The following is a 72,089-nucleotide window of genomic DNA, read 5'->3' on the forward strand; positions in this document are numbered from 1 at the left end:
AACCATTCTTTGGTAGAACGACTTGTGTGCTTAAGGTCATTGTCTTGCTGCATGACCCACCTTCTCTTGAGATTCAGTTCATGGACAGATGTCCTGACATTTTCCTTTAGAATTTGCTGGTATAATTCAGAATTCATTGTTACATCAATGATGGCAAGCCATCCTGGCCCAGATGCAGCAAAACAGGCCCAAACCATGATACTACCACCACCATGTTTCACAGATGGGATAAGGTTCTTATGCTGGAATGCAATGTTTTCCTTTATCCAAACATAACACTTCTCATTTAAACCCAAAAGTTCTATTTTGGTCTCATCCGTCCACAAAACATGTTTCCAATAGCCTTCTGGCTTCTCCACGTGATCTTTAGCAAACTGCAGATGAGCAGCAATGCCCTTTTTGGAGAGCAGTGGCTTTCTCCTTGCACCCCTACCATGCACACCATTGTTGTTCAGTGTTCTCCTGATGGTGGACTCATGAACATTAACATTAGCCAATGTTAGAGAGGCCTTCTGTTGCTTAGAAGTTACCCTGGGGTCCTTTGTGACCTCACCAACTATCACACGCATTGCTCTTGGAGTGATCTTTGCTGGGCGACCACTCCTGGGGAGGGTAACAATGGTCTTGAATTTCCTCCATTTGTACACAATCTGTCTGACTGTGGATTGGTGGAGTCCAAACTCTTTAGAGATGGTTTTGTAACCTTTTCCAGCCTGATGAGCATCAACAACTCTTTTTCTGAGGTCCTCAGAAATCTCCTTTGTTCGTGCCATGATACACTTCCACAAGCATGTGTTGTGAAGATCAGACTTTGATAGATCCCTGTTCTTTAAATAAAACAGGGTGCCCACTCACACCTGATTGTCATCCCATTGATTGAAAACACCTGACTCTAATTTCACCTTCAAATTAACTGCTAATCCTAGAGGTTCACATACTTTTGCCACTCACAGATATGTAATATTGGATCATTTTCCTCAATAAATAAATGACCAAGTATAATATTTTTTGTCTCATTTGTTTAACTGGGTTCTCTTTATCTACTTTTAGGACTTGTGTGAAAATCTGATGATGTTTTAGTTCATATTTATGCAGAAATATAGAAAATTCTAAAGGGTTCACAAACTTTCAAGCACCACTGTAGATGGCTACGTACTGCCTATTTCCAGGGTAGTAGCGCACCAGGCTTGGAAGAAGATAGAGGCTTCAAATCCCTCTTCTTACATAACCTCCACCTAAGCGTGCGGACTCAAGTCACACTGGCGTGTCGACAAGGTTTCTACTCGATGAAGGAAATTAGGCAACTAGCCCAAATGACCTGGAAGACCATTGTCAAAACCACAGACAGAAAAGATGTTGAACCCAGGGTCCTTAGTCTCCAGGGTGCAGACAGGCTCCCGCTAGCCTTAGAAGGAGGTGAAGCTCCAAAAGGTGGACCCACCTGGAGAAATCCCGGTCCGAACCGCCCCTTGCCAAGCCATCACCAGGGTGAGTGGAAGAATCATCAAGGTAAGGCCAGGAGAGACCAAGGGCAAGGCCACAGTGACCATGGCAACCGTTCATCCTATGAAAAGGGTCAAAAGGAACAAGGCAGTTGGCAGCAAGATCGTCATCCCCGCTCTGGCCAGAGATGGCAGGAGCGCTCTGACCGTAGCTCTACATGTAGGGGTAGAGGTGACCAACACAGTGACTCAGACCAACCTGGTAAGTTCTGCTCAGAGCTGGATTCTTTGAAAGCCCAGTTGGCTGAAGTTAAAGGACTGTTACAGAAGATGTCCGACCCGTCAACAGATAAAACAAAAGAGCCCAAGAAAGATGACAAAGGCCACCCGCAGGCATGACTAGTCCAGGAACCATGAGTATATCTCGTGAAATGGGGAGGAGATCCCTGTGAAATAGCAGGCAATGGTCAGGATGTAGGGCCCCCCTGGTGGTGAAGGCAAACACACAAAATGCACTGCTGATGCAGTTCTTAGGCGATCTAGTTAGAAGGGGCAATGCTAAGCGCATTTACACCCCCGTGGTGGTCGAGGGTACAATCACCCTCCAAGCCCTTCTAGATACTGGATCGGAGATCACACTCATGTGTGCTAAAGTCTTCACCACCATCTCTCAGACACGGCTCTCACAAGGTGACCCAATCCCAACCAAGCCCTGCAACATAAACTTGGTCAGCTTCACGCAAAACAAAGCCCCAGTAACACAAATGGCATGGTTGGAACTCACATTCCAAGGCATGTCAATCATACATCCCAATTACATCTGCTCTGTGGGTACAGAAAAACTACTGATTGGCCAAGACCTACTCGACAGGTTGGCGCCACTCATTGATTGTCGTCACAGTCAATTGTGGGCCCAAATCACGACCCCACAGCCGTTGGATCCCACAAAACATGCACAAGCCCGTTGCGATGAGATTAGTGCAGACACTGACCAACCAAGCGCCATGGAAGACCAAATCTCCGATGAACTTCAGTTCATGTCTTTGTACACCAAGTCTGGTGTCAAAACACCCGACATCGCGATTCCCCCTAGTGGCCACAATTCTTTGGAAAACCATGCCTCTTTCCTTTGTTCCTTGAGTAACTCAACCTCAGCTATGTACTGCCCTATCCTATCAGGTGAAGTGGAGTCAATGGGACCACGGTCCTCAATGCAGCTATGATGCTTTGGTCTGAGAAGTCAGCCATCAGCCAGACTTTGTTTGACACGCTGTGTCAAAGCCATTCCTGCCCCGTATTCATGCAGAAAAGCCTCCCTCTATCCATCGACTCAGACAAAAGCACCCATTTCACTGCTGGTGTAATGTCTGCGCTGTGGAACATGTTAGGCATTGAGGCGAAATTCCATATCGTGTACCACCCTCAATCCTCTGGTCAGGTTGAACGAGCCAATCAAACCATTGTGAGCATGCTGCGGAAGTATGTCACCCACCATGGTAAAGATTGGGATGTGAAACTTCCCTTGGTGCTAATGGCCATTAGGTCCACTCCTCATCGCACCACTGGAGTCACACCCTTTGAGATGATGACTGGGTGGGAGATGGTTCTCCCACTGCATCTCCTGTACAGACCAGAGGGCAGGAGCGTCGCAACTGCATACACCGCACATCAATATGTCGCCAACCTACAATGCCACCTACAGTCAACCTTTGCATGGGCCCAAAAGAATCTTGAAACAAGTGTAAAAGGACAAAAAGCCTACTACAACCGAAAAGCCTCCCATCACGAATATCAAATAGGCGACAAAGTCCTATATTTCAACTTTACCAAGCCGGTAGGAGTCTCAAAGAAGTTACTACCACACTGGTCGGGACCATTTGATAGTGGGAAAACTGTACCCCGTCGCGTATCGCATTAGGACATCCAGGCCTAATCAAACGCCCTCATATCGATGGGTCAATAGCAATCAAATCAAGCCTTTTGAACAGTCCTCACTCCAAAAAGGGGGTGGACGATAGTTAGGCCCATCCTGTCCACCTAGCTTGTACTCCTCACTTACCCATTAGTGTACACTAACATTCCCAGTCACATTTACCAACCCAATAAAGTAATAACCCTTCTGTATGTTCTGAACAGGAGGAGCTGCAGGGCTTAGGCAAAACCCTGCAGGGAACTATACTAACTGTTAACATCTAGTCAATAACACTGTGCATGCCGTAGACAAGTTGGCCAAAATAATAAAAAGTGAGATCAAATACATCCGGGTAGTAAGGGATTTGATGCAAGACCTGCTTAGGGAAATTGGCAGCTCAATCAGTACCCTAAGTAAGGGTTAAATCCCACCATATCTGATACCCCTTAGCATGGTAGATAAAATACTAAAATCCGCTACTACTACTAATGTGTATTCATCGCAAATACACCTGGCCTATAGTCTTGGCAGTGCTATCCCCATTTTTGTGAATCCACAAGACTTAGAGATAGGATTCATGCTGAACCTACCCATCATTGAGAAAATCAACATATATAGACTCAAGTCTATCCTCAACATGGGTTTCTGGAAAAACAAGGTCCGTATATGCATACAGACACCACCCATGGTAGCATTCCATGATGACAGCCCCTCTGTCTACTTTATTCCCAACCTAGTGATGTGTATCTCCACTAAAGACATCCACTGGGTCTGCCCAAGCAACCCATTCATTAGAGACACTACAGATCGCCTGTGTGGTTTGAGGGCAAAAGCGCCCAAACAAAAGTGTGTAGGTCAAATGTCCGCAAAAGATGAGGATATGGAAACTAGAGTAGACAGAGCTGGTAATCAGTGGGTTGTTAACACTCCAAAAACTGAAGTCTTGATGTCATACGATCAGCATGACACAGCCACCAGAATGAAAATCCCAAACCAAACGGTGTTCCTTAGTGTACCACAGGGAGCCACCATTCATGTAGGTGATATCACCCTACACCATCTTAGTACTGACAGGTATGATTCTGAGATTGAAAAGATAGACGCATTTCAAGGTTATGATCTTGAGATCAATGACACCCTCCAACAGCAACTACTGGTTGAAGGGACCAAAACGGTGAAATTTAGTTTAGGCCAGACTGGAATTTCGACTATGGTCTCCCGATACCAGGTCAGAGAGTCATCTTATCTAGGATCTAGTATAAGTCTGATTGCTTTGGGACTTCTCCTCAGTGGCTGGGTCTTAACTGCTGGCATCGCATTCATGCTACACAAATATATAAGAACACTACATGCCAAGCTGGATTAGATAGTCTGCATCCCTGACAGCTTTAGCCGCAGTAACGCATGCTTTCTGGCCAGACCACCCGCTGCTATTACCTTTCCAGAAGATTAGGTTTACTAACCCAAGCACTAATACTTCTTTTCTTTCCTTCATTCCTTCTCTTCTCTTGTTTTTTTGCATAGGAAATGAAGTGACTATGTAGTGTTTAATGTTTTTTTTTAGATGTGATTTTGACCTAGTTAGATAGAGAGTGAATATATGCCCAAATGCTTATAGCCTGATATTGGCCCAAATGCCTATGCCTCCAACTGTCTTACCAGGACTCATGAGTTTACACAGGTTTCACAGGACACTATGGACTGTACAGAGGATGCTACCTCAAGGACTATGGACATGTGGACTGTACTGTACTGTGTTCTCAGTGCTACGACTCCGTCATACCCCTGAGACCAAAAGAGGGAATGTAGGGACAGCCACAGTCCCCGTCTAGAACTACAAATCCCATCAACTAACTTCCGCGATGACCTACATCACGGCATCCATGATCACCTACATCACGTCATGTCACCGACTCTATAAGTAACCTGGTCATCCCCAACTCGTCCTCTCTTGCTCTGTGGATCTTCGTATCATACAGACATATAGAGATACCCACTTTCATCGGACCATCCAAAATCACAACATCTGCCTTGCAAGAAAGAAGACTCAATGCGCTTTCGTATATACCACTGGCCACGGTAAAGAGTACCGAAGTTGCATCGTCTCATTCAATTGAGTTACAACCGGTTTATTTGTTTATTATAAGTATCATTATGGCTGCAGCCAAAGCAGTTAATTAAAAGTCAGAAGCGACCGGATTCCTTCTGACTTAATCGCTGTGCACATTATCATCAGAGACTTTTCCTCACGAACGCAAAACTTTGGGACATCTCTGCATATCCTGCATAGAAGCAAGATACTGGAAGTAAGGCTGGCATTTGGGCAAACTAGTCTTAGGAATTAGCTTTATGGAGTAGTGTGAATTTAAACTCAGAAACGGTTTAATTGTGCATACTGTAGACACTTAGAGTGTCAAGTTGATCATTGTGTTCTACATTGTTCTCTCTCCATTGTTTTTAATAGATAGGTTGTTGCATGCTCTTCTCTATCTTCTCTAACATCCCTTAATTTCATTATTACACACATTTTTACCTCATCAAGATTTCAGTGGATTTGGTAATGTTATAAGGTAGTAGGATTAGCAACCACGACGAATTCCTTTGTCTCAAGAAAACCACGAGGTGATTTTCACTTCCCCCCAACACCTTAGATAACATTCCAATCTCTGATTTATTTACCGCGCACCTCCCTCACGCATATTCAAACTCTCTTTGTCTCCTCCTCTCTGCCTCGCACCCCTCCCTTCTTACACTGCGCAGCCGCGCAAGGGACATGCCCTAAGAGCTCAGTCGCTCGCTTGGCAGCAAGGAGAAAACATCCCTCTCTCTCTCTATGTCTCCCCTCGCTTCCCCCCCTCACACACACACACACACACACACATGCTCACACACACATACACACACACTCATAGAGTACTACCTCACTGTTTGTGTCTTGTTTATATATTGCTGCAGATCATATTGAATGTATTCTACTGCTATTACCCATTTAGTATCATTGTTATAATAAATTCAATTATTCTGCTAAACTGTGCTTGTCTGTTTTTTGCTGCTGTATTCTTGAAGTCACACAATCTCAAAGAACTCCAAATTGCCTTCACCCCAGTGTATATGAATGCTATTGGCTGTAGTGTCTATGTAATACGGTAAGTAATACATTATTGCTGCATCAGTAGTGATCATAATAATTTGGAATATACCATAATTTAGCTGTTTGGTAATTTATTATTAAACACCAAAATTAATGGTATTATTTATGAGACTGATTTAATGAGACTGATCACTTAAGACCAATTGCACCCACAACAATCATAATCAGTGGTGAAGAACACAAGATGATCTCACACACACACACACACACACACACACACACACACACACACACACACACACACACACGGTCCTCTAAACATTTAAACTCAAAGTGTATCTTGGCTCAGCTTAAAAGAGCTTAGTGTTAAAATACTTCCTAAGTATAACAATCATAAATTCATGCTAAATAATACAACTACTTCACCATGATCTCAAAAATAATTGTAGCCAGTAATTCAGTTGTGTGTGTCAGGCCCATACAGAGTAGTCTTTCTAAACTAGCTAACAATGGATCAAAGGGAAGATTCCACAGCCTGACCTAGCAAAAGCTATATCCCTTGTCATCAAGATAAGAAATAACTGTGGCTACAGAGACAGAAATCCTAACATTTTCTGAGGCTCCAGAGACAGGAAGCCTATGGGAATCCAAACACATTCTCATATCCCAGAGACATAAAATAATCTCACACCAGCTGGTCTTGTATGCTGGAGAGATTGGCATCTGGGTTGGCATGGATGATGCAGCCTGTCATCCATGGTTTTGGGGGGTCGATCCAGGGTACTTGACTTGGGAGCAGTGGGTCCCAGTCATCTTGTGGTGAGGGGCTGTGGGAGCTCCTTGGCTATCTCAAGGGTGGTCAAGGCACACTCCATGGCTTCCATGAGCTGGGCAGGGATCTGTGGGACCTTCATCCCCACCACCAGGCATTTGGCTGGGGCAGTGAGTGGAGGAACTGGTCTAAGGCAATGTTCCCCATGACTTGGCTAGCTGAGTGTTTTTCAGGTTGGAGCCAGCACTTGGTGAGATGGGGCAGGGGCATGATGTCTGGGAGGTAGGTCCAGCAGTGAAACTCTGCTGGTGTCTGACATGGGGAAAGACCACACCAGGCCAAGAATTCCTCCTTTATCTGGGGGTATTCTTCAGTGGATGCTGGGGGCAAAGCATAATAGGCATACTGGGCCTCTTTTTTCAGCAGAGGAGCTCAGCTCTGGCCCATTCCTTTTCAGGCCAGCCTTCCTGTAGTGCCATCTGCTCAAACATGTGGAGGTAGGATTCTATGTCATCAGAAGAGCTCACCTTGGGGCGTAGCCTCAGGGCCTCCTGCTGAGGCTTGGGGAGGTGAGGAGGGATGGGCCTGGTGATGGTTCTACACTCCATCAGTTTTTATTTGGTTGACTGTAGCCTTCATGCCAGCTCCTGATTTGCTGCTGGAGTTTAGCTTTGAGGATGTGCTACAGTAATGGTTCTGTGTGGAGGAAGGGATGGGGTGCTGTGTCTGAACCCACTTTCTTTACCTGTGTAATGGGATGCTAGGCACCAAACACAGACAGAGACCCAAGAGATGAGGTGCTAGGATAAGTGTTCTTTTATTTAGTGCACTATTCTGGGGAAAAAAAAAGTGGTACATGCAGAGCTGTGCAAGTTGTGGTTGGGGTCCTGGAGCTCATCAGTTGCAGGCTGGAGCAGTGAAAATGACCTTTGCCATCAGTGAGTTGACCTGTGTGGACAGGGGAGAGAGATAAAGAGAGACATCAGCAGTGTATCTGTGCCTAACCTGTGATGGTGGCAGTGCCTTCCTATACTTCCCTGAGCTCTCAAGGAGGGTGAAGAGGCACTGCTTAAACTGATCCAGCTGGGGTTGGTTGATTGGCTCCACCTCATGGCCATGTGCTGTTCTGCTGTTCAGAACATGGGTGCTGAACCAGAGCTATCTTTTCGGGACCTGTAATGTGGTGGTGTGAGGAGCAGTGTTCTGTGTGTGTGATGCATCAGCATACCACTGACATAATTCATTGATCAGATAACAAACTGATGTTACTGTTCCACATGCTGATCCAGATTCCATAATCTGATGCTTTTATGAATTATAAAGTTGAAATAAGACCATGGCCAAAATGCTGTAGCATGTTCTCCAAAAATATCCAGTAATCCCAATATTTATTGTCTCACAGAATTCTATGAGTTAGTGTCAGTAATGGCGCCACAAGTGCAGGTTCAGAGCAGCCTCCAAACATGGCTGCAATGGACTACAACATCCAAGCACCACAGCACCTATTGTAATGGGAAATTTTAAGTGTTTAAGAAGATTTTCAATGTCTAGTTTAAATATGTAATTTAAACCATCTAAGCAGAAATATTTTTGTCCTTGAGTGTGCGTGTCTGTGTGATAAGACTGGTTGTATTCATTCAGTATCTGTTAGATAATGTTTGCACACACCCAGCTTCAAGGTTTTCACATATTCAAGCTATAAATCAAGCACAAAAGGGATGAGATGTGCTCTTCACTGAAGAAACATTATCTATTTTCTAGTGAGAGCCCTATCTTGCAAGATTGAATAAAACATTTCTTCTGTTTGCGTCAGGTTCTGGGTTTCAATGTGTTTAATTCTTTTTTTCCACCACAATCCATGGCAGCAAGGATAGAACATCACGAGTAGCAGGGACTTTTCCAGATCCAAGTTGGGGAAATTATCACCCAGTAAGTCTGATGAGCTCTCCAGAGACAGACTGATTCTTCAGAGGATGGGGATCCCCTGCTGCAGCTAATATCCAATGGACAAGGTGTGGTGAGAAAGAATTGTATGCTTCATTGATATTTTGATGTGCTGTGAAGTAATACAGTGACTATTTGCTGGAAGAGAAGTTGTGGTTTTAAAGAGTTATTATCACAACAGCGATAACAGCAGTTAGAGTCCATGGTGAGAGTCTAGCAGCGGTTAGAGTCTGCAAGCATTTTTAAGGAAGGTTTTTGGTTCATTAGAGAAACCTACCTACTGTTGATGAAAGGTGAGTAATCAGTGTAGCTACACATGATGTCTGTGACACTGGGAAATGGAGATACTGAGCAGACTGCCCTTCTCTAATGCATAGAATTAATATTTTGTGAATAAGAAGTATGGGTCATAAAAACACTAAAGCTGCAGAAGAAAAGGGTTTGGTACCATTTCCAGCCTCTCCCAATGTTAAATATATGACACAAAATTATGGTCCGGACTCATGTAAACAATAAAGGTTTGGGGTTGAATGTTGTGGCTTTCCAGAGGCAGGAAGTTTGGAGTGTTCGACAAATTTCAGCATTAGAAGAGAGCCTTAAGCAAATTGAGGAAAAAATAAAGAGAAGAAGAAAATGCACAGAGTTAATGTGGATTGGGCTGCATTTAAAATGCAGGAAGCAGAGGCTGCAATATCAGAGATGCTGGTATGTGAACTTCGCCCTGACTGCAGATGAAAGCTAGCCATAATAGTGTTTTACAGACCGCCGGATTCTGATGCTGACTATCTAAAAGAATTTAAAAAGTCCTTGCACCTTGTTGCTCGGGCAAAGTTTGATCAGATCATCATTTGTGGAGATTTCAACCTTCCACTTATGGACTGGAACACTGGGACTACAACATCTAACGACTCCACCCATAATGTCTTCACCAAACTAGTACGTGACAACTTTTTATGGCAGTTGGTAGATTTCCCCACAAGAGATGATAACATGATGGATTTCATTCTTACAAACATCCCAGAGAAACTGCGCGACATACGTGGCTTTTCTGACATTCTAAAAACTGATCATAAATTGATCAGCTTTTATTTGGATTTTAACATCCCCAAGAAACCTGTGATCAATCGCTTCGTTTACAACTTCAAGCAAGCTGACTGGAAAGGACTCAATGATGAGCTCTCTGACATACCCTGGGATATGGCCTTTGTGGATGATGACGTAGATGCATCAATATCCAACTGGAGTGACCTCTTTCTGTCCGTTGTTGTTAAGCACATTCTAAGAACTCAAGTATGAAATCACGGGCACCCACGGCTGGACAAAGAACTGTTGGTACTGATTAGAAAGAAGAACATACAGAGACGAAGAGCACATAAAACTGGATGCCTTAAAGAATGGTCAAAGTTTAAAGAACTACGACACAAGACCAAACAACTGCTGGCTAAGAAAAAGAAAGATTGTGCTCATAAGCTTAGAGACTCTTTGTCCAAGAATCCTAAACGCTTCTGGTCTCTTGTCAAGGCTTCAATGATGCAGCGTCTTAGCCCCACCTTCCTTCGTGATGTTTTTTTCTTTTCTAACAAACAGTGCTGATAAAGCTAATCTGCTGAACTCATACTTCCACTCAGTATTTACCGTTGATGATTCAACACCTCCATGTGCTGCTTACCATCCTACAAATGCACCAGACTTATCTCACATCCAGCTCACCATTACTGATGTCATCAAAGTTCTAGAGTCGCTGAATCCAATAAAAGCATGTGGACCAGATAACATCCCTTGAATGCTCTTAAAGTGCACAGCTCAACCCATCGCCCCATCACTTTGTCAACTGTTCAACTTATCGTTGTCACTTGGGTCAGTTCCAGCAAGCTGGAAACGTGCTAACATAATGCCTGTCTTCAAAAGAGATGACCCTTCTCTGGCTGCAAACTACAGACCAATCTTGCTGCTGTGCCTTGTCTCAAAAGCACTAGAATGCTGCATCTTTGATCATTGTTACCAACACTTGTCCCCATTTCTGTACCATCTCCAACATGGACTCCTTAAAGGGAAGTCAACAGTAATGCAGCTACTCACAGTCTACCATGACATCGTGGAAAACTTAGCAAGTGGCAGAGAGGTTGACACAGTCCATCTTGATCTATCCAAGGCGTTTGACAAGGTATCGCATCTGTTACTTCTCAGCAAACTTCAGAGTTATGGAGTCTCAGGCTCACTACTGCAGTGGTTACAGAGTTATCTGTGTAACAGACAGCAGCGTGTTGTCTTAGATGGAACATTCTCTGACTGGTTACCTGTGACATCTGGTGTTCTACAAGGCTCCATACTTGGACCACTACTGTTCCTTGTCTACGCCAATGATATGCCAAACTATCTTCAAGGTGATTCTAAGCTTGCCCTTTTCGCCAATGATTCGAAGCTTTATCGAGTCATAGATTCAAGATCCTGTCAGCAATCTCTCCAAGACGACATCGATTGTGTTCACCACTGGAGTGTTGACTCCAAAATGACATTCAACATATCTAAATGTAAAGTCTTGCACATGTCAAAGAAATGATCTGAAGTCGACACCAACCATTACCATTTTGGTAACCAGGACCTCTAGCAAGCTAACCACATCAAAGATCTGGGAGTCACTGTTGCGAGTGATATGACATGGGGTAAACACATCGAAGACATGTGTGCCAAGGCCAATAAGACACTCGGCCTCATAAAAAGAATCTGTGGAAGAGACATCACTGACATAAGAACAAGGAAACTTCTATTTTGCTCGTTGGTGAGGCCCAAGCTAGAGTACGCCTCCTGTGTCTGGTCGCCATACACTGCAAAACATTGCAGGCTGATCGAGAATATACAACGTAGAGCTACCAAGTTCATCTTGAACTATCCTGAGGACAAGACATACAATGAGAGGCTCATCTACCTCAAATTGCAGCCACTGGAACACAGAAGAGAGATGACTGACCTGGTCATGCTGTACAAGATAAGGAATGGGTCTACAGAAACTGAACTTAAACAGTATCTTCTTCCAGTCACATCAATCTACAAGATGCGTAACTTTGACAAGAACGACCTCGTCCAACTTACAGCACGCCATAAGCAGACTTACTAGAGGGCTTCATATCTGCCAAGAACTATAGAACTATGGGACCCAGACTGGGAAGACAGTGCTAACACAGCATACCGAGACTTTATTACAGCTGTGCAAACCTGCCTGATTGAACAATTCCCAGTGCATATGCATGTCACACAAGTCAAGACCTGCAAACAGGAGGAGGATGAAATCGTTTTGCAATACTTGCAATGCCTCATGATTGTCCATGATACACATTCTGGCTTGGAAAGACTGCATGACATGGCTATCAATAGCCAGGTCATGCCCTATGAGGCTCATTTGAAGAATGCCCTCCTGAATGGCCTGAAGCCCAAGATTACAAGAATGGTCAAAGATGGGTGTGTTACACAGGAAGTCTGCAAGCTGTCTGAGCTCAAGAGCTCAAGAGACATGCAGAGAAGAGGCTGAACAAAAAGGCAGGGCACAATCAGAAGGCCAGAGACAACACCATGCACAAAGCCATGCTCACAATGGTACAAGTAGTGGGGGACGGATACAAAGCCAGGGGAGCAGGCTGAGGTTGAGGCCATGGATGAGGTCGAGGCCATGGAAATGAGAAAAGAGGCTGTTCTGAAAACACAGGCTGTTTTGTCTGTGGAGCACAAGATCATTGGACCCATGACTGCCCCAAAAAGGTGAAAAAATGGCAAGTCTAGGGCCAACCATAGAGGAGGCAGACTGAGAGCTAGCGCAACTCCCCTCAGATCTTGTTAATAACAAAGACATTGTATGCAATGAAGACTCTGCTTTGCTTTTGCATGCAGCTATAGGGACAGAGTCCACTATATAGGAACATACACTTGTGGCAGCGGGGGTGTGGCCTAGCTTCAGTTTGTGAATGGAGAGCAGAGTCAGGGAAGGTGAATGGCAAAGTCAATGCACCTGTTGTCAATTAATGTTGTGTGTGTGTTTATTACAGTGACCGAGGAGGATAGAAAAGGAGGGAGAGCAGAGAGAAGGGATCTCCCCAAACTGGAACACAACTCTGTTTGTGTGTGTGTGTGTGTGTGTGTGTGTGTGTGTGTGTGTGTGTGTCTAAACAGATATTAAAGCTGAAAAGTGAAAGTAAAATAAAAGTGTGTGTGAATGTCATCTCTCACCTGCCATGCTTCTGTACTCCACCCACATCAGGGACTTGTTACAGTGGTGCCGAAAGCTGGGAGTACAGAAGGGAACCACCCCATGGAGTCCTCCCCATTTAAGGACCTCATCCATGCCCTCGCTACTGCACAGCAGTACCAGCATCAAATGCTGATCACCCTCTGGAAGGAGCAAGGACAACGCTTTGAAGCCTTGATGCTGGCCCAGCAGGAAAATTGCCAGGCATTCCAGCATCTGCTTGCATCAGCGGGGGTCTCAACTGCCACCATGTCACTCTCATGAAGATGGGCCCACAAGACGATCCGGAAGCCTTTATCACTCTCTTTGAGCAAGCAGCCGAAGCAGGGGGGTGGCCACTCAAGCAGCGTATGGCGCACCTACTCCCACTCCTGACTGGTGAGGTGCAGCTTGCCGTGCAGCAACTCCCCACCGACAGCCGGCTTGTATACACCAACCTGAAGAGAGCCATACTGCAGTGTGTCAGCCACTACCCGGAACAACATCACCAGCGCTTCTGGACGCTGATGTTGGGGGAGGTCGGCCAGCCGTTAGCATTCGGCCAACAGCTCCGGGATGCCTGCCGGCAGTGGCTGAAGGTGGACGACCACGACGCTGATGGGATCATCGATCTGGTGACACTGGAACAGTTTATTGCTCGACTTCTGAAAGGAATGGCGGAGTGGGTCCAGTATCATCACCCAGCATCACTGGAGCAAGCCTTCGAGTTGGCAGAGGGCCATCTGGCAGTGGTTCCAAGGCAGGCAGATGGGTCACCTCTTCTCGTTTCTTCTCTCTCTCTCTTCCCCACTCCTCTTCCCTTCCCTGCCCCTTTCCCCCACCACAGAGGTGGGGGCCAGCTCCTCCTCAGCTGGCCCATTGCACCCATGGTGTCCTCCCATCTCCCTCTTCCATGTCTGTGTCTTCTCCCCCTCAGGTGAATGAAGCCCATAATGCTGGTGCAGAGGGAAAGCCTGGGCCAGTGTGCTGGTGCTATGGGGATCTGGGGCATCTCCAGAGTCAGTGCTCCATGATGGAAGTGGGAGCTGTGGCCCAGATCTGCGATGCGCCAGAAACTGCCCTTGATCAGGCCGGAGTGTATTGTATACTGGTAAGTGTCCAAGAGGATACGTATCTCACATTGGTGGATTCCAGCTGCAATCGGACCTCAATCCACCAAAGCCTGGTGCAAGGTGAGGCATTGGGGAGAGCACAAGCAATGAAGGTTTTGTGTGTGCATGGGGATGTTCACAATTATCCTCTAGTGTCTGTCAATATTCAATTCCAGGGACAAAGGCATAGAATAATGGTGGAGGTTAATCCACATCTCACCCACCTGCTGATTTTGGGGACTGATTGGCCAGAGTTTAGAAATTTAATGGAACACATAGTAGGGTGTTGGTTCTGCAATATGTCACGAGGGGATCCTGATGTGGCATTGACTGGAGAAGCTGTCACAGAGCCATCTATGTCAGCACCATGTCAAGGTGATGCAAAGAGTGAGAAGCAGCTCTCCCCTCCTCCCTCCCTCGGGCATTCACTCAAGGATTTCCCATTAGAGTAGTCATGAGATGAGACTCTGCTTCATGCATTTGACCAAGTGAGAGTAATCGATGGTCAAACTCTCCAGCCAAATGTGGCACCTTCCATCCCGTATTTCACAATTATTAAAGATAGGCTGGATCAAGTGATGCAGGACACTCAAACTGGTGAACAGATAACACAGTTGTTAATCCCTAAGAGCCGTAGGGAACTCGTGTTCCATGTGGCTCACTTTAATCCCATGGCCAGACACTTAGGACAGGATAAAACACTAGCCCGAATAATGGCCCAGTTCTATTGGCCAGGGATTTGCAGGGACGTTCATCAGTGGTGTGTGGTGTGCCGTGAATGCCAATTAGTAAATCCTGCAGCCACTCCAAAAGCACCTTTGCACCCATTCCCTCTAATCGAGACCCCCTTCAAGAGAATTGGTATGGATTGCGTTGGGCCATTCAATCAGTCAGCATGAGGATATCATTTTATTTTAGTCTTGGTGGACTATGCAATGCAATATCCAGAAGCAATGCTGCTCTGCAATATCTCATAACATGGAAGCACTCTTCCATGTTATCTCCCAGGTTGGGATTCCGAAAGAAATCCTGATGGACCAAGGCACTATGTTTATGTCATGCTCACTGCATGAACTGTATGAGTTATTGGGAATTACATCTATCTGCACCAGTGTCTATCACCCACAAATGGATGGTTTGGTGGAGAGGTTTAATGAAACAATTAAAAATTTAATTCAGAAATTTGTAAGTGAAGACATGTAATTCGGGTAAATGGCTCATCTCATCTCATCTCATTATCTCTAGCCGCTTTATCCTTCTACAGGGTTGCAGGCAAGCTGGAGCCTATCCCAGCTGACTACGGGCGAAAGGCGGGGTACACCCTGGACAAGTCACCAGGTCATCACAGGGCTGACACTTAGATAGACAACCATTCACGGTCAATTTAGAGTCACCAGTTAACCTAACCTGCATGTCTTTGGACTGTGGGGGAAACCGGAGCACCTGGAGGAAACCCACACAGACAGAGGGAGAACATGCAAACTCCACACAGAAAGGCCCTTGCCGGCCACGGGGCTCAAACCTGGACCTTCTTGTTGTGAGGCGACAGCGCTAACCACTACACCACCGTGCCGCCACAAAAATATTATTCTTGGTCATTTATTTATTCAGAAAAATGATCCAATATTACATATCTGTGAGTGGCAAAAGTATGTGAACCTTTGCTTTCAGTATCTGGTGTGACCCCCTTGTGTAGCAATAACTGCAACTAAATGTTTCCAGTAACTGTTGATCAGTCCTGCACACCAGCTTGGAGGAATTTAGCCCATTACTCCATACAGAACAGCTTCAACTCTGCGATGTTGGTGGGTTTCCTCACATGAACTGCTCACTTCAGGTCCTTCCACAACATTGCGATTGGATTAAGGTCAGAACCTTGACTTGGCCATTCCAAAACATTAACTTTATTCTTCTTTAACCATTCTTTGGTAGAACAACTTGTGTGGTCATTGTCTTGCTGCATGACCCACCTTCTCTTGAGATTCAGTTCATGGACAGATGTCCTGACATTTTCCTTTAGAATTCACTGGTATAATTCAGAATTCATTGTTCCATCAATGATGGCAAGCCATCCTGGCCCAGATGCAGCAAAACAGGCCCAAACCATGATACTACCACCACCATGTTTCACAGATGGGATAAGGTTCTTATGCTGGAATGCAGTGTTTTCCTTTCTCCAAATATAATGCTTCTCATTTCAACCAAAAAGTTCTATTTTGGTTTCATCCATCCACAAAACATTTTTTCAATAGCTTTCTGGCTTGTCCATGTGATCTTTAGAAGACTGCAGATGAGCAGCAATGTTCTTTTTGGAGAGCAGTGGCTTTCTCCTTGCAACCCTGGCATGCACACCATTGTTGCTCAGTGTTCTCCTGATGGTGGACTCATGAACATTAACATTAGCCAATGTGAGAGAGGCCTCTGGTTGCTTAGAAGTTACCCTGGGGTCCTTTGTGACCTCGCTGATTATTACACGCCTTGCTCTTAGAGTGATCTTTGTTGGCCAACCACTCCTGGGGAGGGTAACACTGGTCTTGAATTTCCTCCATTTGTACACAATCTGTCTGACTGTGGATTGATGGAGTCCAAACTCTTTAGAGATGGTTTTGTAACCTTTTCCAGCTTGATGAGCATCAACAATGCTTTTTCTGAGGTCCTCAGAAATCTCCTTTGTTCGTGCCATGATACACTTCCACAAACATGTGTTGTGAAGATCAGACTTTGATAGATCCCTGTTCTTTAAATAAAACAGGGTGCCCATTCACACCTGATTGTCATCCCATTGATTGAAAACACCTGACTCTAATTTCACCTTCAAATTAACTGCTAATCCTAGAGGTTCATATACTTTTGCCACTCACAGATATGTAATATTGGATCATTTTCCTCAATAAATAAATTACCAAGTATAATATTTTTGTCTCATTTGTTTAACTGGGTTCTCTTTATCTACTTTTAGGACTTGTGTGAAAATCTGATGATGTTTTAGTTCATATTTATGCAGAAATATAGAAAATTCTAAAGGGTTCACAAACTTTCAAGCACCACTGTATATGGGTGAAAGCCACATGGAATTTTAGACATGCTGCGGGAAAATTGGGGGAGGGACCTTCACCAAGTATTAACGAAATTCAATACATTCTCGATCTGCAATCAAAGCTCCACAACCTCACACATTTAACCCAGGAGAATTTGCAGCAGACACAAGAACATCAAGCCTGGCTGTATGACAGGGGCATGCACCTTAGAGAGTTCACTCCGGGAGACAAAGTCCTCATGTTATTGTCCAAGTCGAGCTCCAAATTAGTCACCAAGTGGCAAGGGCCCTTCAAGGTCACACAGCGAATCAGAGATGTCGACTATGAGGTGAGGTGAACGGATAGGGGCAGGGCCCTGCAAATATACCACCTCAACCTATTACAGTTTTTCTCAATTGGTTTGGCTCATTTCCTGAAACTGAGATGACATTCTCAAAATAACATGGACAAATCCCCAAACCCACTTGCAACTTCTCACAACAGATTGGCATTTCTCATTGCTTTCGTCAAATTGCAAATCCTTTGTACATGTCTCCGGTGTCTAGTGCATCCTTGCAAATGGTTATGTACAAGTGGCCCACAGTTAACACAATCATCCCACATTTAGCTCAACTTCCAAATGAATATATGTTCATAATCTATCCCAATTAGCTGCTTCTCAATGTTATGGTCGTTCCCTCCAAAACATGTCAGAACAATTTCATCGTATAAGCCATCATATGCAGAATAGTCTGCTCAATTGTCAAAATTAGTCAAGGACATAATACAATATAGTATATATATATATATTTTTGTCAGAAGAATTTGGAAGATTTTTGGAATAAATACATGGCAGTTAGGTGAATAAGTGACAGGTGAATTCAGGTTTAGACTAATGATGGAGGAGTTTCCCACATCACAGATGACCAATCCAACAGTTTGTGGAGTTACCTGGCAGGTGTTGTGTATGACTGTGCCTACGGCCATACATGTATATATAGAGCTTGGCCTGGTGCCAGTACTATTTGCAGAATGAATATGGAGGAACCTCAACAAGGTCAACTTCCAGCTGGAGGAAGGGGAAGAGGAAGAGATGGAGGAGGAAGGAGAGGAAGAGGAAGAGGGGTGCGTATGCGTGGTGGTGGAGTAGGGGGAAGAGGGCGAGGCGTGCGTAGGCATCACACTGTCCCCGATGAAATTAGAGCCACCATTATTGACCATGTTGTCAATCATGGTCTAACCATGGCAGAGGCAGGGCGCCGAGTGCAGCCTAACGTGCCACGCTCTACAGTCTCTTCCATCATTCAAACCTTTCGCAGGGAAAACAGGTATGCACCCAGGCAGTGATGGAATTACAATTTTTGCTTGGAAAGGTGTGTGTGTGTGTGTGTGTGTGTGTGTGTGTGTGCGTGCACGCCTGCACGTGTGTGCATGTGTGTAGGCCTATACTGCAAAATCGTATGATGCAGTGTTCATAGTACAGTAAATTGGACAAAATAAAGCAAATTACAGTTGCAGTTTAGAGTAGTTTTGCAGTGCAAATTGTCATGTTGTCCGTGTCTATCTGCAGAATTGGGCGACAGCCTCCTGTGGGCGGTAGAAGGAGATTGCTCACAGATCCCCAGGAACAAGCCATCTGCAACATGGTCATACAGAACAATGCCATTACACTCACACAGATCCGCAATGCAGTCCTTGAAGACCAAGCCATCTTCCACAATATCAACTCCATTAGTGTATCAACCATAGACCGGGTACTCAAGAGAAACCGTATGACAATGAAACAAATATACAGGGTACCATTTGACAGGAATACAGAGAGGGTAAAAGAACTGCGGTACCAGTATGTGCAGGTAAGTCAATTACTGTATTTGTTTTCCACCATTGTAACCTATACACTATGCAGAGGTTCAAAGTTTGGGGGGTTTTCCGTATCTTTACTGTACCTTTGGAATCCAGTATCTGACCACAGAATTTTGCCTAAGAACTGTAACAGAAAACTGTGATCAGTATTTCTCCATTTTGTGTCACATACCAGCTGGAGTATCTCTGCATAGGCCAGCATAGGTTTGGAACCGTTGCAGGTTATATTGACTTTGTGAAGAAGATATTACTGCTGTGTATGACCCATCTGCATGATTTGGTTTTACCTGTGTTTCTCTTTTGTAGAGAATAATGGCATTGGAGGGAATAGAAACACCTCATCTCCTGGTGTTTGTGGACGAGGCAGGTTTCAATCTGGCCAAGTGCCGCAGGCGCGGACGTAACATCATTGGCCAGCGGGCCACAGTAGACGTCCCGGGTCAAAGAGGAGGAAATATCACAATGTGTGCGGCCATTTCTGACAATGGTGTGGCCACACATATTGCAAGCCTAGGCCCATACAACACGCAGAGGCTCCTCCTCTACCTGGATCGTCTGTATGTGGATTTGGTCCCCGAGAATGAAAGGGGACTCGAAGCGCCCCACCTATCACAATTTGTCATTGTGTGGGACAATGTCAGCTTTCACCGTGGCCCACTCATCAGAGCGTGGTTCGACACCCATCCAAGGATGCGTAATGTTTTTTTACCACCATACTCGCCATTCCTCAATCCCATTGAAGAATTTTTTTCTGCTTGGAGGTGGAGGGTTTATGAACGCCACATTGGGGATCAGAGGTCTCTCCTCAATGCCATGGATGCTGCCTGCGATGACATCACAGGCGATCAGTGTCGGGGTTGGCTAAGACATTCACGCCGCTTCTTTCCACGCTGCATCGCAAGGGAGAACATCCGGTGCGATGTTGATGAAAATCTGTGGCCAAACAGAGAGCAGCGGATGGATGGCCTGGAGGATGAGGAAGGCTACCAGGAGAGGGTGGGGGAAGACAGCAACAGCGACTAATCCAAGTGTTAAACTTGTGGAACTTGCTTTTTTCAATTCCTTTTTTGGTTCATGTTTATATTTTGTGATATAGCCTATAGACGCATGACATCACATGCAGGAGGTAAATGCATATTTTCCTTTTACTGTATACCTATACTCTCTGTTCGTAATGCAGTAATGCATGCAATTTTGTTTGTGTGAAAATTGTGTGAATAAACAATTTCTTTGGTGAAATGAGTGCACTGTGTGTGGTGTCAAACTTTGGAGGCTGCTGTCACTGTAAAACCCTATTTCTCCAGTTTTATATATAATAGTATTCCTTTAGCTAGACCTCTGACAAACTGTCTAAGCATTTTGACTTGCAGTGCTTACACGATGCCAAAGGGACAATGCATTTTGGGGGTATTGACTATTTATTTGAGAAGGATATTTAGTTTTGACACATGGATAAACTGTTTTGGGAGAGATATGAGCATTTGCAGATGATCCATGTAATTGTGTTGAGCCATCCAGGTCATTTAGACAGAAGCACTTAATGAACAAAAATGAGGCCAAGCAATTGAGAAGGATCTATGCCATTTTTATGGTACTGACTATTTACATGGGAAAGGGATTTCCTTTTGAAGCGTGAATGAATGGTTTTGGGAGAGATATGACATTTTGCTGGTTATCTGAAGGGTTGTGCAGAGCTGTATCACTGTTTCGCAAAATGACCTTATAGTTATAGGAATGTCATCTCAGTTTCAAGAAATGAGCCAAACCAATTGAGAAAAACTGTAAAAAATTGGAACAAGGGGGTCCTTGTGGCGTTGAAGTCGGTAGTTCCAGACAAGGTGGAGCTGGGGCTGGAAGTAAAAACAACCAAAACCACAACCCAAACGGCTCCCTTGTGGAGACCACCTCTCACCGGACCAACTCACAGAGGTTGGCAAGTTGCAAGAGGAATTTTTCTGATGTGTTCTTGCCCCTTCCTGGCTGCACCCACCTCATAGAACACTACATTGAAATGCCCCTGGGGGTGGTGGTGCATAGCTGCCCTTACCGCTTACCCGAACACAAAAAAGGTGGTTTAGGATGAACTCAAGGCCATGCTCGACATGGGCATAATCGAGGAATCACACAGTGTCTGGAGCAGCCTGGTGGTCCTGGTACCCAAGACTGACTGGTCAGTCCAGTTCTGTGTAGAATATAGAAAAGTCAATGCGGTGTCTAAATTTGATGCATACCCAATGCATTGATGTGTTGCTTGGTCTGTTAGGTGCTGCTCACTTTTATTCATCACTGGATTTAATGAAGGGCTATTGGTAGATCCCCTTGACTCTTCTATACTGAGAGAAAGCAGCCTTTTCCACACCATTTGGATTACACCAGTTGGTCATGCTCCCTTTTGGGTTATTTGGGGCTCCCTCTATGTTCCAGTGGCTCATGGACAAGATCCTCCATCCACATGGCATCTATGTGGCAGCATACCTTGACGACATCATTGTGCACAGCAATGAAAAGTGTGTAATTAGGTGGGTGGAAGTATAGTATCTGGGTTTCCACTTGGGTCGTGGGTAGGTGCGTCCCAAAATCGACAAGATGGCAGCGATTGCAGCCTGCCTGAGGCTCAAGACCAAAAAGGGGGTGAGACAGTTCCTGGGGCTGGCTGGCTACTATCGTAGGTTCATATCTAATTATTCGGATGTCATCAGCCTACTGACTGATCGCACTAAAAAGGGAGCACCAGATCCAGTCCAGTGGACAGAGCAGTGGCAACAGGCTTTCACCAAGGTAAAAGCTGAACTATGTGGGGGCCATTTTGCATTTCCCCAACTTCTCTCTCCCCTTTATTTTGCAGACAAATGCATCAGACAGAGGGCCATTTTGTCCCAGAAGGTGGAGGGTGAGGAATGTCCCATGCTGTACATCAGCTGCAAGCTCTTGATGCATGAAAGTAAGTACAGCACCATAGAAAAGGAGTGCCTGGCCATCAAGTGGGCAGGCCTCACCCTCTGATACTACCTGCTGGGATACCCTTTCATCCTCTGTTTGGACCATGTGCCCCTCCAGTGGTTCCATCACATGAAAGATGCCAATGCACGGATCACCCATTGGTATCTCACCCTCCAGCCATTTAAATTTGAGGTGGTCCACAGGCCGGGGGTGCAGATAGTGGTGGCGGACTTCCTGTCCCTTTGGGGAGGGGGGACTCCTGCAGGCCGGATGGCTCCCCAGCCTGAGTTGGATGGTGAGGTTATGTGGCAGCAAGGGCATGGCCTAGCATCAGTTTGTGAATGGAGGGTGGGCCCAGTGAAGGTGAGTGGCAAAGTAAATGCACTTGTTGTCAATTAATATTGTGTGTGTTTGTTGCAGTGATGAAGATAAAAAAAGGAGGGAGAGAGCAGAGAGAAGGGATCTCCCCAGACCAGAACACAGCTGTGTGTGTGTGTGTGCACGTGTGCACGCATGCACATGTGTCTGTGTGTGGCTAAACAGACATTATAGCTGAAAGGCAAAAGTAAAATAAAAGTGTGTGTGTACATCATCTCTCACCTGCTGTGTTTCTGTACTCCACCCACATCATGGACTTATTGCAACACTCTTTATACAAATGAGGTGTGACAAAAAAAATCCTATGTTTACTCTAACTGTCTCTGGTAAATCTCTCAGCTTTCTAGTAGGCTCAGGAGCAGACACTCTGTAATTAAGGCTTCAGATTTTTCTATTCTGCCAAAGATCAGTAGATGGTTCCAGATAAATGTGGGCACTTCAGGACAACAGGTTTTGGAGAAATTCACTGTTCCCCTTCCATGCAGCCTAAGTGAGTCTGAAACTTTTAAATTCTTATTTTTGCTGCCACATTGCTGTCCAGTAAACCTGTTAGGTAGACACCTAATGCACAAAATTAAGTCTCATTAGCACCCCCCCCCAAGGGGATTGAAATGATAAGGACCTCAATGGAGGATAACCCTAGCTCGATTATGGTAAGGTTAAACCCTACGTTTCCTCTTTATGTGTATAAATGGAGACTAGCATCCTCAGATACCTTCTCTATGAACTGTAAACTGGTTAAAATGGCAAAAACACATACTAATCTCTACAACACAGAATATATGTTACCTGCTGAACTCCATTGCACAGTCCATGTGAGCCGTGATATGCCAGATGATAAGTTTGAGCAAGAATAGTTTAGAGAGGACAAGAAGTATGAGAAGATTATTCTTAGAAAGATGTTTTGGTCAGTGCACAGATGTGTGGTGTATGTTAGTCCTTCTCAGGAAGAGTCAGGACAGAGCCTTGGGTTTGACTCACATGCAGAACTGTGCGAGTTATTGGTGAAAGAAAAGGGGGAGTGCTGGAAAGATTTGGACCCATGGGTGTGTGCATGTGTGAATGAGTGTGACTGGTGCTATACTGAAGAGCTGATGGTATTGTACAGTAAAACATTAGATGCTTATCAGATGGACCTAAATTTCATTGTCCCTGCAGTGAGAGAAATTGTTTTAGCAGGAAAAGACATGGGGGGGATGGTCTGATTGGCAGTTTCCTAAAATGACCATTGATTCTCCATGTCTTGCAGAAGTGCCTAAACATCTCTGGGCAACAGGTAAACATGATGTAGGCCTCATAAAAGGCATAGAACCAGTGGTGATCATCCCAAACTCAGAGTTCAGGCCATGTCAAAGCCAATATCCACTAAAACCTGAGGCCATAGAGGGCATTAGGCCCGTGTTCAACTCCTTAAAAGCAGCAGGAGTTATTGCAGATTGTCCAGGCTCCCCTGTGCACACTCCTATCTTCCCTGTTAAGAAACACACTGAACCAGGCTAACCTACTGAATAGTGTTTCATGCAAGACTTACAGGCTGTCAATGCTGCTGTCCATGCTAGAGCCCCTAATGTCCCAAATCCACATCCTATCCTTTTACGGATACCATCTAATAGCACTCATTTTTCAGTTGTGGACTTGGCCAATACTTTCTTCAGCATCCTGGTGCACCCAGACAGCCAATATTGGCTTGCTTTTCAGTTTGAGGGCCACCCCTACACTTTTACTTGCCTGTGTCAAGGTTTTTATGAAGCACCCACTATTTATAATGAAGCCCTGAGGCAGAGCCTTAAGCCTCACTCACAACCCGCCGTAAGTGTTTTGGACACGCACATGTCGCAGGGTCTGGTAGCTTGCAGCTGTGCCACAGGGTCGCAGTGAACCCAGGGGAAAGACTGGGGGAAGAGTATGGGCAAAGTACTTGTCAAGTACAGGTTGCACACCTGACTTCCTTGAGGCGTGGGAAAAATTGCACCATTAGCCCGTGGAAAGCATATGTCTGATGCACTTGATCAGTGTGTGTTCAGTGAGTGTGGAGTATGTGAGACTTGCATTTTACCAGTTTCCTGCACTACGAGTTTGGGCTGCACTTGTGAAGCATGTGTGATGCATGTGATTAGCATGTTACAATAACTCATAACTTGCATGTGATGCAAGCCAGGAGTGGGTATAAAACCAGTGTGTCTGCAGCATTCTGCATCTGTCTTTCAGCTGAACAACATTGGAAATTTTGTGGGAAAATTTGAAAAATTTTCGGTTTAAAGTTTAGAAAATGGGACCCAAGAAGAAGCAAGCAAAAGTGAAGTAACCCAGCCTGAAACAGCAGAGGGGGAGGAGGAGAGAGAATTTGATGGTGATGGTAGCAGTACCAGCAAGCCCTGCACAGACAGGGAGAAGTATGCCTTCAAGCTGGCAGAAGGCACAGCATCCTGCCAGAGGTATTTTCACAGGTAAATACACATGCTTTAAACATTCATTTCAGCATCTATATGCTTATATAATTAATATTATATATGCTGATTTTCATGTATGTTTCAGCTAATGACGCCCAGAAGTGAGGACATTGCAATCCCATCATCACTGTCAGGCCATTGTGCCATGCTCAGTGATGAGGACAAGGACATCCCAACACCCCATCCCACCACTCAGCAGGAGTAGGAGCAGGACAGTAGCTTGGAGTCAAAGTGTGTTTCAGTGCCCAAACTGTTGAGCTATTTAGTTGGGATTTTTTTGCAGTGTAATAAAATGCGTTATTCCCTTATACTCATGTTTTATTATTTGATGTTTGCATGGTAAATTAAACATATACTCAAATAAAAACAGCAAATGAGGTGGTCTTCTTCCCTTCTAAAATGCTACATGCTACAAGATTGGTTCCTTGGTTCCTCCCTAATATATATATACCCAGAGTCTTGCCCCTCGTGCACTGCATGCAGGTTGCGTGTGCTGTGTGCACACCACACATAGAGGTAGAAAGTGAGATGTACTTCTGTCTTGCATGCCGCACAAACAGCAAATGTGGAATACTTGTATAGTATTTCTGAGGCATGTCACTCATACAATGAGTGTGCATCTGTGGCAGCAGGGGCATAGCCAAGCGTCGGTCTGTGACCAGAGGGCAGAGTCGGGGAAGGTAAGTGGCAGAATCACTGCACCTGAGGTTGATTAATGTGTTTCTGTGTCTTCCCCAGTGACTGCGCCCTATTTAAGGAAGAGAGCAAGAGCAGAGCGGGCTCTCTCCCCAACCAGACGACTGGAGTGTGTGTGTGTGTGTGTGTGTGTGTGTGTGTGTGTGTGTATAGTTAAAGCTGAAAAGCTAAAATAAATGGGCTTTGTGAATTCAGTTCTGGCCTGCCGTCCTTCTGTGCTCCACCCACCCATCCGAACTGCTACAGTGATGCCGAAACCTGGGACTTGGAGCGCCAAAGCAGAACAGCCCCATGGAGTCCTCCCCTTTTGCCGAGCTGGTCCACGCCCTCGCCACGGCCCAGCAAAGCCAGCACCAGGCACTAGTCGCCCTCCAGAAGGAACAGGAACAGCGGTTCGAGGCCCTGGTGCTGGCTCAGCAGGAAGAGCGACAGACGTTCCGGCACCTCCTCGCGTCAGCGGGGTCCACCGCTGCAGGGCCGTCCCCCTTCACCCTGATGAAGATGGGCCCGCAGGACAACCCCGAGGCCTTCCTCACATTCTTTGAGCAGGTGGCAGAGACCTCGGGGTGGCCGATGGAACAGTGCACAGCACGCCTCCTCCCCCTGCTAATGGGAGAGGCACAGCTGGCCGCGCTACAGCTCCCCGGCGACCACCAGCTGGCCTACGTGAACCTTTGCTGGGCTGTCCTCCAGCATGTGGGGCACACCCCCAAGCAACAACGGCAGCGCTTCCGCGCTTTGCACTTGGAGGAAGTCGGCCGGCCGTTCGCGTTTGGCCAGCAACTCCGGGATGCCTGCGGGCAGTGGTTGAGGGCCGACAACCGTGACGCCGAGGGGATCATCGACCAGGTGGCAGTAGAGCAGTTCATCGCACGTCTACCAGCCGGAACGGCAGAGTGGGTCCAGTGCCACCGCCCGGCATCACTGGATCAGGCAATTGAGCTGGCGGAGGACCATTTGGCAGCTGTCCTGATGGCAGGACAGCAGACAACCTCTTCTCCCTTCTCTCTCTCTCTCTCTCCCTCTCCTCCTGTGTCTCATTCTCGCCCCGTTCCCCCACCACAGAGGTGGGGGCTGGCCCCACCCCAGCTGGTCTGCTGCACCCGCGGTGCCCTCCCATTTCTCCCTTCTGTGTCTGTCTCTCCACCCCCTCAGGTGAGTGAGCCCCAGAGCACCAGTGCAGAGAGGAAGCCCGGGCTGGTTTGCTGGCGCTGTGGGGAGCCAGGTCACCTCCAACAGCAGTGTTTGGCAATGGAGGTGGGCACGGTGGTTTGGATCCCCGACGTGCCAGCAGCCACCCTCAATCGGGCCAGAGCATATCGCATACCTGTGAGTATCCAAGAGGATACACATCAGGCGTTGGTGGATTCTGGTCGTAATCAGACCTCAATCCACCAAAACCTGGTGCAAGACAAGGCATTGGGGGGAGCACAATTGGTGAAGGTGTTGTGTGTGCACGGGGATGTTCACAGCTACCCTTTAGTGTCGGTCCACATTTTTTTCGAGGGGAAAAATTTATAGTGAAGGCAGCGATTAATCCTTGCCTCACCCACTCGATAATTTTGGGGACGGATTGGCAGGGATTTGGGGAATTAATGAGTCACCTAGTGAAGAGTGGGTCCTGCCGTAGTTTAATAAGGGGAGGTCCCGGTGTCACATTGGCAGGAGCAGCTGTCACAGAGCTGTCTACGTCACCTCCGCGTCAGAGTGAGGAGCCACCGACTCCTACTCTCTCTATTGGGGAATCCCTCGTGGATTTCCCGTTAGAGCAGTTGCGAGATGAGACTCTGCGGCATGCATTTGACCAAGTGAGAGTAATCGATGGTCAAATGCTCCAGCCAAATGCCACCCCGTCCTTCCCCTACTTCGCAATTATGAAGGATAGATTATACCGAGTGACGCAGGACACTCAAACTAAAGAGCAAGTCAAGCAGCTGTTGATTCCGAAGAGCCGCTGGGAATTGGTATTCCAGGCGGCTCACTTTAATCCCATGGCTGGACACTTAGGGCAGGATAAAACACTAGCCCGAATAATGGCCCAATTCTATTGGCCAGGGATTTGCTGCGATGTCCGTAGGTGGTGTACAGCGTGCCATGAATGCCAGTTAGTAAATCCAGCAGCCATTCCAAAAGCGTCTTTGCACCCTCTCCCATTAATCGAGACCCCGTTCAAAAGAATTGGGATGGATCTCGTTGGGCCATTAGATCGGTCAACACGAGGGTACCGCTTTATATTAGTTCTGGTGGACTATGCAACGCAATACCTGTAAGCGGTGCCTCTTTGCAATATCTTAGCATGCAGTATTGTGGAGGCGCTCTTCCGCGTTATCTCCCAAGTTGGAATCCTGAAAGAGATTCTGACTGACCAAGGCACCTCGTTTATGTCACGTACACTAAATGAACTGTATAGGTTGTTGGGTATTAAGCCAATCTGCACAGCGTGTATCACCCACAAACAGACAGTTTAGTTGAATGGTTCAATCACACCCTCAAGAATATAATTAAAAAATTCGTAAGTGAGGGCGCACGTAATTGGGATAAGTGGCTCGAACCCTTGTTGTTTTCAGTGCAAGAGGTCCCCCAAGCCTCTACGGGGTTCTTCCCGTTTGAATTGTTATACGGGCGTAAGCCGCGCGGCATTCTAGATGTGCTGCAGGAAAATTGGGAGGAGGGACCTTCACTAAGTAAAAATGAAATCCAATACATTATTGACCTGCACGCAAAACTACACACACTCACACACCTAACCCAGGAGAATTTGCGGCAGGCCCAAGAATGACAAACCCGCCTGTACGACAAGGGTACGCGCCTCAGGGAGTTTGCACTGGGAGATAAAGTACTTGTACTTTTGCCCACATCGAGCTCCAAATTAGTCGCCAAGTGGCAAGGACCCTTTGAGGTCACACAGCGAGTCGGGGACGTTGATTATGAGGTGAGGCGAACGGACAGGGGTGGGGCGTTACAGGTTTACCACCTCAATCTGCTCAAACTCTGGAACGAGGAGGTCCCTGTGGCGTTGGTGTCAGTGGTTCCAGAGAAGGCAGAGCTGGGGCCAGAGGTTCAAAAGGGAACATTGGCATCACGTACCTCTCCGGTCCCCTGTGGAGACCACCTCTCCCCAACCCAACTCGCGGAGGTTGCCCAGTTGCAGACCGAGTTTTTGGACGTATTCTCGCCCCTGCCCGGCCACACCAACCTCATAGAGCACCACATTGAGACGCCTCCGGGGTAGGTAGTGCGTAACTGCCCTTACAGGCTACCCGAACACAAGAAAAAAGTAGTTCGGGAAGAACTCGAGGCCATGCTCAAAATGGGCATCGTCGAGGAGTCCCACAGTGACTGGAGCAGCCCAGTGGTCTTGGTACCCAAGGCCGACGGGTTGGTCCGGTTCTGTGTGGACTATAGGAAAGTCAACGCGGTGTCTAAATTCGACGCGTACCCAATGCCTCGTATTGATGAGTTGCTCGATCGACTAGGCACAGCTCGCTTTTACTCAACACTGGATTTAACAAAGGATTATTGGCAGATCCCCTTGACTCCATTATCCCAAGAAAAAACGACCTTTTCCACACTGTTCGGCTTACACCAGTTTGTCACACTTCCTTTTGGGCTGTTTGGGGCGCCCGCTACATTTCAGCGGCTGATGGATAGGGTCCTCCACCCCCACGCCACCTATGCGGCCGCCTACCTCGACGATATCATGATCTATAGTAATGACTGTCCGAGGCACCTCAAACATCTGAGGGCTGTCTTTAGGTCGCTGAGGTGAGCGGGTCTCACAGCCAACCCGAAGAAGTGTGTGATTGGATGGGTGGAAGTACGGTATCTGGGCTTCCACTTGGGCAACGGGCAGGTGTGTCCCCAAATTAACAAGACAGTGGCAATTGCGGCCTGCCCGAGGCCCAAGACCAAAAAGGGTGTGAGACAGTTCCTGGGGCTGGCTGGCTATTATCATAGGTTTATACCTAACTATTCGGACGTCACCAGCCCACTGACTGATCTGACTAAAAAGGGGGCACCAGATCCAGTCCAGTGGACGGAGCAATGCCAGTGGGCTTTTTCTGAGGTAAAGGCTGCACTGTGTGGGGGGCCACTTTTACACTCCCCTGACTTTTCTCTCCCCTTTATGTTACAGACGGATGCATCGGACAGAAGGCTGGGGGCTGTTTTGTCCCAGGAGGTGGAGGACCGCCCAGTATTGTACATCAGTAGGAAGCTGTCGGTGTTTGAGGGGCGCTACAGCACCATTGAAAAGGAGTGCCTAGCGATCAAGTGGGTGGTCCTCGCCCTCCGTTACTACCTGCTGGGATGCTCTTTCACCCTCTGTTCGGACCATGCGCCCCTCCAGTGGCTCCACCGCATGAAGGATTCCAACGTGTGGCTCACCCATTGGTATCTGGCACTCCAACACTTCAACTTCAAGGTGATCCACAGGCCGGGGGTGCAGATGGCTGTGGCGGACTTCCTCTTCCATCAAGGGGGGGAGAGTCGGCTGCAGGCCAGACGGCCGCCTGGCCCGAGTTGGGCGGTGGGGGTATGTGGCAGCGGGGGCATGGCCAAGCATTGGTCTGTGACTGGAGGGTGGAGTCGGGGAAGGTAATTGGCAGAATCACTGCACCTGAGGTTGATTAATGTATTTGTGTGTCTTCCCCAGTGACTGCACCCTATTTAAGGAAAAGAGTAAGAGCAGAGCAGGCTCTCTCCCCAACCAGATGACTGGAGTGTGTGTGTGTATATGTGTATAGTAAAAGCTAAAATAAACGGGCTTTGTGAACTCAGTTCTGGCCTGCCGTCCATCTGTGCTCCACCCACCCATCCGAACTGCTACTGCATCACTCATGTGTTTTACTGTCATCGCAAAAAGCCCCTATTAGCCATGCTGCTGACTTGGTTCAGTTATATAAAAGGAATATAGGTCCCATACATAGTGTATGCATTCTTGATTTGTCGCAAGACCCATAGAATTTGCATGTGTAGGACCAAAAGTCTCCATGGGCAGTCTGCGACCTTCTATGGTGCTGAACACACGCAAGTGTCGCACTAGTCTTAAGCATGGTTTTGCCAATATTTTTTACCATAGACCACCTGTAGCAGCCCGTACGGCGGGTTGTGAGTGAGGCTTTAGTTCTCTCTGTCTGACTGAAGGATCTGCCCTTCTCCAGTATGTGGATGATCTGCTGGCCTCACCCTCAGAAGCGCAGTGTAGAAGAGACACCATAAAACTTCTGCAGCATTTTGCTGCAGAAGGACACAAGGCAAGCCTCCATAAGCTTCAGTTTGTCCAAATGCTTGTTAAGTTCTTAGGACATAACACTTAGGACATCACTTAAGTGAGGACAGAGTTGCTGCCATCCAAAACATTCCCAAGCCCATTGCAAAGAAACCACTGATGTCATTCTTTGGGATGTGCTCCAATTGTCATTCTGTCATACCCAATTATGCTATTCTTGAATCTCCCCTCAGCTCTCTGATCCATGGAAAGTGACTCCAGGCACACAACACTGTTACTTGGACCCCCGAGATGGAGGAGGCATTCATTTGACTAAAAACAGCTCTTCGACGTACACCCACACTGAGTATTCCAGATCCAACACATCCCTTTACTCAGACAGTAGATGAGAGAAATGGGTGTATTACATCAGTGCTCCTGCAAGAGCATCCAGCTTGGCCGAATAATAGTTTTGACCGGTTGCCTATTATTCAGCCAAGCTGGATCCTGTGGCTGTGGGGTTTCCACTCTGCCTTAGGCAATAGCTGCAGCTGAAAAGGGAGTGGTTGCATCCAGGGATGTTGTGGAATTTGTGGGCCTAACACTTTCAGTCCCACATGCAATTTCAATACTCTTACTTGAACAAAAGACATCACATTTGTCAGCAGTGCGCTGGCTCAGGTACAATGCAGTTCTCTTGGAAATGCCTGATATCACAGTGAAACATTGCACAGTCTTGAATCCTGTGACTCTCCTTCCAACAGAGGAGGATGGAGAGCCCCATTGCTGCATCACAACAGTTTCTCAGGTCTGCAGTCCACCTTCAGACCTCTCTGAGGTCCCACTACACAATCTGGACCTAATCCTTTTTGTGGATGGGTCTGCCTTGCAAGACCCTGAGTCAGGCACAAGTCAGGTCAGGTTTGCAATTGTTTCAGAACACTGTTCTCACCACAGCATCACTCCATAAGCATTATTCTGTGCAGGCAGCATAGCTTGTGGCCCTCACAGAAACATGCAGATTAGCTGAAGGTAAGTCAGTGACTATCTACACAGACAGTAGGTATGCTTTTGGTGTTGTCCATGACTTTGGCACCCTGTGGAAGCATAGAGGCTTTCTTACCTCCACAGGGATGCCTATTATACATCACACACTTACTCAACAGCATCTTGATGCTGTCTTGCTTCCTAAACAAGTAGCAATTTGTAAATGTGATGCCCATATTAATGCCTCTGATCTGTTTCCTTAGGTAATGCTGCTGCAGACACTACTGCAAAGGCCACAACATCCAAGTGCTCCCATCATGCACATGCATTAACCTCTGTTTCTTCCACAGCAATAACACTGTGTCAGCGGGGCCATGGTCAAGCATCGGTCTGTGACCGGAGGGCGGAGTCAGGGAAGGTAAGTGGCAGAATCACTGCACCTGATGTTAGTTAATCTGTGTTTGTGTGTCTTCCCCAGTGACCGTGCCCTATATGAAGAGAGAGAGAGCAGAGGAAGGTAGCTCTCTCCCCAGCCAGATGACTGGTGTGTGTGCGAGCGCATGCATGACTAGAGAGTAGAACGTCTGAAAAGACTAAAAATAAAGAGTTTGTGGAACTTAATTCTGGCCTGCCATCTTTCTGTGCTCCACCCACGCGAACTGTTACAGTGGTGCCAAAACCCGGGAGTCGAGCACAGGAAAAAGAACAGCCCCATGGAGTCCTCCCCCTTCGCAGACCTGGTCCACGCCCTCGCCACGGCCCAGCAGAGCCAGCACCAGGTGCTAGTCACCCTCCGAAAGGAGCACGAGCACCGGTTTGAGGCCCTGGTGCTGGCGCAGCAGGAAGACCGACAGGCATTCCGGCACCTCCTCGCGTCGGCGGGGTCCACCACCTCCACGGGTCCTTCTCCCCTCACCCTCACTAAGATGGACCTGCATGACGACCCCGAGGCCTTCCTCATGCTCTTTGAGCAGGCAGCAGAAGCCTCGGGCTGGCCGGTGGAACAGCGCGTGGCGTGCCTCCTCCCCCTGCTAATGGGCGAGGCTCAGCTGGCTGCACTACAGCTCCCCGCTGACTGCCGGCTGGTCTACGTGGACCTTCACTGGGCCATCCTCCAGTGAGTGGGGTGCACCCCTGAACAACAGCAACAGCGCTTCCATGCTCAGCATCTGGAGGAAGTCAGCCGGCCATTCGCATTTGGCCAGCAGCTCCGGGACGCCTGCTGGTGGTGGTTGAGGGCCGACAACCATGATGCCGAGGGGATTATCGACCAGGTGGTACTGGAGCAGTTCATCGCCTGCCTACCAGAGGGAACCGCGGAGTGGGTCCAGTGCCACCGCCCGGCTTTGCTGGATCAGGCTTTGGAGTTGGCGGAGGACCATTTGGTGGCTGTTCGATGGCAGGACAGTGGACATCCTCTTCCCTCTTTTCTCTCTCTCTCCCCCCCTCTCCTCCTGTGTCTCGTCCTCGCCCCGTTTCCCCACCGCGGAGGCAGGGGCCAGCCCCACCCCAGCCGGCCCATCACACTTGCGGTGCCCTTCCATTTTTCCCTTCTGTGTCTGTCTCTCCCCCCCCAGGTGAGTGAGCCCCAGAGTGCCGAAGCAGAGAGGAAGCCCAGGCCAGTTTGTTGGCTCTGCGGGGAGCCGGACCACCTCCAACAGCAGTGCTCGGCGATGGAAGTGGGCGTGGTGGTTCGGATCCCCAATGCGCCAGGAGCCGCCCTCGATTGGGCCGGAGCATATTGCATCCCAGTGAGTATCCAAGGGGATACATATCAGGTTTTGGTGGACTCTGGCTTTAATCAGACCTCGATTCACCAAAGCCTGGTGCAAGACAAGGCATTGGGGGGAGCACAGGGGGTGAAGGTGTTGTGCGTGCACGGGGATGTTCACAGCTACCCTTTAGTGTCGGTCCACATTCTTTTTTGAGGGGAAAAATTTAGAGGAAAGGCGGCAGTTAATCCTCGCCTCTGTAGGTACAGCCACCGTCCTGTCTAGAACTCCAAATCCCATCAACTAACTTCCGCGATGACCTACGTCACGCCTAGGCGGGATTACCTACGTCACATCCCCCCCAACTCCATAAGTGACTCAGTCACATGCCATACTGCCTCTTTCGCACTGTGGACTTCACGTCATACAGACATAGAGACACCCGCTCATCAGAACATCCAAGATCAAGACGTCTGCCTTGCAAGAAAAAGGACTCAGCGCGCTTTTGTATATACCACTGGCCATGGTAAAAGAGTACTTAAGTCACTCCATCTCACTAAATTGAGATACAACCAGTTTTATTTGTTTATTATAAGTAACATTACGACTGCAGCCCAAGCAGTTAATTAAAAGTTAGAAGCAACCGGATTCCTTCTGACTTGATCGCTGTGCACATTATTGATGAGAGACTCTTCCTCACGAATGACGAAGCTTCGGACCAAGAATTCTCTGCTTTTTACAGAAGCCTCCGCGAGCTCTGTGAAACTCCGCGAAACTTCGGGACATCTCTGCATATCCTGCATAGAGATATCGATTACTGGAAGTAAGGCTGGCATTTGGGCAAACTAGTCTTAGGAATTAGCTTTATGAAGTAGTGTGAATTTAAACTCAGAAACTGTTTAATTGTGCATACTGATCATTGTGTTCTACATTGCTGTCTCTCCATTGTTTCAAAAAGATAAGTTGTTGCATGCTCTCCTCTATCCTCACTAACATCCTTTAATTTCATTATTACACATATTTTGACCTCATCAAGATTTCAGTGAATTTGGTAATGTTATAGGGAGCGGGTTAGCAACCACGACTAATTCCTTTGTCTCAAGAGACCACGAGGTGATTCTCACCTCCCCCAACACCTTAGATAACATTCCAATCCCTGAAACACACACACACACACACACACACACCCTCACTCTCCCTCTCATACACACACACACACACACACACACACACACACACACACACACACACAGTACTACCTCACCGTTTATGCTTGTGTGTATATATATATATATATATATATATATATATATATATATATAATGGGCGATTGCTCTAAGACAATGAGGGAGGTTCAGCCTCCTCTAAAAATGCCCTTATAACTTTAATGTGTGCGTGAGTTTCTCCCCCTCATGACAGCGCGATGCAGCACAGCCTCAGTGGGCTTCAATGGCATTTGGGAGCTATGCGCTTTTCAATCTCAAAAGGCAAGACAATTATTGGACAAATACTGTGAAAATGCCCGCCTACGGACTCCCACGGACTCCCAGCCTCAGTGGACTTCAACAACATTTGGGAGCTCTGCGCTTTTCAATCTCAAAATGCAAGACGATTATTGGACAAATACTGCAAAAACGCCCGCCTACAGACTCCGAGCCTCATATGGGAGGGACATGGCAGTTTCCGCGAGGAGACTGGTGATTGGTGAAAGCGGCCGGATATTTTCTTTGATTGACAGCTCGTTTCAACTATAGACAGGCAGTGGTGAATTTCAGTTCAGTCCCATGCGGATTCACAAGTGCTGTGGTGTATTGTAAGAGATCAGCTTGCATTTCGATTTCATTCATTACATACGGTTTCTACCAGCTTTTTTAGTTTGTATATATTTTCATTGTAAATAAAGTGTAAATATAGTGTTGTCAAGTTTGCTATCTTAGTTCCAGAAATTTCATTTATTTGAGTGACTGAACTTGAACTTGAGGGGGCTAGTCAGCTAGCAAGAAAGCTGTGCACAGATGCCAAGCATTGCTGATTTAATTTTGGCGAAGCCATTTGCCAGTCTTCCTTTCGAGGAAAAAATTAAAGAGGAGGGTAGACCAACGCCTCAAATTGACTTGGTGAAAAAGGTAGGGAATAATACTCGTTCCTTTTAGCTCTCCTGGTACGAGAAAGTGAATTGGCTAACAGCAAGTGACCCACATCAACAACAGTAAATAGGCTACTTTAGTAATATGTCATGGATGGACAAAAAATATAGAATCTATTTAAAATGTTTATGCTGAGTATATTATATTGGAATATATATTTTTCTGGATATGAATTAAACACAGCTACAATTTGGAAAACATTTTTAAACAAAAACACAGCCGAGAACATTTCACACTACAGACCTGGATTAAAAGTGAAGGGTTATCAAAATTGTCAATAAAACATTTCTCAGTCAAAATAAGTAAAATATAGGGAACGTGTCATTGAATGAAATGTGTGGCACCCAGCTCTACTGCTGAGGTTCCTGACAAAGAGCTGCTTTCAATAATGATCAATTTTTAAACATGCCACAATTTTAAAATATAAAATGTTAAAATATACCCCCCCCAAACACCACCATCATGTATATTGGACAGTAGGCTAATGGGCCAAAAGAACCTGTTATTTCACAGTTTGTGACCCTGCCAACAATCAGCCAGATCAGAGGCAAGAGAATGGGCAAAATTGATGTTTTTTTCTTTTACAATCTGGAAATATCGTAACCGACCAGCCTCCCCTGTTTGAAAGACTACCAGCCGCCACTGATTTTATATATATATATATATATATATATATATATATATATATATATATATATCGCTGATGACCATATTGAATGTATTTCAACTGCTATTACCCATTTAGTATCATTGTTATAATAAATTCAATTATTCTGTTAAACTGTGTGTCTGTTTGTTGCTACTATATACCTGAAGTCACACAATCTCAAAGAACTCCAAAATGCCTTCACCCAAGTGTATATGAGTGCTATTGGCTGTAGTGTCTATGTAATACGGTAAGTAATACATTATTGCTGCATCAGTAGTGATCATAATAATTTAGAATATACCATAATCTAGCTGTTTGGTAATTTATTATTAAACAACAAAATTAATGGTATTATTAATGAGACTGATCACTTAAGACCAATAGCACCCACATATTTATTGGTGCCTCGTGTGAGGAGATTGGTTTGTTGACTTCTTGAATATTGTTGCAACAACAGATAAATTATCAGTTTGATTAAGCAACTGCCAAGGTATATCCCCAGGTGTGTGAAACGGTTAACAGTAGCGTGATAACCATATCACAAAATACTAATAACCTATTAATAACTTAGGATAAGAGATAGCATTTCCAAACAAAAATAAACTTTATTAATTGATTAATTAATTACATAGTTAATATTGATTAATAACAATTAATTAATTAATTAATTAACTACCTTGGGGCGGCACGGTGGTGTAGTGGTTAGCGCTGTCGCCTCACAGCAAGAAGGTCCTGGGTTCGAGCCCCGGGGCCGGCGAGGGCCTTTCTGTGTGGAGTTTGCATGTTCTCCCCGTGTCCACGTGGGTTTCCTCCAGGTGCTCTGGTTTCCCCCACAGTCCAAAGACATACAGGTTAGGTTAACTGGTGACTCTAAATTGACCGTAGGTGTGAATGTGAGTGTGAATGGTTGTCTGTGTCTATGTGTTAGCCCTGTGATGACCTGGCGACTTGTCCAGGGTGTACCCCGCCTTTCGCCCATAGTCAGCTGGGATAGGCTCCAGCTTGCCTGCGACCCTGTAGAAGGATAAAGCGGCTAGAGATAATGAGATGAGATGAATTAACTAACTCATTGATTAATTAATTACCTAATATCCAACCTAAGTAAAATGGCATCCCCTCATGTCTCAGAGGCTGAAGACAACGCTCAAGACATGTCTCTCTTTGATGTCATCGCAGACCTCATTCACTGCTCTGCCTCTGAAAGAGCAAACATTAGGAACATGAGTAAGGGTGAATGCCAAAATAACATAGATAACTCAATAAAACATATGAGAGATCCAAAAAGAACAACTATTAGTGTCCAAGAGGCACTAGGTAGGCTATTCCTGTTACACTTCCAAGATTCTGATTTAGAAATCAGATTCCTCCATGGAGAGGTTGACAGGCTGACCACCAGCAACGCTGAGCTGGCAGCTGATAACAATGATTTACATAGGGAGCATGAGCTCTTGAAAAACTCCCTTGATGATTGCGCCAAAAGGCTAGATAAAGCCGAAAGGGCTGCCAAGGAGCAGACCCCCCAAGAAGGGCATGAAAGAGCCCCAGCAATGCGCTGAAGCTCAGAGCGGGAAGAGGTGTCCGAGCCGGACACCATGGATTACCTGGTCGAGGACCAGACATCCCGCCAAACTCCATCAACTCCCTACATGACTCCTTCGTCGTTTAGCCAGGGTGGAGCCATACTGTGGTCATCCTGAGCCCAGGCCCATAGCACACCCATGTCAGTGCGCTACAGTATCCCTGATCCATCTTCAGATGAATCAGACTACAAATCTAGTGCGAAACGGGAGCGATACCAGAGTAGCTCAGATAGTGAGTACTCAGGAGAGCCAAGGAGGCCACATAAGGACATGCACCAAGCCTTTCACATACGGCAAATTGACCTACTTGCGAAAGATGTTGAACGATTCGATCCTGATAATAAAAGAACAAATGTAAATGATTATTTGTGAGAAATTGACCAATGCCTGATGAACCTGCTGAAAGCCACAACGCGAGAGAAACTTAAACTGATCTGGAAGGCCTCCAATAGCAGCGTTCATGCCTTTTTAGAGATGCTACCCCAAGAAGTTCGCGATAGCTATTTGAAACTTTGCAATTACATGAGGGAAGAATATGTGCCATACATGGATGAAACCTCCACGACATTGTGTGCAATACAAATTAAACAGAAACGGTCTGAGGCACCTTGTGAATATTATAGATGGCTACGTACTGCCTATTTCCAGGGTAGTAGCGCTCCAGGCTTGGAAGAAGTTAGAGGCTTCAAATCCCTCTTCTTACATAACCTCCACCCAAGCGTGCGGACTCAAGTCACACTGGCGTGTCGACAAGGTTTCTACTCGATGAGGGAAATTAGGCAACTAGCCCAAATGACCTGGGAGACCATCGTCAAAACCACAGACAGAAAAGATGTTGAACCCAGGGTCCTTAGTCTCCAGGGTGCAGACAGGCCCCCGCTAGCCTTAGAAGGAGGTGAAGCTCCAAAAGGGGGACCCACCTGGAGAAATCCCGGTCCAGACTGCCCCTTGCCAAGCCATCACCAGGGTGAGTGGAAGAATCGGCAAGGTAAGGCCAGGAGAGACCGAGGGCAAGGCCACAGTGACCATGGCAACCGCTCACCATATGAAAAGGGTCATAAGGAACAAGGCGGTTGGCAGCAAGATCATCATCCCTGTTCTGGCCAGAGACAGCAGGAGCGCTCCGACCGTAGCTCTACATGTAGGGGTAGAGGTGACCGACACAGTGACTCAGACCAACCTGGTAAATTCCACTCAGAGCTGGATTCTTTGAAAGCCCAGTTGGCTGAGGTTAAAGGACTGTTACAGAAGAGGTCAGACCCCTCAACAGATAAAACAAAAGAGCCCAAGAAAGATGACAAAGGCCACCCGCAGGCATGACTAGGCCAGGAACCACGAGTATATCTCGTGAAATGGGGAGGAGATCCCTGTGAAACAGCAGGTGATGGTCAGAATGTAGGGCCCCCCTGGTGGTGAAGACAAACACACAAAACACACCTCTGATGCAGTTCTTAGGCCATCTAGTTAGAAGGGGCAATGCTAAGTGCATTTACACCCCCGTGGTGGTCGAGGGTACAATCACCCTCCAAGCCCTTCTAGATACTGGATCGGAGATCATGCTCATGTGCGCTAAAGTCTTCGCCACCATCTCTCAGACATGGCTCTCACAAGGTGACCCAATCCCAACCAAGCCCTGCAACATAAACTTGGTCAGCTTCACGCAAAACATAGCCCCAGTAACACAAGTGGCATGGTTGGAACTCACATTCCAAGGCATGTCAATCATAAATCCCACTTACATCTGCTCTGTGGGTATGGAAAAACTACTGATTGGCCAAGACCTACTTGACAGGTTGGCGCCACTCATTGATTGTTGTCGCAGTCAATTGTGGGCCTAAATCACGACCCCACAGCCGTTGGATCCCACAAAACATGCACAAGCCCGTTGCGATGAGATTAGTGCAGACACCGACCAACCAAGCGCCACGGGAGACCCAATCTCCGATGAACTTCAGTTCATGTCTTTGTACACCGAGTCTGGTGTCGAAACCCCCGACATCACGAGTCCCCCTAGTGGCCACAATTCTTTGGAAAACCACGCCTCTTTCCTTTGTTCCTTGAGTAACTCAACCTCAGCTATGTACTGCCCTATCCTATCAGGTGAAGTGCAAGTCAGTGGGACCACGGTCCTCAATGCAGCTATGATGCTTTGGTCTGAGAAGTCAGCCATCAGCCAGACTTTGTTTGACACGCTGTGTCAAAGCCATTCCTGCCCCATATTTGTGCAGAAAAGCCTCGCTCTATCCATCGACTCAGACAAAAGCACCCATTTCACTGCTGGTGTAATGTCTGCTCTGTGGAACATGTTAGGCGTTGAGGTGAAATTCCATATCGCGTACCACCCTCAATCCTCTGGTCAGGTTGAACGAGCCAATCAAACCATTGTGAGCATGCTGCGGAAGTATGTCACCCACCATGGTAAAGATTGGGATGTGAAACTTCCCTTGGTGCTAATGGCCATTAGGTCCACCCCTCATCACACCACTGGAGTCACACCCTTTGAGAGGATGACTGGGTGGGAGATGGTTCTCCCACTGCATCTCCTGTACAGACCAGAGGACAGGAGCATCACAACTGCATACACCACACATCAATATGTCGCCGACCTACAACGCCACCTACAGTCAACCTTTGCATGGGCCCAAAAGAATCTCGAAATGAGTGTAAAAGGACAAAAGGCTTACTATGACCGAAAAGCCTCCCGTCACGAATATCAAATAGGCGACAAAGTCCAATACTTTACCAAGCCAGTAGGAGTCTCAAAGAAGTTCCTACCACACTGATTGGGACCTTTTGACTGTGGGAAAACTGTCCCCCATCACGTATCACATTAGGACACCCAGGCCTAATCAAACACCCTCATATCGATGGGTCAATAGCAATCAAATCAAGCCTTTTGAACAGTCCTCACTCCAAAAAGGGGGTGGACGATAGTTAGGCTCATCCTGTCCACCTAGCTTGTACACCTCACTCACCCATAAGCGTACACTAACATTCCCAGTCACATTTACCATAATAACACTGTCCATGCCATAGACAAGTTGGCCGAAATAATCAAGAACAAGATCAAATATGTCCGGGTAGTAAGGGATTTGATGCAAGACCTGCTTAGAGAAATTGGCAGCTCAATCAGTACCCTGAGTAGTGGTAAAATCCCACCGTATCTGATACCCCTTAGCATGGTACATAAAATACTAAAATCCGCTACGACTACTAATGTGTATTCATCGCAAATACACCTGGCCTATAGTCTTGGCAGTGCTATTCCCATTTTTGTGAATCCACAAGACTTAGAGATAGGATTCATGCTGAACCTACCCATCATTGAGAAAAACAACATATATAGACTCAAGTCTGTCCTCAACGTGGGTTTCTGGAAAAACAATGTCCGTATATGCATACAGACACCACCCATGGTAGCATTCCATGAAGACAGGCCCTCTGTCTACTTTATTCCCAACCTAGAGATGTGCACCTCCACTAAAGACATCCAACTGGGTCTGCCCAAGCAACCCATTCATTAGAGACACTACAGATCGCCTGTGTGGTTTGAGGGCAAAAGCGCCTGAACAAAAGTGTGTAGGTCAAATGTCCGCAAAGGACGAGGATATGTAAACTAGAGTCAAGAGAGCTGGTAATCAGTGGGTTGTTAACACTCCAAAAACTGAAGTCTTGATGTCATATGATCAGCACGACACAGCCACCAGAATGAAAATCCCAAACCAAACGGTGTTCCTTAGTGTACCACAGGGAGCCACCATTCACGTAGGTGATATCACTCTATACCATCTTAGTACTGACAGGTACGATTCTGAGATTGAAATGATAGACACATTTCAAGGTTATGATCTTGAGATCAATAACACCCTCCAACAGCAACTACTGGTTGAAGGGACCAAAACGGTGAAATTTAGTTTAGGCCAGACTGGAATTTCGACTATGGTCTCCCGATACCAGGTCAGAGAGTCATCTGATCTAGGATCTACTATAAGTCTGATTGCTTTGGGACTTCTCCTCAGTGGCTGGGTCTTAACCGCTGGCATCGCATACATGCTACACAAATACATAAGAACACTACATGCCAAGCTGGATAAGATGGTCTGTGTCCCTAACAGCTTTAGCTGCAGTAGCGCACGCTTTCTGGCCAGACCACCCGCTGCTATTACCTTTCCAGAAGATTAGGCTTACTAACCCAAGCACTAATAATTCTTTTCTTTCCCTCATTCCTTCTCTTTTCTTGTTTTTATGTGTAGGTGCAATTGGTAATTATTAAGTGATCAATCTCATTAAATCTGAAGGTTAATAATTAAATTGAATCAGTCTCATTTGAATCATTTTCATTGAATCATTCTCATTGAATCAGTCTCATATTATCATTAATTCACTCATGGAATCAGTCTCATTAAATAATACCATTAATTTTGGTGCTTAATAATAAATTACCAAACAGCTAAATTATGGTATATTCAAAATTATTATGATCACTTACCATATTACATAAATCATATGCACCTTTGAATTCTTTTGAAACTGGATGACTTCAGAAATATCGGAACACAAATAAACACAGTTTCAATAATAAATTAATTTATTATCACAAAGATAAAAATGGATAATGGCAGTTGAAATATATACAAATGTGATATATACTGGATGAGCATGTGTGTGTGTGTGTGTGTGTGTATGTGTGTGAGTGTGTTGGGGGTCACCACATGGGGGGGGGTGACCACGTGTTTCTAAGTAGAATAAAAGAGTTAGCTTTGGTAGCTAACTAAGATGTGTTTGTGTATGTGAGGCCTGGTGACCACGTGTTTCTAAGTAAACAAGAGAATTAGCTTTGGTTGCTAAGACAAAAGAATCAGCTTTGTGTTGCTAGCTAAGGCAAAGGAAGGCTAGCTAAGGGGGGGAGTGTCACCATGTGGGGTTTGAGAACAAAGGATTTAGCTCTGGTTGCTAGCTAAGATGTGTTGGCCATGTGTGGAGACACAGATTAGCCTTGTGTTGCTAGCTAAGACAAAGGGATGCTAGCTAAGGTGTGTTTGTGAGGCCTGTGGAGGAGGGTTAGCCTAGCTTGCTAATGAGACAAAATAATTAGCCATGTGGCTAATTTCACTAGCTTATAGCATTACTAAATCCACTGAAACCTTGATGAGGTCAAAATATGTGTAAATAAGGAAATTGAGGATGTTAGTAGGAATAGAGAGAGAGCATGCAAAGCCTATCTATTAAACAATTGAGATACTAAAACAAAATGGAACAATCAATTAAATTCAACACGCTGCATGTTTACAGTGTACACATTTAAACCGTTCCTGAGTTTAAATTCACACTTCTTCATAAAAGCTAATTCCTAAGACTAGTTTTTATGCCCAAAATTGCCAGTCTTACTCAGTATTTTGCCTCTACGCAAAATTATGAAGAGATGTTCCGAGACGTTTGGAGTTTCACCATTGTGAAGCACGTGAGTCGCTCCGTGAAGCAGAGGATCTCTTGGTCCAACGCGTGGTCGCTCGTGATGAAAGAAAGTCTCTGATCAAAATAATGTGCACAGTGCTTTAATTAGGAGGAATTTGATCACTCCTAATTTTAAATTAAAACTGCTTTGAGCGGCAGTTTGGTAACGTTACTGATAGACAAACAAAACCAGTTGTAATTCTATCTGAGTTTAAAAATCGCGCGATCTTAGAGTCTACCGTTGCTAAAGGTAAACGCATTAAATCGCATTAAATCGTGGATCTTGCAAGAAAGAGAAGAAAAGACGTCTTATCTTGGGTGCTCGGCGGAGCAAATCCTCTTTGTATCAAGACGGCTTGGAGTCCACACGGAAAGAGGAGGAAGCGGAAACGTGTTCCATTACTTATGCCTTCATGGTGGATGTGACGTTGGTGATCCCGCCCCGGCGTGACGCAGGTCAACGCGGAAGCTGGTTATGGGAGTTGTAGTCCTTAAAGGAACTGTGTTGTAGTTCTTAGATGGACTGTGTTACCTACAATCCCCCTTTTGGTCTCAGGGGTATGATGGAGTCGTATCACTGAGAGCACAGTACTGTACAGTCCACATGTCCGTAGTCCTTGAGGCAGCCTTGCTCTGCACAGTCCATGGTGTCCTGTGAAAACTGTAAACTCATGAGTTCCAGTAAGACAGTTGGAGGCAGAGGCATTTTGGGCATATACTCAGGCTATGGGCATTTTAGGCATATAATTACTCTAACTAGGTCAAAATCACATCTAAAAAAATTAAACATTGAACATGAAACATATATACTTCATTTCCTATGCATAAAAAACAAGAAAAGAGAAAAAATGAAGGAAGGAAAGAAATATTAGTGTTTGGGTTGGTAAACCTAATCTTCTGGAGAAGGTATAGCAGCGGGTGGTCTGGCCAGAAAGCGTGCGCTACTGTGGCTAAAGCTGTCAGGGACACAGACCATCTTATCCAGCTTGGCGTGTAGTGTTATGTATTTGATGTGAAAATGTGACTGGGAAAGTTGGTGTACACTTATGGGTGAGTGAGGCGTACAAGCTAGGTGGACAGGATGGGCCTAGCTATCGTCCCCCCCTTTTTGGAGTGAGGACTGTTCAAAAGGCTTGATTTGATTGCCATGGAGTTTGATTAGGCCTGGATGTCCTAATGTGATACGTGACGGGACAGTTTTCCCTCGATCGAAAGGTCTCGACCAGGGTGGTAGGAACTTTGAGATTCGGGCGTAGTAGGCCTTTTGTCCTTTTACGCTCAAATCGAGATTCTTTCGGACACATATAAAGGTTGACTGTAGGTGGCGTTGTAGGCCGGTGACATATTGATGTGCGGTGTATGCAATTGCAACGCTCATGTCCTCTGGTCTGTACAGGAGATGCAGGGGGAGAAACATCTCTCGCCCAGTCATCATCCCAGAGGGTGTGACTCCAGTGGTGCGATGAGGGGTGGACCTAATGGCCCTTAGCACCAGGGGAAGTTTCACATCCCAATCTTTACCATGGTGGGTGACATACTTTCGCAGCATACTCACAATGGTCTGAATGGTTCGTTCAACCTGACCAGAGGATTGAGGGTGGTGCACAATATGGGGTTTCGCCTCAACGCCTAACATGTTCCACAGCGCAGCCATTACACCAGCAGGGAAATGGGTGCCTGTAGACGAGTCGATGGATAGAGGGAGGTTTTTCAAAGAATTGTGGCCACTAGGGGGATTCGCGATGTCAGGTGTTTCGGCAATAGACTCTGTGTGCAAAGACATGAACTGAAGTTCATCGGAAATTTGGTCTTGCGTGGTGCTTGGTTGGTCGGTGTTCGCACTAATCTCATTGCAAAGGGTTTGTGCATGTTTTGTGTGGTTCAACAATGGCGGGGTCGTGATTTGTGTGAAGCTGACTAAGTTTATGTTGCAGGGTTTGGTTGGGATTGGGTCACCCTGTGAGAGCCGTGTCTGAGAGATGGTGGCGAAGACTTTAGCACACATGAGCGTGATCTCCAATCCAGTATCTAGAAGGGCGTGGAGGGTGATTGTACCCTCGACCACCATGGGGGTGTAAATGCACTTAGCGTTGCCCCTTCTAACTAGATCACCTAAGAACTGCATCAGAGGCGCGTTTTGTGGGTTTGCCTTCACCACCAGGGGGGGCTCTACATCCTGACCATCGCCTGCTGTTTCACAGGGATTTCCTCCCCCTTTCATGAGATCTACTCGCGGTTCCTGGCCTAGTCATGCCAGCAGGTAGCTTTTGTAATTTTTCTTGGGCTCTTTTATCTTATCTGTTGAGGGGTCTGACCTCTGTTGTAACAGTTCTTTAATCTCAGCCAACTGGGCTTTCAAAGAGTCCAGCTCTGAGCGGAACTCACCAGGGTGGTCTGAGTCACTGTGTCGGTCACCTCTACCCCTACATGGAGAGCTACGGTCGGAGTGCTCCTGCCATTTCCGGCCAGAGCGGGGATGACGATCTTGCTGCCAACCGTTTTGTTTCTTATGACCATTCTCATCTGATGAGCGGTTGCCATGGTCACTGTGGCCATGCCATCTGTCTCTCCTGGCCTTACCTTGCCGATTCTTCCACTCACCCTTGTGATGGCTCGGCAAGGGGCGGTTCGGACCGGGATTTCTCCGGGGGGGGGTCCCCCTTTTGGAGCGCTGCCTCCTTCTAAGGCTGGCAGGGGCTTGTCCTCACTCTGGAGACTAAGGACTCTGGGTTCATCATCATTCCTATTTGCGGTTTTGACGATGGTCTCCCAGGTCATTTGGGCTAGTTGCCTAATTTCCCTCATCAAGTGGAAACCCTGTCGACACGTCAGTGTGACTTGGGTCTGCACGCTTGGGTGGAGGTTATGTAAGAAGAGGGATTTGAAGCCTCTATCTTCTTCCAAGCCTGGTGCGCTACTACCCTGGAAATAGGCAGTACGTAGCCATCTATAATATTCATGAGGTGCCTCAGACCGTTTTTGTTTGATTTGTAATGCATACAATGTCGCAGAGGTTTCGTCCGTGTATGGCGCATATTCTTCCCTCATGTAGTTGCGAAGTTTCGAATAACTATCGCGAACGTTTGGGGGTAGAGTCTCTAAAAAGGCATGACCGCTGCTACTGGAGGTCTTCCAGATCAGTTTAAGTTTCTCTTGTGTTGTGGCTTTCAGTAGGTCCATCAGGCATCGGTCAGTTTCTCGTAAATAATCATTCACGTTGGTTCTTTTATTCTAAGGATCGAATTGCTCAACATCGTTGGCAAGTAGGTCAATTTCTCGTAAGCGAAGAGTTTGGTGCATGCCCTTGTGCGGCCTTCTTGGCTTTCCTGAGTACTCACGATCTAAGCTACTCCGGTGTTGCTCCCATTTCGCACTAGATTCATAGCCTGATTCATCCGAAGATGGATCAGGGATACTGTAGCACACTGACCTGGGTGTGCTATGGTCCTGGGCTCGGGATGAGCACAGTACAGCTCCACCCTGGCTAAACGATGAAGTCGTGTAGCGAGTTGATGGAGTTTGGTGGGGTGTCTGGTCCTCGACCAGGTAATCTACGGTGTCCGGTTCAGACACCTCTTCCCGCTCTGAGCTTCGGCGCATTGTTGGGGGTCTTTCACGCCCCACAAGCTCTTCTTGGGGGGTCTGCTCCTCAGCAGCCCTCTTGGCAGCCTTTTCGGCTTTCTCTAGCCGTTCGGTGCAATCATCAAGGGAGGTTTTCAAGAGCTCATGCTCCCTATATAAATCATTATTATCGGCTGCCAGCTCAGCATTGCTGGTGGTCAGCCTTTCAACCTCTCCACGGAGGCATCTGATTTCTGAATCAGTATCTCGGAAGTATGACAGGAATAGTCGCTTGGACACTAATAGTTGTTCCTTTTGGATCTCTCATATGTTCGTTTGAGTTATCTACGTTATTCTGGCATTCACTCTTACTCGTGTTCCTAGTGTTTGCCTTTTTGGAGACAGAGCAGTGAATGAGGTCTGCGATGACCTCAAGGAGAGACACGTCTTGAGCGTTGTCTTCAATTTTTGAGACACGAGGGGATGCCATTTTGCTTAGGTTGGATATTGGATAATTAATTAATCAATGAGTTAATTTATTAATTAATTTTTATTAATTAATATGAACTATGTAATTAATTAATCAGTTGATAAGGTTTTTGTTTGATGCTATCTCTTATCCTCAGTTATGAATAGGTTATTAGTATTTGTGATATGGTTATCACACTACTGTTAACCATCTAACACACCTGGAGATATACTTTAGCAACTGCTGAATCAAACTGGTAATTTATCTGTTGTTGCAACAATATTCAAGAAGTCAACACCAATCGCCTCACACGGGGCACCAATTTAATATGGAGGTGCAATTGGTAATTATTACGTGATCAATCTCATTAAATCTGAAGATTAATAATTAAATTGAAGCAGTCTCATTTGAATCATTTTCATTGAATCATTCTCATTGAATCAGTCTCATATTATCATTAAATCACTCATGGAATCAGTCTCATTAAACAATACCATTAATTTTGGTGCTTAATAATAAATTACCAAACAGCTAAATTATGGTATATTCAAAATTATTATGATCACTTACCATATTACATAAATCATATGCACCTTTGAATTCTTTTGAGATTGGATGACTTCAGAAATATCGGAACACAAATAAACACAGTTTCAATAATAAATGAATTTATTATAACAAAGATAAAAATGGATAATGGCAGTTGAAATATATACAAATATGATATATACTGGATGAGCGTGTGTATGTGTGTATATATATATGTGTGTGTGAGTGTGTTGGGGGTCACCACATGGGGGGTGACCACATGTTTCTAAGTAGAACAAAAGAGTTAGCTTTGGTAGCTAACTAAGATGTGTTTGTGAGGCCTGGTGACCACGTGTTTCTAAGTAAACAAGAGAATTAGCTTTGGTTGCTAAGACAAAAGAATTAGCTTTGTGTTGCTAGCTAAGGCAAAGGAAGGCTAGCTAAGGGGGGGTGTCACCATGTGGGGTTTGAGAACAAAGGATTTAGCTCTGGTTGCTAGCTAAGATGTGTTGGCCGTGTGTGGAGACACAGATTAGCCTTGTGTTGCTAGCTAAGACAAAGGGATGCTAGCTAAGGTGTTTTTGTGAGGCCTGTGGAGGAGGGTTAGCCTAGCTTGCTAACGAGACAAAATAATTAGCCATGTGGCTAATTTCACTAGCTTATAGCATTACTAAATCCACTGAAACCTTGATGAGGTCAAAATATGTGTAAATAAGGAAATTGAGGATGTTAGTAGGAATAGAGAGAGAGAGCATGCAAAGCCTATCTATTAAACAATTGAGAGATTAAAAAATGGATCAATTCAATACACTGTGTGTTTACAGTGTACACATTTAAACCATTCCCGAGTTTAAACTCACACTTCTTCATAAAAGCTAATTCCTAAGACTAGTTTTTATGCCTAATATTGCCTGTTAGGGTTTTGCTGGGAATCAAACCCAGGTTGCTGGTGTAGCAATCCAACAAACCCCCACTAGGCCACCAGGGGAACAACTCAAGTGCAGAGGAGTGAGGTGAAAGGAGAGTACAAAAACAGTTTATTTACAATGCTCAGAAGATCCAAAATCCAAAGCAAAAAATAACAAAAGTAAAATCCAAACGCTCAGAAGATATAAGGGAAAATAAAAAAACATCCAAAAGTTCAACGTCCAAAAATCAGAAAAGAAAAGGCAAAAATGCAAATGCTCAGAAGATCCAAAAGGTACAAAGTCCAGAAAGAAAGTAAAATACCCAAAAAACACAAGGACAAACACAAGGTACATGAGACAGAGGTTACTAGCCATAAGCAGCACAAAGACTCCGTGACAAGGGGCTAAACTGAGGAAGTATATATACACAGGTTAATTAGGAAACTAGGCGGGGCAGAAAATGAAGAACAGATGGGGTAAAAGGCACATGAAAACAAACACAAAACACAGAAACAGTGGTGGCCTCTAGAGGCCAAAACAAACATGACAAGCTAAAGAAATAATAGCGGCCTCTAGAGGCCAAGACAGTCCCCAGTCCTAACATTGCCAGTCTTACTCAGTATTTTGCCTCTACACAAAATTATGAAGAGATGTTCCGAGACGTTTGGAGTTTCACCATTGTGAAGCATGTGAGTCGCTCCGTGAAGCAGAGGATCTCTTGGTCCGACGCGTGGTCGCTCGTGATGAAAGTCTCTGATCAAAATAATGTGCACAGCGCTTTAATTAGGAGGAATTTGATCGCTCCTAACTTTAAATTAAAACTGCTTTGAGCAGCAGTTTGGTAATGTTACTGATTGACAAACAAAACCGGTTGTAATTCTATCTGAGTTTAAAAATCGCGCGATCTTAGAGTCTACCGTGGCCAAAGGGAAACAAAGAAATTGCATCAAATCGTGGCTCTTGCAAGAAAGAGAAGAAAAGACATCTTATCTTGGGTGCTCGGCGGAGCAAATCCTCTTTGTATCCAGATGGCTTGGAGTCCAGACGGAAAGAGGAGGAAGCGGAAACGTGTTCCATTACTTATGCCTTCATGGTGGATGTGATGTTGGTGATCCCGCCCCGGCATGACGCAGGTCAACGCGGAAGCTGGTGATGGGAGTTTTAGTCCTTAAAGGGACTGTGTTGTAGTTCTTAGATGGACTGTGTTACCTACATATGCATAGGAAATGAAATAACTATGTAGTGTTTAATGTTTTTTTTTTATAGATGTGATTTTGACCTAGTTAGATAGAGAGTGATTATATGCCCAAATGCTTACAGCCTGATATTGGCCCAAATGCATATGCCTCCAACTGTCTTACTAGGACTCATGAGTTTACAAAGGTTTCGCAGGACACCATGGACTGTACAGAGGATGCTACCTCAAGGATTATGGACATGTGGACTGTACTGTACTGTGCTCTCAGTGCTATGACTCCATCATACCCCTGAGACCAAAAGGGGGAATGTAGGTACAGCCACCGTCCTGTCTAGAACTCCAAATCCCATCAACTAACTTCCAGGATGACCTACGTCATGCCTAGGCAGGATTGCCTACATCACATCCCCCCCGACTCCATAAGTGACTCAGTCACATGCCATACTGCCTCTTTCGCGCTGTGGACTTCACGTCATACAGACATAAAGAGACACCCGCTCATCAGAACATCCAATATCAAGACGTCTGCCTTGCAAGAAAAAGGACTCAGCGCGCTTTTGTATATACCACTGGTCACGGTAAAAGAGCACTTAAGTCGCGCCGTCTCACTAAATTGAGATACAACCGGTTTTATTTGTTTATTATAAGTAACGTTATGACTGCAGCCCAAGCAGTTAATTAAAAGTTAGAAGTGACTGGATTCTTTCTGACTTAATTGCTGTGCATATTATTGATCAGAGACTCTTCCTCACGAACGATGATGCTTCAGATCAAGAATTCTCTGCTTTTTACAGAAGCCTCCACGAGCTCTGTGAAACTCCCCGAAACTTTGGGACATCTCTGCATATCCTGCATAGAGATATCGATTACTGGAAGTAAGGCTGGCATTTGGGCAAACTAGTCTTAGGAAATAGCTTTATGAAGTAGTGTGAATTTAAACTCAGAAACTGTTTAATTGTGCATACTGATCATTGTGTTCTACATTGCTCTCCCTCCGTTGTTTCAAAAAGATAAGTTGTTGCATGCTGTCCTCTATCCTCACTAACATCCTTTAATTTCATTATTACACATATTTTGACCTCATCAAGATTTCAGTGAATTTGGTAATGTTATAGGGAGTGGGTTAGCAACCACGACAAATTCCTTTGTCTCAAGAGACTACGAGGTGATTCTCACCTCCCACAACACCTTATGTCGCTTTTCCACTACCAACGCGGCTGAGTTGGGCTGTGCTGTGCCGTGCTGAGTTGGGCTGAGTCAAGCTGAGTGGGGCTGTTGGAGTTGCATTTCGACTACAACCGTGCTGAACCGTGCTGACTGGAAGTGGGTGGACACGTTGCGTGGAGTTAGCGAAAGTGGGTGGACATCACGTGATGTCATTAGGCGGCGCAAACAGTGACATCAGTGATCTTTTAAGCGGTAGTCTCACGCCCCGGATAGTAAACAATAAACATGGAGGACATGGAGTCGTTAGTGTTGCTGGTCTTGGTGCTGTGGCTTGTTGTCACCGACAATGCCAACAGATACTGGCAAGAGCGTATAGATGAGGCGAGGTGCATAAGGCTTCAGAAATTCTCGTAATTCTTCTTCTTCCGGGTTTACGGTGTTTAAAGATCCCAGCATGCTTGCGGGGCGTGTGTGGGCGTGTGAGGACACTCCTCCTCACCAATCAGTGCACAGGGGAGTGTCTGCTCACGCCCCAGCCCCACTCTGCTCGGTTTGGCTCGCTTCAGCCCTACTCCAAAACCGTGCGAGTTTTGGGTGCTAAGCAGGGCTGAAGCGAGCTGAGTCGTGCTGCTCTAAGGTAGTCGAAACGTGAGCCGTGTTGGGCTGAAGTGAGCTGAAAAAGGGTAGTGGAAAAGGGCCATTAGATAACATTCCAATCCCTGAAACACACACACACACACACACACACACACACACACACACACACACACACCCTCGCTCTCCCTCTCATACACACACACACAGTACTACCTCACCGTTTATGCTTGTGTGTGTGTGTATATATTATATATATATATATATATATCGCTGATGACCATATTGAATGTATTTCAACTGCTATTACCCATTTAGTATCATTGTTATAATAAATTCAATTATTCTGTTAAACTGTGTGTCTGTTTGTTGCTACTATATACTTGAAGTCACACAATCTCAAAGAACTCCAAATTGCCTTCACCCAAGTGTATATGAGTGCTATTGGCTGTAGTGTCTATGTAATACGGTAAGTAATACATTATTGCTGCATCAGTAGTGATCATAATACAACCCCGATTCCAAAAAAGTTGGGACAAAGTACAAATTGTAAATAAAAATGGAATGCAATGATGTGGAACTTTCAAAATTCTCTATTTTATTCAGAATAGAACATAGATGACATATCAAATGCTTAAACTGAGAAAATGTATCATTTAAAGAGAAAAATTAGGTGATTTTAAATTTCATAACAACACATCTCAAAAAAGTTGGGACAAGGCCATGTTTACCACTGTGAGACATCCCCTTTTCTCTTTACAACAGTCTGTAAACATCTGGGGACTGAGGAGACAAGTTGCTCAAGTTTAGGGACAGGAATGTTAACCCATTCTTGTCTAATGTAGGATTGTAGTTGTTCAACTGTCTTAGGTCTTTTTTGTCGTATCTTCCATTTTAGGATGCACCAAATGTTTTCTACGGGTGAAAGATCTGGACTGCAGGCGGGCCAGTTGAGTACCCGGACCCTTCTTCTATGCAGCCATGATGCTGTAATTGATGCAGTATGTGGTTTGGCATTGTCATGTTGGAAAATGCAAGGTCTTCCCTGAAAGAGACATCATCTGGATGGAGCATATGTTGCTCTAGAACTTGGATATACCTTTCAGCATTGATGGTGTCTTTCCAGATGTGTAAGCTGCGCATGCCACACGCACTAATGCAACCCCATACCATCAGAGATGCAGGCTTCTGAACTGAGCACTGATAACAACTTGGGCCGTCCTTCTCCTCTTTAGTCCGAATGACACGGCATCCCTGATTTCCATAAAGAACTTCAAATTTTGATTCGTCTGACCACAGAACAGTTTTCCACTTTGCCACAGTCCATTTTAAATGAGCCTTGGCCCAGAGAAGACATCTGCGCTTCTGGATCATGTTTAGATACGGCTTCTTCTTTGAACTATAGAGTTTTAGCTGGCAACGGCGGATGGCATGGTGAATTGTGTTCACAGATAATGTTCTCTGGAAATATTCCTGAGCCCATTTTGTGATTTCCAATACAGAAGCATGCCTGTATGTGATGCAGTGCCGTCTAAGGGCCCGAAGATCACGGGCACCCAGTGTGGTTTTCCGGCCTTGACCCTTACGCACAAAGATTCTTCCAGATTCTCTGAATCTTTTGATGATATTATGCACTGTAGATGATGATATGTTCAAACTCTTTGAAATTTTACACTGTCAAACTCCTTTCTGATATTGCTCCACTATTTGTCGGGGCAGAATTAGGGGGATTGGTGATCCTCTTCCCATCTTTACTTCTGAGAGTCGCTGCCACTCCAAGATGCTCTTTTTATACCCAGTCATGTTAATGACCTATTGCTAATTGACCTAATGAGTTGCAATTTGGTCCTCCAGCTGTTCCTTTTTTGTACCTTTAACTTTTCCAGCTTCTTATTGCCCCTGTCCCAACGTTTTTGAGATGTGTTGCTGTCATGAAATTTCAAATGAGCCAATATTTGGCATGAAATTTCAAAATGTCTCACTTTTGACATTTGATATGTTGTCTATGTTCTATTGTGAATACAATATCAGTTTTTGAGATTTGTAAATTATTGCATTCCATTTTTATTTAAAATTTGTACTTTGTCCCAACTTTTTTGGAATCAGGGTTGTAATTTGGAATGTACCACAATCTAGCTGTTTGGTAATTTATTATTAAACACCAAAATTAATGGTATTATTAATGAGACTGATTTAATGAGACTGATTTAATGAGACTGATCACTTAAGACCAATAGCATCCACACCTCACTCACTCGATAATTTTGGGGACTGACTGGCCGGGATTTGGGGAGGTAATGAGCCATCTAGTGAAGAGTGGGTCCTTCCATAGTTCAGCAGGGGGAGGTCCCAGTGTTGCTTTGGCGGGAGCAGCTGTCACAGAGCCGTCTATGTCATCTCCACATCAGAGTGAGGAGCAGCAGGCTCCTCCCTCTCTCGGGGAATCCCTTGGGGATTTGCTGTTAGAGCAATCGCGAGATGAGTCCCTGCGGCATGCGTTTGACCAAGTGAGAGTAATCGATGGTCAAACGCTCCAGCCAAACGGCACCCCCTCCTTCCCCTATTTTTCTATTATGAAGCATAGGTTATACTGAGTGACGCAGGACACAGACTAAAGAGCAAGTCACGCAGCTTTTGATTCCAAAGAGCAGCCAGGAATTGGTATTCCAGGCAGCTCACTTTAATCCCATGGCTGGACACTTAGTGCAGGATAAGACACTAGCCCGACTAATGGCCTGGTTCTATTGGCCAGGGATTCATGGCGATGTCCGTAGGTGGTGTATGGTGTGCCGCGAATGCCAGTTAGTAAATCCCACAGCCATTCCAAAAGCGCCTTTGCACCCTCTCCCATTAATCAAGCCCCCATTCAAAAGAATTGGGATGGATCTCGTCAAGCCATTAGATCGGTCAACACGAGGGTACTGCTTTATTTTAGTTCTGGTGGACCATGCAATGCGATACCCAGAAGCAGTGCCTCTTCGCAATATCTCAGCACACAGTATTGTGGAAGTGCTCTTCCGCATCATCTCCCAAGTTGGAATCCTGAAAGAGATTCTGACTGACCAAGGCACCTCGTTTATGTCACAGACACTGAGCGAACTGTATGGGTTATTGGGAATTAAACCGATCCGCACCAGCGTTTATCACCCACAAACAGACAGTTTAGTTGAACGGTTCGATCGCACCCTCAAGAATATAATTATAAATTTGTAAGTGAGAATGCACGTAATTGGGATAAATGGCTCAAACCCTTGTTATTTGCAGTGCGAGAGGTCCCCCAAGCCTCCACGGGGTTCTCCCCGTTTGAATTGTTATATGGACGTAAGCCGCTTGGCATTCTAGATGTGCTGCAAGAAAATTGGGAGGAGGGACCTTCACCAAGTAAAAATCAAATTCAATACATTATGGACCTGCATGCAAAACTCCACACATTCACACACCTAACCCAGGAGAATTTGCAGCAGGCCCAAGAACGGCAAACCCACCTGTACGACAGGGGCACGCGCCTTAGGGAGTTTGCACTGGGAGATAAAGTTCTCGTACTGTTGCCCACATCGAGCTCCAAATTAATCGCCAAGTGGCAAGGACCCTTTGAGGTCACAAGGCGAGTCAGGGACATCGACTACGAGGTGAGGCAAATGGACAAGGGTGGGGAGCTACAGGTTCACCACCTCAATCTGCTCAAACTCTGGAACGAGGAGGTCCCTGTGGAGTTGGTGTCGGTGGTTCCAGAGAAGGCAGAGCTGGGGCTGGAAATTCAAAAGGGAACATTGGCATCGCGTACCTCTCCGGTCCCCTGTGGAGACCACCTCTGCCTGACCCAACTCGCGGAGGTCGCCCAGTTGCAGACCGAGTTTTCGGATGTGTTTTCGCCCCTGCCTGGCCACACTGACCTCATAGAGCACCAAATTGAGATGCCCCCCGGGGTGGTAGTGTGCAGCCGCCCTTACAGGCTACCCGAACACAAGAAAAAAGTGGTTCGGGAAGAACTCGAGGCCATGCTCGAAATGGGCATCATCGAGGAGTCCCACCGTGACTGGAGCAGCCCAGTGGTCTTGGTACCCAAGACTAACGGGTCGGTCCGGTTCTGTGTAGACTATAGAAAAGTTAACGCGGTGTCTAAATTCGACATGTACCCAATGCCTCGTATTGATGAGTTGCTCGATCGACTAGGCACGACTCGCTTTTACTCGACACTGGATTTGACAAAGGGTTATTGGCAGATCCCCTTGACTCCATTATCCCGAGAAAAAACGGCCTTTTCCACACCGTTTGGCTTACACCAGTTTGTCACACTTTCTTTTGGGCTGTTTGGGGCACCCGCTATGTTCCAGTGACTGATGGATAGAGTCCTCCGCCCCCACACCACCTATGCAGCCGCGTACCTAGATGACATCATTATTTATAGTAATGACTGGCCGTGGCACCTACAACACCTGAGGGCCATCCTTAGGTCGCTGAGACGGGCGGGTCTCACAGCCAACCCAAAGAAGTGTGCGATTGGGCGGGTGGAAGTACGGTATCTGGGCTTCCACTTGGGCAATGGGCAGGTGCGTCCCCAAATTAACAAGACAGCGGCAATTGCGGGCTGCCCGAGGCCCAAGACCAAAAAGGAGGTGAGACAGTTCCTGGGGCTGGCTGGCTACTATCGTTGGTTTATACCTAATTATTTGGATGTCACCAGCCTGCTGACTGATCTGACTAAAAAGGGGGCACCAGATCCGGTCCAGTGGATGGAGCAATGCCAGCAGGCTTTGTCTGAGGTGAAGGCTGCACTGTGCAGGGGGCCACTGTTACACTCCCCTGACTTTTCTCTCCCCTTTATGTTGCATACGGACGTGTCGGACAGAGGGCTGGGGGCCGTTCTGTCCCAGGAGGTGGAGGGGGAGGACCACCCCATCCTGTACATAAGCAGGAAGCTGTTGGTGCATGAGGGGCACTACAGCACCATCGAAAAGGATTGCCTGGAGATCAAGTGGGCAGTCCTCACCCTCTGCTACTACCTCCTGGGGCGCTCTTTCACCCTCTGCTCAGACCACATGCCCCTCCAGTGGCTCCACCGCATGAAGGATGCCAATGCGCGGATCACCCATTGGTATCTGGCACTCCAGCCCTTTAATTTCAAGGTGGTCCACAGGCCGGGGGCTCAGATGGTTGTGGCGGACTTCCTCTCCTGTCAAGAGGGGGGGAGTCGGCTGCAGGCCAGATGGCTGCCCGGCCTGAGTTGGGTGGTGGGGGTATGTGGCAGCGGGGGCATGGTCAAGCTTCGGTCTGTGACCAGAGGGCAGAGTCAGGGAAGGTAAGTGGCAGAATCACTGCACCTGATGTTGGTTAATCTGTGTTTGTGTGTCTTCCCCAGTGACTGCGCCCTGTATGAAGAGAGAGAGAGCAGAGGAAGGGAGCTCTCTCCCCAACCAGACGACTGGTGTGTGTGCATGCACGTGCATGACTATAGAGGGTAGAACATCTGAAAAGACTAAAAATAAAGAGTTTGTGGAACTTAATTCTGGCCTGCCATCTTTCTGTGCTCCACCCATGCAAACTGTTACAAACACATACACTTGATTTGCAGGACATGCAAAAACAATCTACACCGCAGGACATTCAGCAGCAGAAGAAAGCGGACCATGAAAAGCGCGATGGCGTTTGGTATGGTCCAGATTCTGGTAAGCTGTGTCTGCCACAAAGGTACTTCCAACATTTTGCTAAGTTGATACATGGGCGAGACCATGTGTCAAAAGGGGAAATGATGAGTACAATGGCTAAGCACTGGTTCATGAAAGGCTTCACAGTATTTTCCCCCAAATAAATGCCAAAAATGTTCACTCTGTGCCACACACAACATAGGCCATGGGCAGGCAGCCCCTCAGGCTGCACACTCAGTCCCAAACCTCCCATTTGACCATGTAAAAATGGACTTCATTGAAATGACACCTGCTGAAGGGAAGAAATATTGTCTCTTAATACTAGACATGTTTTCTAAGTGGGTAGAAGCTTTTCTTACATCCAAACAAGATGCAGGAGCAGTAGCAAAGGCCCTGTTGTCTGAAATAATTCCATGGTGAGGTATTCCACAGAAAATAAGTAGCAATAATGGGACCCCATGTGTCAACCAAGCCCTCAAACAGGTAGGAGAGATGCTGGGCATAGGTTTAAGACACCACTGTGCATACCGTCTTGTAAGCAGAGGCACAGAAGAAAGAGAGAATGGCACTCTAAAAGACAAATTGGCTAAATGCTGTGCAGAAACAGGACTAAATTGTGTAAAAGCTCTCCCTGTTGTTCTTTTCCATATGTGCACATAAGTAAGACCAAAAAACAAACTTAGCCCTTTTGAGGTACTGTTTGGCAGACCACAGGAATAGGGCAAAACCCAACACCATGCATAACAACAAATTTGTGTGAAGATGAAATGTTGCATTATTGCGCAGAACTATCGTCTGTTTTGTGTGCCACCCACAAGCAGGTGAAAGACCCTCTTCTACAGCCTACAATGGATGCACTTCATGATATGCAGCCTGGTGACTGGATAGTGGTGAAGGACCTCCGACATAAAAGTTGGAGACACCCCAGGTGGCTTGGTCCATACCAGATCCTCCTGATGACACTGATGGCTGTTACAGTCAGTGAGAAAGCCACATGGATACATGCCAGCCACTGCAAGCAAGCAACAATGCCTCAACCTGAAGGGAAAGAAGACGATAAGGAAAACAGTGAGTGAAGGTAGGAGTTGGTGATGGTAATATGATGTCCCTGAGTCTTGGTGAGGTGGAAAGGGTGAGAAAGGGTGTGCCTGTACTCAGAGCACCAATAAATGTCAAGAAGGATGAAGGGTAACCCAACCCAAACCTCTCCCCAATGACCACAGTATGAAGAACCTGCTAGTCCATCACCCGCTTAGGGTGTGGGCTGTGTTAGACTTACTGGTGGCACTGGTGGTGACTCTTATGTGCATCCTGCCATTTGTCATCACCTCATTTGACACAAGTATTGGTCCACACCCAGTCCCAATACAGAGGATCTGGAAATACGCAAACTTCATGGTGACAGGGGACTATGTAGTGTGTACAGTCTTGCTGACATCTGGACACCAACCTTTCCCTTTCAAACCTGTGGAGAGCAAAGGGAATGACACCCTGCAGGCAATGGCAAATGTGAACATGATGGTTCAGGGATGGAGGAATATGTAACAGGGAAAACCCCAAGCTCGCTCTGCCAGATCATGTATGACATCTATAACAAAACATGCAAGTGTCACCAGAGCAATTGAACCCTGTTACATCTGGGGAGGATCATCTAACAGTTCAGCATGGGATACCTCCCAGACTGGTACTGGGTATATGGAAGCTAGGCCTACTATTACCTCCCCAATGTCTTTACTCAACTACTAACACCTACAACAGTTTGAGTGGGGATGACACCAACAACACGAATGACCACAGTATGAAGAACCCACTAGTCCATCACCCGCTTAGGGTGTGGACTGTGTTGGCCTTACTGGGGGCCCTGGTGGAGACTCATGCAGTGGTACTTGAAAGTTTGTGAACCCTTTAGAATTTTCTATATTTCTGCATAAATATGACCTAAAACATCACCAGATTTTCACACAAGTCCTAAAAGTAGAGAAAGAGAACCCAGTTAAAGAAATGAGACAAAAATATTATACTTGGTCATTTATTTATTGAGGAAAATGATCCAATATTACTACCACCATATTTCACAGATGGGATAAGGTTCTTATGCTGGAATACAGTGTTTTCTTTTCTCCAAACATAATGCTTCTCATTTAAACCAAAAGTTCTACTTGGGTCTCATCCATCCACAAAATATTTTTTCCAATAGCCTTCTGGCTTGTCCACATGATCTTTAGCAAACTGCAGACGAGCAGCAATGTTATTTTTGGAGAGCAGTGGCTTTCTCCTTGCAACCCTGCCATGCACACCATTGCTGTTCAATGTTCTCCTGATGGTGGACTCACGAACATTAACATTAGCCAATGTGAGAGGCCTTCAGTTGCTTAGAAGTTACCCAGGGGTCCTTTGTGACCTCACCAACTACCGCCTTGCTCTTGGAGTGATCTTTGTTGGGTGACCACTCCTGGGGAGGGTAACAATGGTCTTGAATTTCCTCCATTTGTACACAATCTGTCTGACTGTGGATTGGTGGAGTCCAAACTCTTTAGAGATGGTTTTGTAACCTTTTCCAGCCTGATGAGCATCAACAACAATTTTTCTGAGGTCCTCAGAAATCTCCTTTGTTCGTGCCATGATACACTTCCACAAACGTGTTATGAAGATCAGACTTTGATAGATCCCTGTTCTTTAAATAAAACAGGGTGCCCACTCACACCTGATTGTCATCCCAATGATTGAAAACACCTGACTCTAATTTCACCTTCAAATTAACTGCTAATTCTAGAGGTTCACATACTTTTGCCACTCACAGATATGTAATATTGGATCATTTTCCTCAATAAATAAATGACCAAGTATAATATTTTTGCCTCATTTGTTTAACTGCATTCTCTTTATCTACTTTTAGGACTTGTGTGAAAATCTGATGTTTTAGTTCATATTTATGCAGAAATATAGAAAATTCTAAAGGGTTTACAAACTTTCAAGCACCACTGTATATTTCTATGCTTATTCCTTTTGTTCTGATATCATTGTAGATTTGTTTCTGTGCACCATGTTTGATGCAATGTCTCACTCCTATGATTAATAGAGTAATGTCAATCTACGTGGTTTCCAACTGGTTAAAGTACACCCAGATGATCTTCCTGACTGGCTTTCATCACTTCACAGGGACGATGATCCTCCATTCTGGGATGAGGATGATGAGGACCTGAAGGAGATATTGTAGGACAATATTTAATTTAGCAGCACTATGCATTGCTTTTCCTATCAAAAGAATGCCATGTTCTAGAGATGTCTATGTCTTGCTAAAACCACAATATACTCAGTTTTCATTCTCCTATAAACAAAATGTCTAGGACTCCTGGTATGATGGCACGCTGAGTGGATGTGTGCTATCTTGCTCTGCTACCATCAACTAAATCCTTCTAAAACATCATACTTGGTAAAATACTCCCAATTTGCAAGGTAAGCTAAAGGTAATGCCTGGGTCACAAAGGAAAATCAGCCAAAGTCGAAACAAAACATTACAGGCTAAACTGTCGGACTTTGCAATGTTGAGCACCAGCAGCAAACCCATGGCTTTGTAACCCATGCTATCCATGCTATGGACACCAACAAGGCTAATGCTAATTTGACTCTGGAGGAAACAACATCAGATAGAAACAATGTTACAACTGCTGACGAGTCCGGTCCTACGTCGGCTGTCATCTTGACTGCTATTAACAACATGAAAACTGAGTTTTCCACCAGGTTTGATGTCATCATGGCCGCTACTGAAAATGCGAGGAAAGACATCACTGACTGTGCAGAGCATGTCACAGAGGCAGAAACAAGGATTTGGTGGCTGAGGACAGCTTCGCCTCACTCCAAACAAAAATGCAAGTCCTAGAAAACAAAAACAAAGACCTGGAGGAAAAACTACTGGACCTGGAGACAAGATCAAGAAGCTTCAATTCAAGGCTTGCCAATTTACTGGAGGGTGTGGAGGGTGAAGACGCATGCACCTTTCTGGAGAGCTGGCTGATGGACACAATGGAGCTGGAACCAGGGCACACAAATCTAACCTTGGAGAGGGCGCACAGAATTGGGCCAAGAACACAGAACAAATCTTCACTCAGAATGCTGATAATGAAGTTTCTGAACTTCAAAGATAAAGAAACAGTGCTGAGAGCTGCCAAGACAAAAAGGGAAATACTCTACAAGAACTAGCCAGTGAGGTTTTACCAGGATGTGGCAGCAGGGCGTTCACAAGAAGCAAAAGGAGTTTGACAAGGCGAGATGGCAGCTCTGAGCTATGGGACTCTGGTATGGCATCATTCATCCTGCCAGGCTGCTCGTGACATAAGGATCGGTCTCACATTTTTAATAACCATGGCGAGGCAGAGGACTTCATCAGACAGATCGGGTCAGAAAAGGGACCAGACTGAACTATTAGGAGGTGAACAAGAGTGCTGTAGTTTGCAAAGTAGAAGGTAACAGGTGAAATAAATGGTGGAAGTTCGAACTGAGCTTGCACTAATTTGTTAGGATTTTGCTGGGAATCGAACCTGGGTTGCTGGTGTAATAATCCAAAAAAAACCCACTAGGCCACCAGGGGAAAGACTCAAGTACAGAGGAGTGAGGTGAAAGTAGAGTAGAAAAAACAGTTTATTGACAATGCAAAAAAAAAAATCCAAGGCAAAAAACAAAAGTATAATCCAAATGCTCAGAAGATATACGGGAAAAAATAAAAAATCCAAAAGTTCAAAGTCAAAACAAAAAGCCAAAAAATAAGAAAAGAAAAGGCAAAAATCCAAACACTCAGAAGATCCAAAATGGTAAATACAAAGTCCAAAAGGTCCACAAGAAAGCAAAGTACAAAAGACCACAAAGACAAAGGCAAGGAACACGGAACAGAGGTCTCTAGTGATAACATAACAGCACAAAGACTCCATGACTAGGGACTAAACTGAGGAAGTATTTATACACAGGGAAATTAAGAAACTGGGTGGGGCAGGAAATAAAGAACAGGTGGGGGTAAAAGGCACATGGAAACAGGCAATCAAAACAAACACAAAACATAGAAGCGGTGGCAGCCTCTAGAGGCCAAAACAAACATGACAAGATAAAGCAATAACAGCGGCCTCTGGAGGCCAAGACAGTCAAGTCAAGTTTATTTGTATAGCGCTTTTAACAATAAACATTGTCGCAAAGCAGCTTTACAGAATTTGAAGAACTTAAAACATGAGCTAATTTTATCCCTAATCTATCCCCAATGAGCAAGCATGTGGCGATGGTGGCAAGGAAAAACTCCCGCAGACGACATGAGGAAGAAACCTCGAGAGGAACCAGACTCAAAAGGGAACCCATCCTCCTTTGGGGAACAACAGACAGCCTGACTATAATATTAACAGTTTTAACATGAGGACAGTTTCGTTGATGTTATAACTCTTCATTGATGGAAACTTGAGTGCAAAACTGTTCATGATAACTGCAGTCCTAAAGTTAGCAAGACAACTGTAGTCCTCAGACATAAAAGCATTACTCTAAGAGTCCAGAGCATCCTCCAGGTATAACCCTCAACTGTCCTCATGGGGCCGTCCTTCACAGGAGCGATGCGATAAAACTCCAACCAGACACAGGGCACCAGGATGGATCAAGCAGGTCCGAGGGGCAGAAGAGGCCAGCATCTCAATCCCAGGACCAACATGTAACTCAGAGGGACAGATTGGGGGGGAAGAGAGAGAGAAAGAAAACACATGTTGTTAGGTATGCCCTAAAAATGACAAGTATTAAATCTGTGTGGTAGGCTCGCAGAGACGAGAGTCTTGACATCAGGCATAACACACAACAATGGCATGTTAATATGGTAAAAAATATATCATGACCTGCTCTGGCTGGATGCTTGATTGGGTGATGGGAGCACACTCCTCAGCAATGATGAGATGCAGATGGGACCCTTAGGGCTGGCCAAGAAAATTCAGTTACATTTCACCGGGTCTGGGACATGCGACAGAAAGTCTGACAGCCAATTCCCTGCAGGCTACGATAGCCAGTCGAGGTCTCCACCCTCTCCACCAAAAGATTTCCTATTGACACCATGTAACTCAGAGGGACAGATTTGGGGTGGGGGGGGAAAGAAAACGCAGGTTGTTAGGTATGCCCAATGTCACCTGAATAAGTAGGAGCAGTATACATATTGCACCGAGTACAAGCAGGGACTCCGGCAACTAACTATGACAGCATAACTAAAAGGAGAGAGCCAGAAGGTAACACAGGCATGAGGGAGCCCCGGGACATAAAGCAGCCAGCCACTACACCATCAACAAACTCGAGTGAGCAAGTGAGTGGGGACTGACAGCATCCATACATCCCAGTTTACCAAAACACTCTATGTCTGAGGACCCTCTAGATCTACACCTTTACCTCATAAACACCATTAACAAAAGGCTTGACTAAACAGATATGTTTTCAGCCTAGACTTAAATGCTGAGACTGTGTCTGATTCCCGAACATTACTTGGAAGGCTGTTCCATAACTGTGGGGCTTTGTAAGAAAAGGCTCTGCCCCCTGATGTAGCCTTCACTATATGAGGTACCAGCAGATAGCCTGCACCTTTTGATCTAAGTAGGCATGGCAGGTCATAGAGGACCAGAAGTTCGCTCAGGTACTGTGGTGTGAGACCATTCAGTACTTTAAAGGTCAATAGTAGTATTTTATAATCAATACGAAATTTGATTGGGAGCCAATGCAGTGTGGATAAGACAGGCGTGATGTGGTCATATTTTCTAGTTCTAGTAAGGACTCTTGCTGCTGCATTTTGAACTAACTGGAGCTTATTTATGCACTTATTGGAACATCCAGACAGTAAGGCATTACAATAATCCAACCTGGAGGTAACAAAAGCATGGACTAGTTTTTCTGCGTCATGCAATGACATTAAATTTCTTATCTTTGCAATATTTCTGAGATGAAAGAAAGCTATATGGGTGATGTTATCAATGTGAGTTTCGAATGAAAGACTGGGGTCAATAATCACTCCGAGGTCTTTTACTGCTACACGTGAAGAAACAGAAAGGCCATCCAGAGTTACTGTGTAATCAGAAAACTTACTTCTAGCTGTATGTGGTCCTAGCACAAGTACTTCAGTCTTGTCAGAGTTAAGCAGAAGGAAATTAATAAGCATCCAGTGTCTAATGTCCTTAACACATTCCTCAATTCTATTAAGCTGGTGTCTCTCATCAGGTTTTGCAGAGACATACAACTGTGTGTCATCAGCATAACAGTGGAAACTAATACAGTGTTTATGAATAATATCACCCAGAGGTAACATATATAGAGAAAAAAGCAGTGGACCCACGACAGAACCTTGTGGAACACCAAACTTTACCTCGGTACGTCTAGAAATATCACCATTTATATCAACATACTGATAACGATCAGTTAGATAAGACCTGAGCCAGGAGATGGTCATTCCCTTAACTCCCACAACATTTTCTAGTCTATCCAGAAGAATGGAATGATCAATGGTATCAAATGCTGCACTAAGGTCAAGCAACACAAGTAGCGAGACACAGCCCTGATCAGACGCCAACAGTAGGTCGTTTACTACTTTAACCCTCATCCTACCATGCTATTTTACACCTTAATCTTACCATGTGGGGTCCGTTTGGACCCCAATACTTTTCTTTAAAATTAAAGCTTATAAAGACAAAATCACCAGATAAGTTTTGTTCAGAACATCTTGTATTAATAACAGCAATACACTAAAGGGCCCAAGGCATAAAGAACATACTTAACCTTCATCCTACCAGCCAATTTTACATACACAAACTACCAGGCGGGGTCCGTATGGACCCCAGGAGGGAATACCTTGAAATCAATGCAGTAAGAACCAATTCAATGCAGCAAACAGACATAACTTTATTGAAGAACAAAATCCACTATGGCTGAATATCAATGATGTATTATAAATGCAATAACATTGCAATAATATTGCAATAACTAGCATACATGTAGCAAATTATAGTGCCACAAAAAAATTGGCATTATATACATGATTTTTGCAGCTCATGCAGCTGGAAAACATTCTGGATTATAACTTAGGTCTTTTCTTACAGAATTGAAAACAAAAAAGTAATTGTGAAATAATTTAGGGCTTTTGTTTTGCAGCCTGTGCTTATTGCAGCAGTGGGGTCCACACGGACCCCAAGAAGGAATGCCTTGGTAGTTTCATTATGGAACATAAAAGAAATAAAAGAAGTTAACTTTCAGTGTGCTATTCAATTATAAAATGAAAGACAGATAAACTTTACTCTGGGGTCCGGTTGGACCCCAGTAGCAAATTAATTATACCTTCACAATGCAAAAAGCTGATCTTCCGGTGCTTTATTGTTTTAATTAAGACATAAATTCTGACAAATTCATAAAACGGTGAGGCAGTATGTCACATATTTTTAAAATGGCAAACAAACATATAGGTGCGGGGTCCAGATGGACCCCACTTGGTAGGATGAAGGTTAACCAGTGCTGTCTCTGTGCTATGATGAGGTCTAAATCCTGACTGATACATTTCATGGATGTTATTCCTATGTAAATATGAGCATAACTGCTGTGCCACAGCTTTTTCAAGGATCTTGGAGATAAAGGGGAGGTTTGATATTGGCCGATAATTGGACAGCTGACAGGGATCAAGGTCAGGTTTTTTAATCAGGGGTTTGATAACTGCTAGTTTAAAGGATTTGGGTACATAGCCAATCATAAGAGAAGAATTTATTATTTTTAGAAGCGGTTCAATTACTCCAGGCATTATCTGTTTGAATAGATGTGTAGGTAAGGGATCTAGTACGCAAGTTGAGGCTTTTGATGTAGAGATTAATGAAAGTAATTCAGTTTCTTTTAGGGGAGTAAAACATTCTAACTGATGATCTGATACAGTTATATTGGTAACTACAAGGTCACTTTCATTGTCTAACCTTAAATTAGTAGTTTGAATTTTTTGTCGGACATTCTCAATTTTGTCATTAAAAAAATTCATGAAGTCGTTGCTACTACATACTGCAGGTGTGCATGTGTCGATAGTGGACTTATTCCTGGTTAATTTTGCTACAGTATTAAATAGGAATCTAGGATTATTTTTGTTATCTTCTATTAGGGAGGAGAAATATGTTGATCTCACAGCACTAAGAGCTTTTCTATACTTCAGGAAGCTCTCCTTCCAAGCTAATTTGAACACTACCAATTTTGTTTGACGCCATTTACGTTCCAATTTTCGAGTGGTCTGTTTTAATGTGCGAGTGTCATCATTATACCAGGGTGCTAATTTTTTGTCTCTGACCATTTTCCTTTTTAGAGGAGCTACATTATCTAAAGTATGGCGGAATGTTGACTCTAAGCATTCAGTTGCCTGATCAAGTTCTGCGGGGGCTGACAGTGACCCAATCAAAGTTGACAACTCTGGGAGATCATTTATAAAGCTCTGTGCAGTAGTTGACGTGAAAGTACGTTTAATACAGTTGCATGGTGAGGTGCATATATTATTACTTAGACATAGTTTGAATGAGATGAGATAATGATCTGAGATAACTTCAGACTGTGGAAGTATGACTATATTGTCTACGTTTAATCTGAATGTTAGTATTAGGTCAAGGGTGTGACCACCATTATGGGTCAGTCCTATGACATTCTGCTTAATCCCGATTGAATCTAAGATGGACACAAACACTGTTTTTAAAGGGTCTTCTGGGTTATCAAAGTGAATATTAAAATCTCCAACAACTAAAGCTTTGTCTAAGAAAAGTCCTTTGTCTAAGTCCCCAGTCCTAACAGGACCCCCCCCCCCCCCCAAGGAGCATCTCCTGACATTCCCAGGGTGATCTGGATGGGCCGAATGGAAGTCCCGACACAGTTCCTTGTCTAACACGTCCCGAGCGGGAACCCAGCAGCGCTCCTCAGGGCCATAGCCCTTCCAGTCCACTAGATATTGGAGCCCACCGCGGACCCGGCGGGAGTCAAGCAGGTGGCGCACAGTGAACACAGTCTGACCCTGGAAGATGCGGGGGGGTGGGGGATTCCTAGGGGCAGGGGCATACGTGGATGACAGTACGGGCCGCAACAGGGAAACATGGAATGTGGGGTTGATCCTTAGAGTCCGGGGCAACTGGAGCCGGTAGGCGACGGGGTTCACCCTGTGCACAACCTTGAAGGGGCCAATGTAGTGAGGAGCAAGCTTGCGGTTCTCCACCTGCAGCGGAAGGTCCTTGGCGGACAGCCAAACCCGCTGCACAGGGTGGAAAACATGGGTAGGCCTTCTATGGCGGTTGGCCTGAGTCTGGTTGGCCCTGGAAGTCTGGATGAGGGTCCTCCTGACCTTGTTCCAGGTCTTGTGACACCGTCTCACGTACTGGTTGACCGAGGGCACCCCAGCGTCCTCCTCCTGGTCAGGAAACAGAGGTGGCTGGAACCCAAATTGGCACTGGAATGGCGACAACCTGGTGGCTGATGACTGCAGGGTGTTGTGGGCGTACTCCGCCCATGGCAGCCAGGTGCTCCATGATGTTGGGTTATCCATCACCAGGCCTCGCAGGGTGGTTTCCAGGTCCTGGTTGAGCCTCTCCGTCTGGCCATTGGACTGGGGGTGGAACCCAGAGGAGAGGCTGGCAGTGGCCCCGATGAGCTTGCAGAACCCGCGCCACACTTGGGAGGAGAACTGGGGCCCCCGGTCTGAGACAATGTCCTGTGGGAGACCAAAGACTTGGAAGACATGAATAAATATAAGTTTCGCTGTTTCAAGGGCAGAAGGGAGCTTGCACAGTGGTATGAAGCGGCAGGCCTTAGAGAATCTGTCAACTATGACCAAAATGACAGTGTTACCTTGAGAGTCTGGAAGGCCCGTGATGAAGTCGACCGCCACATGGGACCAGGGATGCCGGGGAATAGGCAGAGGATGCAGGAGGCCCTGGGGAAGCTGTCATGGGTTCTTGGTTCTGGTGCACACATCACAGGACAGGATGAATGACCTCATTTCCTTCTCCATGCTCGGCCACCAGAAGTGTCTTTTCAATAAGTCCAGGGTTCTCTGAGCTCCCGGGTGGGCGGTGAGAGGGGATGAGTGACCCCACTGGAGAACCTTGGCCTGGGCTTGACAAGGGATGTACAAGAGGCCCAGTGGCCCCGTCCCAGGACCGGGGTCCTGGTGTTGAGCTCATCAGACGACCTCCTCGACACCCCAGCGGACAGGGGCCACAACCCGGGACACAGGGATAATAGGCCCAACTTCACGCTCCCTGTTGGTGGCAGAGAACAGCCTGGAAAGTGCGTCAGGTTTGGTGTTCTTAGAGCCGGGGCGGTACGATAGGGTGAAGTCGAATCAACTGAAAAACAAGGCCCACCTAGCCTGTCGTGGGTTCAGTACCTTGCTGGAGGTACTCCAGGTTCTTGTGGTCCGTCCAAACCAGAAATGGATGTTGCGCTCCCTCCAGCCAGTGCCTCCACTCCTCAAGGACCAGTTTAACTGCTAGCAGTTCTCGATCCCCCACATCATGCCGGGACTCCGCAGGGCTCAGGCGGTGGGAGAAGTATGTGCAGGGGTGCAACTTTCCTTCCGATTGTTGAGAGAGAACCGTGCCGACACCACTGTCCGAGGCATCCACCTCCACGATGAACGGTTGGGAAGTGTCCAGGAGGACCAGAATGGGTGCAGTGCAAAAGCGGTGCTTGAGGTCCTTGAACGCCTTTTCCGCCTGAGGAGACCAGACATAAGATCCACCAGTCTTTTTGGTGAGATCCGATATGGGTGCTGCTACAGAGCTGAAGTTCCTGACAAACTTGCGGTGGAAGTTAGCGAATCCTAAGAACTACTGAGCTTCTTTAACGGACTTGGGAGTAGGCCAGTCCCGGATGGCCAAGGTCTTGGCTGGGTCCATTTGGAGTTGTCCCGTCCATACAATAAAACCCAGGAAGGAGACCTTGGGGACATGAAACTCGCATTTCTGGGCCTTAGCAAACAGATTGTTCTGTAGTAGCCTTTGGAGGACTTGGCGGACATGGTGGCGGTGCTCCTGTAAGGTCTTGGAAAATATCAAGATGTCGTCGAGGTAGACAAAAATGTACTGGTTAATCATGTCCCTCAAGACGTCGTTGATAAGGGCCTGAAAAACTGCTGGTGCGTTGGTGAGTCCGAAGGGCATAACTTGATACTCATAGTGCCCTGACGGGGTGTTAAAGGCAGTCTTCCACTCGTCTCCCTGTCGGATACGGATGAGGTGGTATGCGTTCCGTAAGTCCAACTTGGTGAAGACAGTGGCGCCTTGGAGCAGGTCGAACGCTGTGGACATCAGCAGAAGGGGATAGCGGTTGCGCACAGTGATCTTGTTAAGGCCTCTGTAATCAATACACGGCCGGAGCCCCCCATCCTTCTTGCCAACAAAGAAGAAGCCGGCACCAGTAGGTGAGGTGGAGGGTCGAATGAACCCAGAGGCCAGGGCGTCCTTGATGTACTCTTCCATGGCCTTGCGTTCTGGCTGAAAGAGGGAAAACAGTCTGCCACAAGGAGGGGTAGTCCCAAGGAGCAAGTCGATGGCACAGTCGTAGGCACGGTGCGGAGGAAGAACGGCAGCCCTGCTCTTGCTAAAAACTTCTTTCAGATCCCAGTACTCTGTGGGAACTTGAGATAACTCAGTGAGATCAGGAGGCTCGGCAGGAGACACAGGAGAGCTAGAGAGCAGACAAGAGGCATAGCATGCAGGACCCCATTCCACAACCTGGCTTGTTACCCAGTCTATGCGAGGGTTGTGGCGGGTAAGCCAAGGAAGGCCTAGAATAACTGGGAACTCTGGTGAATGAATCAGGTGCAGGGATATTTCTTCTTTGTGACCTTGAGACTGGAGAAAGACTGGAGAAGTTACTTGGGTGACTCTTCCATCACCTAAAGCTTGGCCATCCAGAGCAGACACAGACAGCAGGACTTCAAGAGGTGCAGTAGGGACATTGATTCTTCGGGCGAAGTGGACATCCATAAAGTTTCCCGCTGCCCCGGAGTCTAACAAGGCCTGGCAAGAGTGGACGGACTCACCCCAGGAGATGGAGACTGGGATGTAGACTCCTTGGCCAGGGAGTTCGGGAGAGAGGGTAGGCCCCATCACAACCCTCCCTCGGCTGGACGGGGCGGTCCTTTTCCTGAGAGCTCGGGACATGATGCTCGGAAATGGCCAGGCTTGCCACAGTAGATGCAGCACTTGTCCCTCCTTCTGCGCTCCCTCTCAGATGCGGAGAGACGAGTACGGCCCACTTGCATGGGCTCCGGACAGTCACTGGAGGAGGTACAGTTAGGTCCATAAATATTTGGACAGAGGCAACATTTTTCTAATTTTGGTTCTGTACATTACCACAATGAATTGTGAACAAAACAATTCAGATGCAGTTGAAGTTCAGACTTTCAGCTTTAATTCAGTGGGTTGAAAAAAATGATTGCATAAAAATGTGAGGAACTAAAGCATTTTTTTAAACACAATCCCTTCATTTCAGGGGCTCAAAAGTAATTGGACAAATTAAATAATTGTAAATAAAATGTTCATTTCTAATACTTGGTTGAAAACCCTTTGTTGGCAATGACTGCCTGAAGTCTTGAACTCATGGACATCACCAGACGCTGTGTTTCCTCCTTTTTAATGCTCTGCCAGGCCTTTAATGCAGCGGTTTTCAGTTGCTGTTTGTTTGTGGGCCTTTCTGTCTGAAGTTTAGTCTTTAACAAGTGAAATGCATGCTCAATTGGGTTGAGATCAGGTGACTGACTTGGCCATTCAAGCATATTCCACTTCTATGCTTTAATAAACTCCTGGGTTGCTTTGGCTTTATGTTTTGGGTCATTGTCCATCTGTATTATGAAACGCCGACCAATCAGTTTGGCTGGATTTGAGCACACAGTATGTCTCTGAATACCTCAGAATTCATCCGGCTGCTTCTGTCCTGTGTCACATCATCAATAAACACTAGTGACCCAGTGCCACTGGCAGCCATGCATGCCCAAGCCATCACACTGCCTCCGCCGTGTTTTACAGATGATGTGGTATGCTTTGGATCATGAGCTGTACCACACCTTTGCCATACTTTTTTCTTTCCATCATTCTGGTAGAGGTTGATCTTGGTTTCATCTGTCCAAAGAATGTTCTTCCAGAACTGTGCAGGCTTTTTTAGATGTTTTTTAGCAAAGTCCAATCTAGCCTTTTTATTCTTGAGGCTTATGAGTGGCTTGCACCATGCAGTGAACCCTCTGTATTTACTTTCATGCAGTCTTCTCTTTATGGTAGATTTGGATATTGATACGCCTACCTCCTGAAGAGTGTTGTTCACTTGGTTGGCTGTTGTGAAGGGGTTTCTCTTCACCATGGAAATTATTCTGCGATCATCCACTACTGTTGTCTTCTGTGAGTGTCCAGGTCTTTTTGCATTGATGAGTTCACCAGTACTTTCTTTCTTTCT

The 72,089-nt window shown here is 45.9% G+C and overlaps 1 protein-coding gene across 1 annotated transcript; it reads left to right on the forward strand.

Annotated features, from left to right (window-relative positions):
- The first annotated feature begins 19,006 nt into the window (after nucleotides 1–19,006).
- LOC132866602 (uncharacterized) lies at nucleotides 19,007–20,608 on the forward strand. The gene is made up of 2 exons (XM_060899403.1): nucleotides 19,007–19,359; nucleotides 19,676–20,608. Exons 1-2 carry the CDS (start codon nucleotides 19,054–19,056, stop codon nucleotides 20,390–20,392), a joined length of 1,023 nt encoding a protein of 340 aa, XP_060755386.1. The 5' UTR covers nucleotides 19,007–19,053; the 3' UTR covers nucleotides 20,393–20,608.
- The last annotated feature ends 51,481 nt before the right edge of the window (nucleotides 20,609–72,089 follow it).

This window comes from Neoarius graeffei, chromosome 18 (genome assembly GCF_027579695.1).
Source record: "Neoarius graeffei isolate fNeoGra1 chromosome 18, fNeoGra1.pri, whole genome shotgun sequence".
Lineage (NCBI taxonomy): Eukaryota > Metazoa > Chordata > Actinopteri > Siluriformes > Ariidae > Neoarius > Neoarius graeffei.

Coding starts and splice junctions, on each gene's coding strand:
- LOC132866602 (XM_060899403.1), top strand. CDS start 19,054: ATGTTGTCCGTGTCTATCTGCAGAATTGGGCGACAGCCTCCTGTGGGC. Junction 19,360..19,675: donor TGCGGTACCAGTATGTGCAG/GTAAGTCAATTA, acceptor TCTCTTTTGTAG/AGAATAATGGCATTGGAGGG.